The 63,358-nt window shown below is 34.3% G+C and overlaps 6 protein-coding genes, 2 long non-coding RNA genes and 1 pseudogene across 10 annotated transcripts; 2 read left to right on the forward strand and 7 right to left on the reverse strand.

The window, feature by feature from the left end:
• Positions 1 to 3,149: 3,149 nt before the first annotated feature.
• Positions 3,150 to 6,156, reverse strand: LOC130510643 (uncharacterized). Of its 2 annotated transcripts, XM_057007151.1 has the most exons (11): positions 6,060 to 6,156; positions 5,753 to 5,834; positions 5,028 to 5,301; positions 4,855 to 4,945; positions 4,618 to 4,742; positions 4,456 to 4,537; positions 4,265 to 4,382; positions 4,014 to 4,171; positions 3,800 to 3,914; positions 3,534 to 3,719; positions 3,150 to 3,456 (listed from the first exon to the last, which is right to left on the reverse strand). In XM_057007151.1, the coding sequence occupies exons 2-11, from the start codon at positions 5,783 to 5,785 to the stop codon at positions 3,277 to 3,279; spliced, it is 1,362 nt and encodes a 453-aa protein (XP_056863131.1). In that variant the 5' UTR covers positions 5,786 to 5,834; positions 6,060 to 6,156; the 3' UTR covers positions 3,150 to 3,276. The 2 variants fall into 2 exon arrangements, with proteins under 2 accessions (XP_056863131.1, XP_056863129.1); XM_057007149.1 differs by having other exon boundaries at positions 5,753 to 6,152.
• A 3,705-nt stretch (positions 6,157 to 9,861) lies between these two features.
• LOC130511290 (uncharacterized) lies at positions 9,862 to 11,227 on the reverse strand. Its single transcript, XM_057008206.1, has 3 exons — positions 11,081 to 11,227; positions 10,733 to 11,000; positions 9,862 to 10,436 (listed from the first exon to the last, which is right to left on the reverse strand). Exons 1-3 carry the CDS (start codon positions 11,225 to 11,227, stop codon positions 9,862 to 9,864), a joined length of 990 nt encoding a protein of 329 aa, XP_056864186.1.
• A 4,037-nt stretch (positions 11,228 to 15,264) lies between these two features.
• On the reverse strand, positions 15,265 to 18,063 carry LOC108850707 (receptor-like protein 30). Its single transcript, XM_018624190.2, has one exon. It carries the CDS (start codon positions 17,966 to 17,968, stop codon positions 15,437 to 15,439), a length of 2,532 nt encoding a protein of 843 aa, XP_018479692.2. The 5' UTR covers positions 17,969 to 18,063; the 3' UTR covers positions 15,265 to 15,436.
• Positions 18,064 to 24,155: 6,092 nt separating this feature from the next.
• LOC108849504 (mitochondrial import receptor subunit TOM7-1) lies at positions 24,156 to 24,719 on the reverse strand. The gene has a single exon (XM_018623060.2). The coding sequence runs from the start codon at positions 24,632 to 24,634 to the stop codon at positions 24,434 to 24,436; it is 201 nt and encodes a 66-aa protein (XP_018478562.1). The 5' UTR covers positions 24,635 to 24,719; the 3' UTR covers positions 24,156 to 24,433.
• Positions 24,720 to 27,632: 2,913 nt separating this feature from the next.
• LOC108850708 (uncharacterized) lies at positions 27,633 to 32,981 on the forward strand. The gene is made up of 2 exons (XM_018624191.2): positions 27,633 to 27,873; positions 30,856 to 32,981. The coding sequence occupies exons 1-2, from the start codon at positions 27,633 to 27,635 to the stop codon at positions 32,979 to 32,981; spliced, it is 2,367 nt and encodes a 788-aa protein (XP_018479693.2).
• A 5,649-nt stretch (positions 32,982 to 38,630) lies between these two features.
• On the reverse strand, positions 38,631 to 39,457 carry LOC108850709 (PLAT domain-containing protein 1-like). The gene is made up of 2 exons (XM_018624192.2): positions 39,363 to 39,457; positions 38,631 to 39,241 (listed from the first exon to the last, which is right to left on the reverse strand). The coding sequence occupies exons 1-2, from the start codon at positions 39,426 to 39,428 to the stop codon at positions 38,804 to 38,806; spliced, it is 504 nt and encodes a 167-aa protein (XP_018479694.2). The 5' UTR covers positions 39,429 to 39,457; the 3' UTR covers positions 38,631 to 38,803.
• Positions 39,458 to 43,536: 4,079 nt separating this feature from the next.
• LOC108851963 (uncharacterized) lies at positions 43,537 to 45,724 on the forward strand. Of its 2 annotated transcripts, none has more exons than XR_008944705.1 (3): positions 43,537 to 43,986; positions 44,190 to 44,348; positions 45,102 to 45,724. It is a non-coding gene; the product is annotated as an uncharacterized LOC108851963 (long non-coding RNA). The 2 variants fall into 2 exon arrangements; XR_008944704.1 differs by having other exon boundaries at positions 43,540 to 43,986; positions 45,125 to 45,724.
• A 5,977-nt stretch (positions 45,725 to 51,701) lies between these two features.
• Positions 51,702 to 58,063, reverse strand: LOC108849718 (disease resistance protein RML1A-like; annotated as a pseudogene).
• A 389-nt stretch (positions 58,064 to 58,452) lies between these two features.
• Positions 58,453 to 59,438, reverse strand: LOC130510711 (uncharacterized). Its single transcript, XR_008944436.1, has 2 exons — positions 58,604 to 59,438; positions 58,453 to 58,530 (listed from the first exon to the last, which is right to left on the reverse strand). It is a non-coding gene; the product is annotated as an uncharacterized LOC130510711 (long non-coding RNA).
• Between the last annotated feature and the right edge of the window lie 3,920 nt (positions 59,439 to 63,358).

The following is a 63,358-nucleotide window of genomic DNA, read 5'->3' on the forward strand; positions in this document are numbered from 1 at the left end:
GGGTTATTGGCACGTAGGCAGCTGTCCATCACTTTCTGGTATCTGCGAGACCGGAGAGGCTCCTTAACAAACGGTGCTAGGTTGAGCTCCCTCGCAATGAGGTAAGTATCGCAACCAAAGCCGAGGCTCTTGCAGGAGACAACTGTGTTGAAATAGTCAATTGGAGAGCTTGCCCCAACCTTGGCAACAATACACATTAGCATGTCATCAGGCAGATCCACCAAGCTCGACATCTTTGGCTCAACTGGATCCATGAGAGGAGAAGAGTAGAACGTGTTTTGTTTTTTTTTGCTTTCTGTTTTTTTTTTCTTTTGCTTTTTCTTGTTTCTGTAAGCTTGCAGCCTAGTTGATGATGTATTCTATATGTATATATACTGGGCAGCTCCTATGAAAGAGAACGACTTAACTTCCCACTCCACACCTCACGACGCTTAGAGTAATAACGTAGTAATAATGATGCTGCATTAATGTCAATTGTGATAATTGCAAGAACTACGCTTTTACGTGCAACATAACATGGGACTTTTTAGATCCATGAAAACCGAGGTAAACCAACAACCAAACCGAGCCAATTCAAAAGGTTCTCAGCTATATTTAAAACTGTTATTTGAACAAATGGGTTGATAGGAACAAATCAGTCCGATATTCCATTTTTAAATTGCATGGGTAGTCTTATTATTAGATGTAATAATGGTTTTGGTAATCTTAATCAGGTAATTGAAATTATATTCAGTTATAATTTTTTTTTTAAACGTATACTTGATAGCATTTACTGTTTTTTTTTTAAACGTATACTTGATAGCATTTACAGTTTTTTAACTTGTTAATATTTTCTGACGTATACTTGATATCATTTAATCTTTTTTTTTGGCCGTCATCTACATGAATATAATTCAAGTTTGTTTACATCTATGTGTCCAAGATCTATCTATATATGTATAAATAAATAATTATTACCAGGAAAAAGGTGTAAAAGTATATGGTAAAAATGTATATTTATTTGGAGACTAAGTATATATCCCTCACCAACCTATTTAGACAAAAAAAAGGGTTGAAGTTGGACAGACGTTACGGATCCGGAAAATGTATATGCATGTTTTGTTTTTTTTGTAATATATTTATTATTGTTTCAATTGCATTGCATGTCACTTTTACCAAGTCATAACGCCGTTATGTATTTGCGTGTGTCCGACGCAACGCAAATAATTTTATACCGGCAATATTATCGAACCAAACTTACAATTTTCTGAAACCGGTTTACTATTTTTATTTTTTCTACCAAAACAACCGAGTAACAATATACGTCATATATCGTCAATGATTGTAATTTATACGTGATTTACCATATTCAGAGTATGGATGGACCGTATATTCATTTTAACTAATTATCTTAGTATGAGTTAACCGACCAATTACATATGTTTTCTATAGAAACATAAACAGCAAGCTCTGAGAGTAAAATTCAACGTAATATTCAAAAACTCATGAAACCGGTCTCAACAGAAATAATAGAAGCAGAAACAAAACCAAAAAAAACAAAGAGGAAATCGAAAACAGAAACAGAAAGCAAAGGCACTCAGTAGACCGGTCTCAACATATAGATTCTGAGCGATTATTAGAATCAGACGGTTTATCATAATCTCACCCAACACGCCCTTTCTTCACCATCTCAGGCGACGCCACGAAAACAAAACGGAAATCACTTTCGATAAGCAATATAGTCCACAAACATTTGGACCCTTATAAAGTAGTAACATTTTTTGCACAAATGCGTTTTCTTATGGAGATCGCAGGTTGGGGGGGGCTTGAGCTTGGCCAGGTTGGTCAGATACGTGTCCTCTAGCATAATACCGTAAACGCTTAGTACCTTCTTAATCTCTCGCCAGCATCTGTTTGTGGTGATCAGTGTATGTTTCCATTTTAGGGTGTCTAGAACCTTTCTTCCCCTTTTCATCTTTCCGTTGCACAGCAGCAGTATCCCATAAAGGTAAGTACCCTTATCATATTTCCCAACAGCTGAAAGTCTTAGATGTTCTAATGCGGTGCTCGTGCTCTTATGGAAAAAATACTGGTTTATACCTTCAATAAACTGCGATTCGGGGTTATTGCTCTCCAGACATGACTGGATTAAGTCTCGGTAGCCATACACCATCCGTAGTGGTTCGGATGCAAAGTACTCCAGGGTCAGGGTTTTGAAATATGACGCCGGTGATATGTCAGGAGTTTCTTCGTCGTCGGAGGTGTTCATGCTGCTGTTAACCGCCGGGTCAGGGCCAATAGCATCCGTGACGTCATTTGAATCCTGCTGAGATGAGACGGCCGGGAGACCCTGGGGGCTATTCATGTTGATGTGCTTATTTTATTTTTGAATCAGTGTTTGGTAGTGTGGTATTCGTATGCAGCATCAATTGGGTCAAATTTATACAGCAAGGATCTTTAACATTTGAATATACGGTTCGATATGCATTTATGAGATATACTTGTGTACTTATGTAACGTCGTAATGTCCGTAATCATGGATTGTGTATCACCACATTTGATTTCATATTCTTGAATAGTAATTTTATGTATTGAATGAATAATACCAAATCCATCATGTTATACGCTAATTGAATGTTTTATATGGGAAGAGTATTTATTCGTGAAAGGTTGTAGGCGAAACAGAGATTGCGAGATGTAAAATAAAAAAATAACAAAAGAATAATCTATACAAAATAACAAAAAAAAGTTTTTATACATAAAGACATATATATCTTTATATAAAATGAAGCAAAACTATTTTATTTTTTTTTTTATTTTTTTTTTTTAAAACAAACACACCATTTTCATCATCATTTGTATATATATAAAAAAATAAGACAGTATAACAATCAAAATTAATGGAATCTGTTTATAAATTGGTTCTAGATGTATAAACAATTTCTTGCAAAATTGGTTCTAGATGTATAAACAATTTCTAGCCTATTCTAAACAGGAAATTAATAGATTATTTCTAAAGCTTTATTAGCAAGCTAAACACTATAAGGACTCGAACCAAAATGAATAAACAAAGCAAAATGAATATTCCGGATCTATTCTAAATAACCGTATGTAATAGGGATTCACTAAACCAAAGCAAAATGACTAAACCAGAATGATAGAAAATCGGAATTAAAGTTCAAACTGAAATGCATTAACGGGGATGACCCAATAAAATATCCGAATCCGCGGGAATTTCAAACAAACATCCATAATAATAATAATAATAATATGAGCCTTATTAGGAGCTCATACATCTCAGACAACACGTGACTTCTTCACACCCTCGGAGGGTCCTGCACCAGTGTTCCTACGCGCCTTGCCGGACGAACCCGTACCACCAGCAGACGCTGAATCGCCAGCATCCTCATCACCATCAGGAGCTTTACCCCCAGTCTCGTCAGACGGATCATCATCGTCCTCGTCATCATTACCTCCCTATACATTGAACTTGCGTTATAAGTACAGAGATTTGCACGCGGACAGATAGATACCATTTTTCACATTATACTTACATTATTGATCACGGCATCGACTGGCAGACGACCATGCTCCTCAGCAACTCGTGTTATGGTGAAGGTCCTGTGATGCTCGGTGAAATTAAACGCAGTGACTCTCACTTGGAAAGTGTACGTTTTACCCTCCATCTCTGCAATGAAGGGAGGAAGGCCAGTGTCTTCAGGGTTCACCCCGTCCTCAGCCTATTTGACAAAAGATGAGGTGAGTAAGCAGACGCCGCTCAACGGGTGATATCACACATGTAGTCAAATATTTATCATACCAGCATCTGCGCAGCTTCACTTGCCCTGAGACTATGCAATTTCGCCATCACACCATCGAACCAAACAAAGGTTGCTTCTCCAGTATCATCACATATTGCCATCTCCACGCGGTAACTATAATTAGTAAACATTAAGTCAGCCAAACAACGGTCTACGATCTTCATATAGCAAAACACGAAGTCGGACAAACAACATCCTAAAAGTGCAACCTACCGAAGGGCCCCAACAGCATGTGAATTGTTGCATCTAACACATGTAAACGCAGAAGCAGACCGTTCCAGTTTCTTACTGCATTTCGAGCAGGCAACATAGCACCACCCCCGCCCTGCGTCTACGTGAACAACCCTTCCAGTGCACAAAAAATCAATCTCCTGCATCCAACAACGCTCGTATGAAATCCAGAGATATCAAACCTAAGTCGACAACGAAGAAATAAATAGTAACAAAGTAACCATAAATATGACCTGGGTTGCAGCTGAAACGATGAAACTGGTAAGCTCGGCAATGGACATCGTCTCCACCTTCGCATACGATCTTAATAGCGGAGCGACTGACGGCAGTCCAGTATCTCGAGTGACCAACCTACACATGATTTACCGATTAGCCAGACAAATATAAAATATTACACAATCGTGCTCAGTGACGTCAGACATACTGGTAGAACAGGACTTCTCCTGCTCTTGTCGCCTTATCAAAATACACATGGGTGCCCGACGTTGCATTGAGAAACAGCCGCCCTACATTGAGCAATACAAATAATAAGGATCGAGTTGCTATGACAGTACGCGATGGTGCAACAGTGAAAGATATAACAGACCTCCAACCATCTTCGGGTTGATGCTAGTAGCAACCATGACCTTCGGATCAACCTGCATGGCCTCAAGTTGCTTGTGGAAAGCAACAGCTTGCGAATCAAATAAGCTCAAAGTGATGGTCTCGTCACTGCACACATCCAAAAAGGAGAAAAAAGGAGAAAAGGAATTATATCAGATTCACGCAACACGGTCAGAGCATATGACGAACAAACTACAGATCAACCAGACACGACATCTACCTATCCAGCTTCATAGTCACCATGACTCTGTTCTTCTCCTCTGGAGGATCACTAACTGTGCTTTTCACACAAAGTATCTCACCTACAACGTCTTTACAAAAAAGCAAGCTCATCAGAATTCAGTACACATACTATAACAATATAATAAACATGACTCATTGTTACAGTTATACCTGGTAACTGGGTGCTCGTATTAGCTAGCCCAACCAGCTCCGACTGGTTACGAAACCTGAACGCTTCCTCTGGCAAAGGTGAGACCGGCGCAGGTAGCTCCTTAAAGGAGGTCATATCGCTGAAACGGATCATCAACGACGAATCTGTGAGCCTGAAGTTTTGTGCTGCTCTGGAGACATCAAATCCGGAAAGTGTGAACATTGATCCGGCAATGAGTCTTCCCCGGTACTCTGGCAGACGTCCAGCACTGATGGTAGCTTGCATCATGGTCCCCTGTCACATGTTTACGAAATTATCATTAACATAACATTAACATAACACATACATCCAACATTCCTCGATGGGGGAAAGCTAATAACGGTTGCAAAATAATCTGTATACAGCTAACCGGAATAGCATCAAGGCGACTAACATATCGCATTGCCAAAAAAAAAAAAAATAAATAAAGAAAAAAAATCAAACCAATCGAAACACCTATAACCAAAGATTAAGAAAAATCTAGGGTGGGAAAACAAATCACGGTTGCAAAAAAAAAAAAAAAAAAAAAAACCTGTATACATCTAACCGGAATAATACCCAAGACGATTAACAGATCGCATTACCAAATATAAAAAAAACAATCAAAACAACTATAACCAAAGCTATGTGGAAAACCAAACAACGGTTGCAAGAGTAATATGTATACAGCAGACCGGAATCGAGGGTTCGAATGGAGAACACTCACATTGACATCAACCATGAGTAAGTCCATCCACATGAGCTCACCACCACGCTTGACGTTCCGAGCCTCCCAGAAACGGAGCAATCTGGCCTCCACAACAGACGTGCAACGGCCGGATTTCAGATCAGAGAAAAAAACGATTGAATTAGCCATAGATAGAGATAAACACAAACAGAAGATGAGAGAGACGTGAAAGCTGAGATTGTAAAGCGAAACCGACTGTGAGAAGTATATGCGTATATATATAGGAATACACAGACGAATATCACCGAATTGAAGTGAATTAAAGACATTAAAGAGGTAACCTCACCGTTACAGATCTTAATCGCCTCCACCGCATCAGCGCTCAGTTGAATCGAAGAGGAAGAGATGTGAAACGACTTGACTGATTAGGTTTGGGTTTGGACGTGATAATAATTTCCTCACTACAATAAAGCCCACAAACAAAGCCCACAACGATGAATATGACGTGTCAACACAGAATGAGATGAATTTCCTAGGTGGCATCCTAGGTGGCATCATGGGAGAGATTAGAACTCTTCTTTATATATAAAGATGTTATTGAATTGAGTTTGTCATTGGTCCCCGAAGCAAGTGTCTTTCCTGCTTCTTCGTATTCATAACTGGTGTCTTGCTTCCAATGAAGATTACTTTCTATGTGATATTGTGGTCCGTTTATTTTGTTGCTGCATCACCAGCTATGGTTTAGAAATGCCAAAAGATTTATTAACACAAAGAAGAGGAGTAATGGAGAGACTGTGACTATGTGTTAATTATCATCTTCATAGATGTCATTTAAAGTGAATTAGAAAAAAACGCAGCGCGTCTTAAAACATTTAATGACCTTAGGCGAAATATAAAATAAAGACCTTTTTATAAGTTTTTTTTCAACTTTTAATTATTAGATTTCTTTAAGTTAAAGCAAAAAAAAATTGTGGTATTAAAAAAATTTAAAATTTTGAATTTTTGTGTAAATTAGGCTTTGTTAATGAAAAATTGAGAATGGTGCAAGATAATTTTTTTTGTTTTTTATTATATTTAAATTATGCTTAGTTAATCATGACTTTTTACTTAAACAAAAATAGATTTTTTCACTAAAATAAACCTTTTTAATTAATAAAATTAAACTAATTTTCTTTTTTGGACCTATAAATTTTTTTTGGACCTATGGACCCATGGCATTTGCCCATATTGCCATGGGTCAGAGCCGGCACTGAAAAAACGTGGCTTTGCCGTACGACTCTACTGTAACATGTTTTCTAACCTAAACATATGTAAACCTGAATCAGTGATTTCATCACTTGCATCTAGAATATTGATTCAATCAAGTAAGCCACCATGGAAAACGGGACGAAGAGAGTGAGGGTGAGTTCATGGATCTGGTCGATTTATCACTTTTCAAAAGCCAAGAACACACAACAAAAGTGTCAATGGTAGTTTTTATTTTTCGCGTACGGGTTAATTTGTTTCTTGGGCACGAAGAAAGCACACTTACCTGCATGAAAATGTAGAAAGTTTCCAACAGAATGAAGAATTCTTTGCTTATGGTTGTTTCTTAATGGTCTGTGATTTAAAATTTTGAATATATGTTTGGACGTTACGAATACAGGATGGATGTTAAAAATGTCAGTTTTGTGGTTCTGTATCTTATAGAAGAATACTATGATGTATGTAACAGTGATGAAGTAAACATATAACAATGATGTCTTTAAAGAACACATAAGATCTTGATAAAGAAGAGAAATATATAGGATGGCAAAGTCATAACAATCACTGATCTCCATGAATGGATTTGATACCAAGACAAGAACGAAGATGAGTAACAGAGAAAAAATATAGACTATTGTATCCATCCATGATACTTTTGACTTGACTCGGTTAGCAACTGTAGACATCAGATTTCCCAAGATCAGACAGGAACATCAATAGTCAATGGCATTAACAGAGAATCCCATAAGAAAAAATATATTAACTAAAACTATTATTTACTATTTAAATCATCAAAACAACTTTAAAAATATCAAATCCATGTTACTATTATGATAAAAGATATCTTATCAAATTACCTAAAATTTTATTTTTATTTTTAAAATTTCATCAAAATCGCTCAAATAACTTCAAAACTCACCTAAATCCCATAAAACAAAAAAACACCTTAAAAGCTTCCAAAATATCTAATTTAATACATCCCCCTAAAAATGTTTGAAGTACTTATCGGTTCTCCACTAAATATACAAAACACTGATTTATGTTAATTTTAGATATCTGGTCACATTTTATTTAAATTTATACATTATAGATTATTTGTTGTCCAAAAAATACATTATAGATTTTTTAATTTTTTTAATTGTGAAGATTTTAGATATTTTTAAATTCTCAATTTTTTTTTACATAATTTAAACGGTATCCGAGTCAAATCCACAATTATTCGAACTAAGTACGAACAAAAAAATTATAAATATCTGAATGCAGTTTAAATTGCTAACTCTGTTATATTGTTGTGTCGACCACTACATTGTTACGTGTTAAAATATCTATATATTTATTCGAAAATAAATACCCGTGCGGACGCACGGATCAAAATCTAGTTACATCATTGAAGAAGAATACGAAATGAGAAACTAATGGTCTTACGCACCAGAAACGAACAAGAACAACATCAATAACGACACATTAGGAATAACAAACTAGTCTTGTTTTGAAATAAGATAATTTAGGTGTTCCCGTTCCAGCAGTAGCAGACGGACTTCTAATATCTTCAACAAAAACAAGAGAATAATTCTCATACTGTAGACAAATCTTCTTCTTCAATTGCCTTTATCAATTTTGTTCCGAGTTAGCTTTACTTAAACTACCGTTCAACAAATTTAAACTGCAACATACAAATCAAATAGATAGTCGAACACATCCATTAACACCACTTTTAAAACATGTCCATAAAGACAATGGAAAAGTGATATCAAGCACTCTCTCCCACTCAACACATCCCCACCAGAGAACACAATAGAATGAATAAAAACCTGACCACCACTGTCCACCACGTGCCATCACCCAGAAGAAATCAAAGCCGTCAAGAAACATAGAAACAAATCTAGTAAACAATCATGCCGCCGCCAAACCACAGAGAAACCACGAAATCTAATAAAAAAATCTTAGGGATCTCAGCGTAGATGTAGGGACAACCAAAGACAGAATAAAAAAAAGGAGAAGGAAGGTAAAGATAGATACTCTGATACTTTTATATCATGTGGTTATGCATCTCAAGTTGTTTGATGCACAGTCAGTTTGGTTTCAGATAGCATGAATTCATGTTATTTATCATCTGCAATAACACCATCCGTTTTAACCTTCCATTTTACTGATACAACTAGATTCTGACCCGCCCTTGAAAGGGCGGGTGTTTGTATGTTGTTTTATCAATATAAAAACAGCTAATTCTTGGTTTTAGTTATATAAACCGTGACATAATCAAGTTTGTATTGTGCGTGTTTGTTTTATTGTATACAGCACGAAATTTAAAGTGTTTGGATTCGAATCGTTTTGTTTTTTGGTGATACTTTTTTTAAAAATGCTTGTAAATTACTGTTTTGGATATAATAAAATGTTTATAATTTATAATTCATTAAAAGGTCAGACTTATTGTTCGGGTCAAAACAAAAATGTTGTTTTTGATGTCGAGATCAAAGGTATAACACTGCTGCGGAAGTATGTCGACAATATAGACTTGTTTCCACATGTTATTTCCTTTCGCTTCAGAAGATAAATTTGGGAGTATAATTCATATATGATTTATGAAATTTTTTGACATCATAAGCACTCCAGTAGAATATAGTGGTCAAGGAAATATTTGAAGAAATTTTATTTCATTTTTGAATTCGTACTTGTGTGTTGTTATATGGAACTTTGATTTTTCTTGAGGTACATCAAGACTTAAACATTCGTTAAGTTAAATGGAATAGAAGAAGTAATCATGCATATTTGGGAAAAGACTGTAAGCATGGCATAAGATATAAGTCTCAACAACTTTAATTTTTTAAATAATACGAATAGTACCAGACTAACCAAAATAATGAAGTATTTAAAATAGAAAAAACCATAATCAATATTTAATGTTAGAGATTCTGAAAAATCTCTTTGAAGACAACATTCTTTGTAGTCTTAAGCGGTTTCCCTTCATTGTCAAGAATCAAAATTTTCAAACCCTTCTTCGATGTGACCCTGGAAATTGCCACGTATAGCTGTCCATGAGAGAAAACATCTCTTGGTAGATACAAACCGACTTCGGATAGAGATTGGCCTTGACTCTTATTGATGGTAATAGCAAATGCAACAGCAATAGGCAGTTGTCGCCTTCTCATTTTGAAAGGCAACTTCTTATCTGATGGTGTGATAGAAAGTCTAGGAATTACCACGGTACGACCAACATTTCGTCCAGTAATTACTTTTGCCTTCACCATGAAATCACACATCTCTGTAATCTGTAGTCTAGTACCATTCATTAATCCTTCCGTGTGATCCATGTTTCTAAGCAACATCACAGGACACCCGACTTTCAATCGAAGACTATGATTTGGCAGACCAGATGTCTTGATTTTGTTTAAGAAGTCTGGAGTGAGAGCTTGGTCATTTATTGAGAATCGATCAGAAGCATCTATGGAGTCGGAGCTAAAAAATATTCTTTCCTCACCTGCATATAAAAAAATATATTCAGTTTTTGATAACCTTATTATGGAAACATAACAAATTTGTGATACCTTCAAGTTTATCCAGCATATTAGGTTACTTGATATCTCTTAGAGTAAACTCCACTTTGGCAACTTCCTTTCTTGCTCCATGTAAAATAGCCAGACCACCGAAGTCCAGGACTTCGCCCATCAAATCTACATTAGCAAAGATAGTAGAAAATATTAATGTTCTATCATTTCAGTTATAATGTCAATAGATATAGAGAAAACAAATATATAAAAAACGTGTATAGATTACCAATAAGAATACATGGGTCGTAACCACCATTTTTTATGATGGAAAAATCATGGAGGTCGAGAAACATGTCGTCACATTGGATATCAGAATCCGTAATTGAAGTTTGAGTCAAGAAATCCATTTGGTAAAAATGGTTGGTTGGTTTGTTAAGACCAGATGCACAGCGCAAGGAAAAGTTAGATATAACTTTCCATTTTCCAACCCACGAATCTCTCATGTCGTTATTGCCCATCAATGATTGTTTGCATCTGGCATGGATTTTCCAACCCTAAATGTAGTAAAAACACACAATAAAGTTAATATTCAACAAAAAAAACGCTTACGATAGGAAGAGAAATTACTAATTACGTTTTTATCAGCCAACACCATATCAAAAGAAGAACCAGTTTGTGCGCTAAATGATTTCCACATTTGCAGCACCTTCACTTCCACCGTCCATGTTGTTTTGAACGGATGAACATCTTTCAGCATGGTGATTGCAACATTGGAACCCATTTTGTGTATCTAACAGTAGTAAGTGGTTTGTAGATTTATTTTGTGGCTAATTGGTCATGGACGTCGTATAAGTATATATAAGAGGGAAGTGATTAACATGGAACCTAGGTCTTAGTTTTGTACACGGCAACCGTTAAGATGCACTAAAAATATTGCTGTTATCCAAACGGTTTGATATTGTATATATTACGGTTGTAACTATATTGATCTCTAGCTGACGATAGGTTCCATATCCTTAAGAATATTCAGATATTCTACTGCTCAATATATCCCAATATTTTCGGGTATTTTTGGCCAGATCTATATTTGGTTAAACATTAGTTGGCAAAATATTTCTATTATTGTATTTTATTCGTCAATATAGTTGGTTACAATAAAATCGAGTTTGGTAAAATTGAGTTTTTATCAAAATATGTAGTATCATTACCATGTTAATATGGTGAACCTTGAGCCACGAAATCCATGCCATCCGGATAACATGACTGAAGTATGACTATTATTGTATTTGCTATGTTTGTCTATTATTGTATTTGTATTTTTCTTTGTTTGTTTTCTCATCCTTCCCAAGTATGTGTAACCAGACAAGACGTTGTAGCCCAATGGTTAGGACGGGTCTCCGCCTGCACCCAGGTAGGGGGTTCGATCCACGCCGGAGGGAACTACCTTGCAACGCTCTTGTCACCCACACGGATATGGGCCATGCTTTCGGCCCATTTGAAAAACTGGGAGGGGCGTCTATCCGTGGGCATTCCTTCCCCTTGGGGATTAGTCTGGGCCTTCTGGGCCTGGGATACCCCCAGGTTAAAAAAAAAAAAAACAAGTATGTGTAACCGAGTAATATGTTTGTTGTTCAACTTGACATTTTAATAATAAGTATTTCCATTTAATATGTCTAAATGTTATAGATACAGAAATGGACGTCGAGAGCATTTGTTCATGAACACGTCGAGTAGTTTAGGAATTGTCCATGAACACGTCGAGTAGTTTAGCATTTGTTATATAAAGCTAAGAATTGTCCATGCATAAGTGTGAAATAAATTATATGGCCGCCATATCTTAAGGGACGTGGAGTAGTTTAGGAACACAAACTTATGTTATTGAATATTGTATAGTCGGCTAATCAACACTTTTATTTTTACTCAAATAACACAATGGCGAGATAAATCATGCATATAATACGACATCAATACTATTAATTACAATACTTATGAACTTCATTTGTTAAACATACTATTAAAAACAATAAAAGTATAAAGTCCATTACGCAATTGAAAAAAGCCCACCAAACTGAATTACTTAATAGTCCTTAATGACCATTTATATTTACTCATCTCATTAAGGACAATTTTGGAAACATTTTTAAACTCATTTAAGAATGATTCTGAATTAATAGTATTGATGCATTTGTATGCGATAAATTAGTGTGTGACGTGGAAGGTATTATTTACAACCGAAGATACCATCAATTACTTCTCTCTTTCACATGCTACTTACAAAGGACAAAGGTATAACCGGTTAAAATGAAGGTTAAATGTGAGAAAACCCTTTATATATTATTTAAGAAATATTACAATATTTTAAATATGACACATGTCATCAAATAAAATGCTTCTCAAAGTTTTTAGAGAAAATATGTTGGTCATACCTTAACATATAATACAATTCTCATTAAACCAATCATAAAATTAATTAGTAGTGTACAGTTAATATTTTCATTCTTTCCTTAAATAAAAGTTACAAATTACCTAATATGATTAAAATATATTTATGATAATTAATGATTTTCATAATAAACATTTGATAACAATTTATGTATTCTCCATCATTTTTGTTCGAATTTGATATTATTAAAATAAATTAAAATTTTTGATCAAATTTAAAATAAATTAAATAATTACATTAAAATATAATAAAATTTTATATATTTTGTATATATTATACTTTGAATTTCTAATAACGACTATAAATTACTAAGGATATTAAAAGTCCCACATTAAAATTTTATGATCAATGGCTTAAATTTTTTACTCTAACAAGATGAAATTGATCACAGATCCATATAAGTAAAAGGTCTCATTTATAAATTCAGAATAAGATATATAATATACCATAATACATAAATATTTTGATTTTAAGATTTGCATTGAACAAGAATTGAGAACTTAATATTTAATTTCAGAATTTGCACTGAATTTCCAAGAATGATTATGATGTAAGATTGAAATTTCTCCAACTTAAGATCACTAGATGATCAGTAGATTCCAAGCTTCGCTTGCGGAAGGTGGGATGTTGGTAGAGGTGGTGGTGAAGCTTTGATTGACTTTCTCAGTCCTTGGGCTTGACTGACTCTCTCAATCAGTGGTGAACCAGACTTGCTTGAATTTCACAAGAAATCCTAATCCAAAGATCCATAGAAACAGATGAATCTCTCAAATGAATCTAAAGACAAGAAAAAACTCAAAGACACTCTTTGAAGCAGAAACTGAATTTCTTATTGAACAAACTTGTAGATTGAAAGGTGGTTCCTTACAGAAATATTCTATGAGCTTATATAGGTTCGTCCTAAGCTAGAAATATGAAAGATAATTGCTGAATTAACAGACAATAGAGCTGTTGGAGCATTAATGAAAAAATATGCTAAATGAAGGGGATTCAATGGCTCCTTAAATCTTGAAAGCTTAGGCAATAAATAATGATGTCTTGGCACGTCTAGGTTCATTGGAAAGATGTTCAGAAGGCTTTGGTCGTGTAGATATAGCCGTTGGTCTTCAAATCCTTCAAATCTGATTGCTTCATGATATGGTAAGTTTATGTAAATGAAGATCCTCTTGATCACATGCTGGCTGGTGTATGGTGGAATGGTGTAATGCTCTCCTGGATGGTTGGATATGTACTCTGTATGTCATTGACCATGTAGAAACTCTCCTGGTCGCCATATCTTGGTTTGGTAATTATCAAACCAAGTAAGTAACTGTCCAACTTTCCATATTTAGCTTCGATTTGATTTGATTTTATTTTTCAAGGATCCGCATGATCCAGTGGGTGATAGTGCTTCTTAAGATGTTGTAGAGTTCTCTCGAAGTAGCACAAAGTCTCCTGGATGCCAACATTGAGTTTGGCATAGCCACCTTTGACTTGGAACTGACATATCTTCTAACCATTAATGATTTTGATATGAAATCAATCCGTTGTGTGTTCTTGTTGAGTTTAGAATCCATCAAAACCGGTTTCACGAATAAATTCCTCCTGGTTTCTTAGATATTGCGTTTTGACTGCACATATATCCGGATTGGCTTATTTAGCTCTACTCAGCTTCATGTTCCCCACTTCATGTCTCCTGATTCCTTCCTCCCTCGTTGATGATGACTTGATGTCCTCATCAGATTATAAATTTTGAAACCGTTAAAAGTCTCACGTTGAAAATTTTGTTATCAATGATTTAACCTTTTTATAAAAGAATTATAAATGATCATAAAACCATATGATTAGGAAGTCTCACTCCATAAATAGTCATATTAAAATATATTATATATCTATGTTAATATCATTTAAATTAAATTAAATAACATACAGAATAGATAATAACAATTGTTTAGATTTATTTACTATAAAATGATTGTAAATAAATAAGAAAATGTGATTGCTTTGATTTATGTGATTACACCAATTTAATTATATACATAATAGTTAATTCTTTGTTACTTTGTGCTTTTCTTTTTGTTTAATTTTGAAGCTATCCCAAACCCATGGAAAGGGTTACTTTTATGGTTCCTGTTATGGATATTTTTTTTGCAATTTCAATGACGATCATAATAATACCCATGCAATCTAATCACATATGTTTATGTTTACTTTTATATACAAACTTTTGTTCGAAAGTTTGAGTCTTGTATTTCAGAAATATTTTATTGTCTAACAAATGATGATAGTCTTATCTTCTGTGTATTATGGGAGCATAACACGGCCTGAGTGAGAGTCTCAGCTTTTGATTAGGTCATATAGCTTAACATGACCTCTGATTTCTTTGTGGTATACGATATTCAAACATTTCACTTTGAAAACGCAAATCTATAAATTTTCCCTACTATATAATACAACTTCAACGAGCTTGAAACGAACTCTTTATTACCAAACAGCATCACAACGTCACTTTTAAAGTTTCAAAATGTCTTCTTTCTTTCTGCAATAATCCGAAACATATAAAGGGATTTAGTGCACTCTTGTTGTACCACTTGGATTGTTTCGACGGAACCTTCTCATCAACCTTTCGTGTTTGTGAGAATTGAAGATATGTCCGATCACCAATCCGCAAATCACGCCAGGTCCGTAGGCTATTGCGGCTGCTATCCAGTTCAAAACATCTTCAGGCTCGGACGACGAGTCCTTGGGTTGTTGCGGTGGTGCTGCATCCGGGACATGGATTGGTCCACATATTTCCTCGAGACCATAGAGTTTGACGTTGTCTGCGAATGAAGAACAGTTTTGCCTTTGAAACTGCGTGCCGCGTGGCACTGGACCTTCGAGAAGGTTGTGGGAAAAGTCCATGTATGACAAGAAGGTGAGGTTGTCCAAATCAAGAGGAATATGACCAGAGAGGTTGTTGCGAGAGAGGTCGAGTGCTTCGAGATATGTTATATTCGCCAAGGTTGATGGAATGCTACTTGTGAATGAATTACCTGACAAGTTGAGGAGACGCAGTCCCTTCAACAAACCGATGGATTCAGGGATCTCTCCGCTGAAATTGTTTCCGGAAAAATCGATGGCTTTGAAGGCAAGTAAGATCTCGGAAAACTCTGTTTCTACACCTTTGTAGATCATAACCATTGAATTTTCATACATGCCTCTGTCCATTTGGTTGCCTTCGTACATAGGGAGATCAGACCAATCTTTTTCCCCTTTCCATACCGATGACATTTCAAGCCAGTTGGCAAAATAATCTCGTGGCAAGGTTCCACTGAAGTTGTTATGCGATATGTCAATGACACGTAGAGTTGAAAACCCAAAATCTGTGGAGGAGGAGGAAGGGGTATAGATTGGTCCATAAAATGCATTTGATCCCAGCAAAAGAACACGTAAACGTTCCAATGATCTCAACCAGGATGGAAACGTGTCTCTCAAATTGTTCCCTTTCAAATTCAGAAATTCCAAATAGTTGCAGCCGATCAAAGATCTTGGAAGCTTCCCCACTAACTGGTTGCCGCTAACGTCTAGTGACTTCAACTCTTGGGAGGAATACATATCCGGAAGAAACCCGCTTAGGTTGTTCTTTCGTAGACTTACCTCTTTAAGAAAAGGAGGGTTCAAAAAACATGGAGGAATGGAACCATTGAGATGGTTGTTGGACATATCCAAGAATTCTAATAATCTGACCTTACAGAGCCATTGGGGGAATGGTCCTCGGAGTGAATTCGAACCAAGATCAAAGGAAACTTTGTCAATCGAATCTTTGTCGTCGACAACTTTTCGTGGTTTCTCGAGGCTACTGAAATAATTATGAGAAAGCGTCAACCCATATACTCCCCACACGAAGCTAGGTACTTGACCTTCCAACTTATTGTAAGAGAGATCAAGAATAAAGAGGTAGACTAATTTGGACATAGATCCAGGGATTGGGCCAGTGAAACCGTTATGGCTTAGATCTAACTGTGACAGATTGGGGATACCAGATATGGAAACTGGGATTGGTCCTACGAAACTGTTATAGCCAAGAGCTAAAGATGAGAGCATCGCAAGTCCAGATATGGATTCTGAAACCCGAGAGAAATTATTATGAGAAAGGAGTAGAGTATCCACAGACGATGACGATGCATTATGAAACTCTAAAGATCCCTCGAATTGGTTCCCCTCCAAATAAACCGCTTCAAGTGATGGAATCTTTAACAGAGAAGCGGGAAAATTCCCAACAAAGGAGTTTCCACTCAGATCAATCTTGAGTAAGTTGTGGAGTCCACTCAAGTCAGGAACCGTGGATTTAAAGTGATTATAGCTAAGGTCTAAGTAGTACAAGCTGGTTAAATTTGGTAGAAAAAGAGGGAGATCATCTCCAGAGGTGAATTGGTTTTGAAAAAGATATAAAGCATTTAGCTTGGTGAGATTTAGAAATGAGATTGGAAAGGTACCGTTCAAATTGTTCATGGACAGGCTGACCGATAGTACTTGGTTTAGGTTGCCAAATGAAGGAGGAATTTCACCATCCAAGTGATTATCAGTGAGGTCAAGTTGTGTGAGTCGAGAAAGGTTTCCTAGTGAAGTTGGAAGCCTTCCTGTGAGATTGTTGGACCCAATGCTCAAGGAAGTTAGCTGGTTTAGATAGCCCAAGGAAGAGGAGATTTCACCATCAAAATGATTATTAGAGAGGTCAAGAACTCTGAGATGAGAAAGGTTTCCTAGTGAAGAAGGAATCTCTCCTCTGAGACCGCAATGGTCAAGGGATAGGTTACGAAGATGTTGGAGTGAAAAAAGACTGCTGTTTGTTTTCAAAGAGCCGTCCAGATAGAATGAGTCGAGGACGAGTGATATAACCTTTCCGGAATTACGATCGCATGTGACACCTTCCCAAGAACAGTAATCAGTGCTCCTGTTCCATGAATTTATTGGATCATCTGGGTCGGATGCATTGATGGGGAACTCGTTTTTGAACTCCAAAAGCGCATCCCTTTGGAGCCAAGGAGAAGCAAGAGTGTTGTGGTATATAAGAGAAACAAAGAAAACTAACAAGACATATTGGTTTGAACTCATCATATTCTCTCTCTCTCTCTTTTTTAATAAGAAAGTTCTGGGTGGTAAGTAATTATTCGTATCCAGCCTATGCTGCTCCTTTATAAATCTTTGGCTTCACGAGTCTCGCGTCAACTCTGTTGGATTTTCACATGATTTTTCCAAGTCTTCTATGGTCAATGAATCGTCTCATTTGGGTTTAAAATGACTAGCTCCCTTCATTTGTCTCCCTTACGGTACGCGTGACAAGTGACAGAGTATAGGATGATAGCCTTTTTTACTCCCTTATTGTTATAAGAAAAAATTACCTTCAGAGACACATTTTGACTTTGCAATAACATAATAAGGCACTTTGCACTTGCCACACACATTTTACCTGTTGAATGTCCATACTACCCTGTGCTATCAACATCTCTCTCGTTACCATTTTTTTAGTCAAACTCTCTCGTTACCTTTTGTTCCTAAACTGAATCTGTTTTTAGCATTATTAATTAAAACAAAATTTTAAATCGATTCCCAAATAGGATATCCACCGTCTATGAGCCATCATCGTTCCCGTCGTCCCTGGTTCGCGACCATTATCTTTGAGCCACCATCGTACCTGTTTCACGACCATCGTCTTTGAGACACCGAGTCCAACACTCTGCAAAAACTTCATGAATCCAAGCTCATGGATGCTCTAGAAGAAGCATCATAAGATGGGTTGCTCATCAATTCTCAAGAAATTGAAGGAAGAGACAAGCGACAAGATTTGCGGTCGTCGTCTCCATCACTCCACGAACTGTTGAGAAGCTTCGGACCCGCTGTCTCTTCGATTCAATCCATCTCAACCACATCCGATTTGCTTGATTCGAGATTGCTATGGCTAAAATGAACATTTTTCTTTTTTTCGATGGCTGGGAGTTACAAAGTTAATCTTAATTTATTGAGAGAAAGGTGAGACCTTTTTGCTTCTTTTGACGGGTCTCTTGCGATTAAAAATTTGTAGTCCATTGATGATTGTTCTTATCAGTTATATGGTTAGCTTTTCTTTTCAAAGTTGAAACCTTTAGTCATATGGTGTTTAATTGAATATGTATGTGTTGATGTGTTTTATCAAAGCTTAAAGCTTTATCGTTTCATGTGGACATAGATTGTATGGATGTGGTCGGTGTGGACATCGGTTTATGTGGATGTGGTCAGTGTGGACATAAGAGTTGGGGTCAAGTGCGAAGTGGTCAGAGGAGATGTGGATAACAGTGAATATTTGGCCGGTGTATTCCATGCTCTGGATTAGAAATCTAGGTCGAGAGATGGAAGTCTGCTAAAGAAGTCTCCACTCAGCCTTGGCCTTACTTAGCCGATGCTCTTAGCTGATGAACTTGTTAGGTATTAGCTCAATTGAATGGTATCCACAACTCTCTTGTGGTTCTTAGGTTTCCATCTTTCTTGTCTGAATCTGAGATTAGTTCACCATCTTTCTGGTAACAGTTTGCTTTGTTAGAGTACTCATCCTTTATTTATTTAAACTGATATTTCATTAGCTTTCGTTGATGTTTTGTAACTTGTTCTGTTTCTGGTCGCTATACATTTTAGTATCTGAATCCAAGCATCAAGCTTGTTACTGACATGTGTAATTATTTCGAATTTCAGTGTGATTGTTTTCTGCAATGTCTAAACTAAAAGACAGCCTGCTTCAGCTTTGAATCTCAGAGATGCTGCCTGAGTCTCACTCTTCTGCTTCTGGAAGAACTACCCTTCTTGGAGTTGATGTCTTGGGTCTTAAGAAGCGTGGACAGGGCCTACATTCTTGGAATCGTTTTTATCCCTCTGTAAGCACTCATGTCATGGATGTTGACAAGTTCACAATGACCCCTTTGGAAATACTCATGTCATGGAAGAAGAACTATGATCCTTTGGAAACACTTATGTCTTGGAGGAAGAAATATGATCTCTTTGGAAACACTCACGTCCATATCCACATTCTTCTTTTTTTCTGTCCACAAAATTGTCGTACATATATTTTAGTTTATGTTAAAATCAAAAAAGGTATATCAAAATGGGTGTTGAAATATAGATAAAAATATTATAATTTTTAATTGGAACAAATTTTATTTTAAATATAAAAAAATTTCCAAAGGACCGAAGAAATACATATTATAAGGGTGTAATGATATAATAGTCTTCTCTCTCAACCAACTCCGACGTTAAACACTACTCAAATTCACTTTTTTTCAAAAAAAAAAAATATTTGGTAAACCGTAGGATCTCCTTCAGCTTTTACAATCCGACGATCGCTATACGTCGCATAAACCTATAAAAAACCTTAATGTCGATATCATAGGAAACACGTTTCCTCTATCTGTTTTGGTCTCCACAAGACCGAAATAAAAGAAAAATAAAACTCATTCAGCTCTTCTATTTCTTAACCAAGAGAGAAGGATATAATTGTCATAACACAAGGGGGGGAGAAGGAGAAAGTGTCTGACTAGCGACAAGTGCCTAAATGTGTTAAAAAAAGGAAAATTGTGTCTGTCGAAGTAATCAACTCTTGTTATAACTATTTTACGATAAATACGCGTTCTGTATTTGTTTAGTTCTAAGTCTTCTATGGTCAATGTATGACAAGAAGGTGAGGTGGTCAATTGGGTTTAAAATGACTAGCTCCCTTCATTCGTTTCCCTTACGGCACGTGCAAGTGACATAGTCTATAGGATGATAGCCTTTTTTTTACTCTATAGGATGATAGCCTTTTTTACTCGCTTATTGTTAATAAATATTTTACGATAAATACGCGCTCTGTATTTGTTTAGGCTCCTTCCAAAGGGTTTACTGGTTTTCCTATTACCATCCGCAAACATAGCTTTTACGGTTCATAGCGGTTGTTGACATTTCGAAATAATCACAGAAAATGCTACAAATACAAATCGCTTCAAACCGCTCCAAATTTTTTAAAATCAAAATTTAGTTCCAGGTAGCGTTTGCGGTTGCGGGCGGTTGCGGAAGGATAATGTTTTTTTAAAAAAACATAATAAATAAAAATAATACTAAAAATAACCAATAAACATTTTAAATTAAAATAATAGAAATTGTAAAATATATTCATATTATATTTCAATTTATATTTAAAAATTAAAACTAAAATATTTTCTATAAATTTTTAAAATTTAATAATATGATTTTATAGATTTAAATTTTATATTTATCATATTATTATGATTTTTAATATTTTTATAATTACATAAAATGTAAATATTGTTAAATTATTGCTTAACAGATGTTGCGTTTGGTAGGTTAACAGTCATAAAAGTTCCGCAAACGCAACAATTTCTAACAGCTGTACCAATCGTACAAATCTCTAGAAAATGCTTAAAACTGCAACCACCTACACGCGCAAACTCCCGCAACCATAAACACAACCACTGCGGTTACACCAGTCAGACCCTAAATTCCTCTCTAGTTTTGATAGAAAAAGTTTGTTATTTTTTTTTTGTTTTTTGGAAGGTGCCTATTATCTTTTTCTTTTAGGTGACTATTATCGACTCACTACATAGCTTTAATTTTGATATAAGCGTTCATACAAAAAAAAAAATTATGTGTTAATACAAGAATATAAATAGTCTACTATATTTTAAAGCTGATTACAATTATGAAGATCGACAACCGATAATATTGTCAGACGTATGTGTATCTACATCTAACTTCGGAAAATAAAATTGAATCTCCTATAATCTACAGAAAAATTGCATAGTCTGAAATTCAAACCTCAAACATGAGTGTACAAATTTTTAATTTTAACCATTATGATATCAGGCTTCCACAACAAATCTTTAAATAACTATTTTTAGTTTTTGTTTCCTAAATAGCTTCCAAAATTTAAAGTTATCAAATTAGACTTGATTAAATATATAAATAACAATTTTATACTCATTCATAATTTTACTTAATTATTTATTAAATTAATAAGTAATAATTTACTAGAAAAATTGTAACATAATAAACTTGAAAATACTTTTTTAAAAAGTATTTCAGATTTGTTTTCTCAAAAAACGGTTTTCGAAAAACTTTATATTTTTATTTTATTTTATTTTGAAAGTATTTTTCTTAAAAGTATACAAGAAAACTTTCCTAAATATATATGATATCTTTGTGAATTTATAAATGTTTTTTTTTCTTGAATTCAAAAATATCTTCACCAACATGTAATTAGGCTTGTTGAAAGTAATATATATATATATATATATATATATATATATATATATACTTATTTAGGAATATGTAAGACCTCTTCCAGAATTTGATTTTTTGAGAAAAAATATACTTCCTCCGTTTCAGACTATTTGTCGTTATAGAGAATTTTTTTTGTTTCAAAATAAATGTCGTTTTATGATTTTAATGCAAAATTTATTAATAAGATTCTTCTGTTTATTTTCTATTGGTTGAAACATGGTTATATGTATATGTAATGATGTTTTTATTTTAAAATATATAAAATTAAATGTTTTATTAATATATGTGCATTAACTTAAAGCGACAGTAAACGTGAAACGGAAGGAGTATTATTTTCTGTAGTTTATATGGTGTTTTGCTAAATAGTTTGTCTGAAACTTTGTTGAAAATGTAATAGGTGATAAATAGAGTTTCCTCCACATGTTCTGGAATAACTCAGATTCATGTTACATTACATTTATCTATTTTTTAGAGTTTGATTTTCCGTTCAGAAACTCTATTAGATTATGGTGAATAGAGAGCCATATGCTTTTTATTCACCATACTTTTTATCATTTAAACCATTGGAGTTAAATAATTGGCTCAACACATAGCGCAATCTCGTATAAAATATCTGTAATAAACAAATGTGACTTCTGTTTTGACCAAAGTGCATTTCTCTCATCCTACCAGAGACAAACCTTACCAAAAAATCAATTTGAAAACAAACAACAACAAATTCTGAGAGCAAAAAGAACAAAACAGTTTCAATCGATCAAGAAGAATTCCAGTCTATTGGCTTCTTATGGTGTCTTTATGGATCAAGTACTACATAACTTATGTCGACATAGAGAAAGAGACTCCGAATTTGAGGCTTTCAGTGTTCAATGACTCAGGAGGTGAGGAAAACGGATATAGACCATCAGAGAACTTTCAAATCTGTTATACTGATAATATAAGTAAAGGCTACCTTGTACGATACAGTATTCATTAACCATATCTGAGAGGCTTGATGAGTTATTCCCAATCTTTTTACATTTTTAATTAGTTTATTGGCACCATCAGTCCAGCAGCTAGGAACAAAAGAGAGGCTTGATGAGTTATTCCCAATCTTTTTAAAGGCTACCAATTGGCTTAAGCTTCTCACCACTGATCCCGTGGCTATGGACATATGGACTGCAAGAAACTAATTGGTGTTTGAAGGCAAAGTTTTTCAGGTGGAAGACATAATCTCAAAGTCAGAGGCAAGAACTTGGGAAGCAGCAAACCTCAAGAAAGGCAAAGAGCAATCAAAGAAGTCTGCTACTACTACGTGACTCTCTTTTGTTCCTAGCTGCTGGACTGATGGTGCCTGGTAGGAGAAGACAAAGGTAGGAGGAATGGGCTGGATCATCAAAAATGTGGAGGGTGAAATGCTCTGCAGAGGCTCTACCGACCCACCCTTTTGTTTGCTCAGCATTGATGGCGGAAGCATTAGCCATTCGAGAAGCTCTCATCAAAACCAAAGAACTCAACCTTCAGAGTGGATGTGAATGATATTGCAGGTGTCCTTCATGACATAAGGAATCTTGCCACTCTCTTCTGTCAGTTATCTTTTAGTTTTATTCATCGTTGAGAATTGTCAAACTGACTCTTTGGCACAATCACGTCTTGAAAGTTTGAATGTTTACGTCTTGAACGTTTGAATGCTTTGTAAACTCTTTCAGTTTAAGTAATCTCGACTCTTTCATGTCGAGCGTTAGTGTTTGGAATACAGTACCAACAAGTTTCTCAGTTCCCTCTGTTAAATTGGATATTTTCTTGGTACTACATTGTGTATACAAAGACACCTGCAGGATAGCTATGTCACTCTACGCTCTAATATGAAGTGCAAGTTACAACTGCCGAAGTGAATCAATTCTGGTTAGAATGTAAATCGTAATAGCGACAGAACCTGACATCAACCTTGATGCAGCAGAAGTTGTAAAGATGATACAAGACATTGGAATAACACAGCTAATAATTTCAATTCTCAAAGAAGAAAAGTCAAACGTGAAACTTTGAATAAGAAGAAGATCCCAGCGAACACAGATTCAAAGCGTGAATTCGATATCACATTATCGTAAATCAAATTGATTCCACACAGAGAGTATAAGAAGCATAGATAAAGCATTCTAGAACACAGCTAATGAAAAACATAAAAAAGATCCGGCGAATCAAAGACGACGCACGCGTAAAGATATAGAGCCAAACCAGAGAAACATCGGAAACGATTGATCTGAGCTGGTTTTGACGATGATGGTGATGAAATAGAGCGATCATTCAGACGGGGCTAAGAAGCTGGAAGAGATGTGGCTTGGGATCGGAGTTCATGCCGATGACGATGATGAGAGGGATGAATCCGTAGTGAGTCGCGACTTTGGCCTTTTTCAGAGACCAATTGGTCCATTCCTTGACGAGGTCCAACTTGGAAGAGGAGGAAGCTCCCTTCGATCCTTTCCCTTTTCCTTTCAGCGAATCCATCGATTTCGATCTCCGAGTTTTCGCTTTCTCTCTGTCGATGTCCGATTCGGTTGCGTAGAATTTCTTTTGTCTAATTCCAAAACCCTAAGCCGTCTTTAATTTATTGATATACTCTCTGGATGGTCCAGAGGGTTCTGAAAGCCCACGTGAATTCTCTGGCTGTAACTGGTTATTCCTAAAAGGAATACATGGAATAAAATGAATAAATATATGTGAAATGAAAAAAAATTGGAATGATAAGTAATACGGAATAGAAACTGATTTTTTTTTTGGAATTGGAATTTCAATCATTCCACACATTCACGAACCTTTTTAATATGGAACAAATGGAACATATTTTACAAAGGATTTGTTTTTAAGTTTTATTCCATTTCTGGAATACATGGAATTGATTTTAAAAAGCTTTCCATCTAACTGGCAATTTTTTTTTGGAATTCTATGGAACGATGCATTCCAAACAATTCCATTCCAAAATTTATCATTCCAGTTACAGCCTCTGTTTATCTATATTTTTCAACTTTGTAGCATTTGATTTGTGGGTCAAATTTTCATAACTCAAAACTTATTCTCAAATAGTCTCTCTCTTAATCTCTCCTTTTATTTGTGGTTCAATTTATTAACAAACTACATTGGTCAAAAGTTTTAGTTAGTTTGTGCAGATTGTCCTTAGTTGCTATGACTCCACCACAATGATAATTGCTTGTGCAATCATATAAACTTTTAGAGTATCCAAAAATACTTGGTAAGAGCTTTTAGAGTAGCTAAAAATACATATCAATTAGGAGTAACACAGTAAAAACTCGATAAACTAATATTTTCTTAATTAATAAACACAATAATTTAATAAATTTGTTTTGTATCAAATTAGATTAATGTAAAATACGATATAATTGGATAAGATAATAATAATATTTTTAAAAAGTCTTAACTAAATATATGGTCCGAAGTTATAGTAGTTGTATAACGCTGATTACAACACTTATTATCTTATATAGAAATAATAGTAATCATTCGATTGATTGTGAATTTCTTGTTGCATTCTATCTTTAGTAATACCTTTTTCACAAATTTCTTGAAGTGTATTCTAGTAATGATTTGATGAAGAGTTTCGCTTTAAAATATTCCACAAAGAGATCAAAACTGCACAAAATATTCTCCCTTTGTTGCAGCCAACCAATATGAACTACTTTCCACCAAGATCACTCCAAAGTTGCAACTATATGTTATGATTCTAAATCATACAACTCAGCTTCCGGTTCATAATCATCACACTCCTAGAGAAAAGTGAAGGTTCCCAAAGCTTTTTTCACTTAACGATCAAAAGAACAAATTTGGAGGCAATGGTATGGTTGATAATTTGGCATGTTAGCGAAAAGAAATCAACAATATTAAAGAGTATTTTTTATTTTAGAAAATGGTCGTCATCATTTTGATATTAAACAGTGTAGAGAGTATTTTTATGGGATTTTTCAGTGTTTTCATGTTATTAAACATAACATATTTCTAAGTAATTGGACCTCAACAATGTTATACCGACATTTAAGAAATAATTGGGCGTCAACACTGTTAAACCGACACAATTAAGAAACACGAAGAGCTATCTCTCTTATATTTTGAGAAGTTAGGAAAAATTTCATATGTGTCGCACTCATATTAATTCTCACGATGGTTGATTACACTGATACTATATTGTTCAGAACTATTATTGATTTTTTAATGAGTTTCATTTTTATTTTTTTCCAAATAACATATATAATAAAAAGAAATTTTTATAAAGTTAAAAAAAATCAAAACGAAAATATATGTATATAATATGATTTCATTAAAAAGGAAAGTACAGAAAATAGTAATATTCCATTTAAAAATATTTTTAAATAACAAAAATATAATTTTGAGGTAGTAAAATACTTTCTTTATATCTATATTTTATTATATGTGAAATATATGTTTGATATAATGTGATTTCATAAAAATGAATTCACACAAATAATCTTGATATTATAAAGATAAATATTATTTATTTTGAACATTATTTAAAAAGATACAAAATAAAATTTCAAGGTAATGGAAATATCTTTTTATATATCCATCTATATGATTAAATAAAATAACATAAACTGATATATGTTTAATTCACTAAAGTATTTCATAATTAGTATTGTTGAAATGTTTTTTTCTTATATTTAGTTGACTATAATATATTTCAATTACGTCAAAAAATATCTATAATTTATATATTACTTATACAATCACAATTTTTTTATTGCTGATTTTAAGATGTACTAAAAACTAAATAAAAAAATTTACAATAAACATCTTTTGTTCAAATAATTACAAAATATTTTTTAAATAACATGACACTATATACTTTAACGAGGTAGATATATTATATTTTATCATTATTAAAATGATTTGTTTTCTTAATCGATGAAAATACATGCACATTTAAACGATGAATACAATGTTTGAAAATATATATAAAATCATATATCAAATAAAGTTATATAATATTATTAATATAAATTATGCATAAAAGCTCTAAATTAATTTAAATTAAAAGTAAATATCAATCAATTATTATAGTATATCCCACTATATATTAATTCAGAAGTCAATTTAGTGATTTTTGCTTACGTGTTGATCATAGGTGAACTCTTACAAAATTGATATAATTTGATTGGTTGATGATTTTTAATTTTTATTTATTTTAATTAGATCTAAAAAGTTAAGTCTATAACCAAATAATATCATTTGCCAAATGATTTACATAATATTACAAATAATGACTTATGGTAACTAATTGTTGGAATTATAGAAAGAGAAATAAATTGATGATTTTTATATTTATAAAATACATAAAATAATAAATGAAAAGCATTTTATATAAATCAACATAATGATTTTATATTCTTATTTAAAAGCATTATGTATTATATAAATTATCATAATAACTATTATCATAATAACTATTAGCATTATGCATTTAAAAGCATTATGGATGGAAGCACAGAATACGAATACTCAGATTCAAGGGAGACAGATTGATGAAATCCTCCCTGTATCAAGACCAGAGAGATGGTGTTTCACTGATGGTTCATGGAAAGACAAAGAGAAAGCCTCAGGACAAGGTTGGTATAGTACTCTAGAAGGTTTTGATAGTTTAATGGGAGCAAGGAATGTCAGAGCGAGTCTCTCTCCCCTTCATGCTGAAGTCGAGGCGCTGATATGGGCAATGGAATGTATGAGAAATTTACGTCAGTTCAGGGTTACGTTTGCAACGGATTGTTCCCAATTGGTGAAGATGGTTTCGGAACCAGAGGAATGGCCAGCTTTTGCAAGTTATTTGGAAGACATAAAGACCCTTAAAGACGTTCTCATCAACTCAGAGATAATTCATGTACCACGAACGCAGAATATGCAGGCGGACAAACTAGCACGAAGTGTAAGGATTCAACCGTCTTTTGTTGTTCACATGGATGCAGAGTTGCCGGCTTGGTTTTCCGAGTCTAGATGAGAGTTTTGTTTACGCTAAAAAAAAAACTATTAACATTTTCTAAGGTTCTTATTATATGTTTTACAAATCATCAATAAAAACACTTATCAAATTATTTATCTTTGCTTATTGTATATTTTAAATAAGAGTTTCAAAGTCATCTATGAGAGCTTATAAATTAGTTTATAAAATTATTTTAAAATCTCATCATATTATCCTACTAAATATTAATTGAGAAATCATTTAGAGCACTTCCAATGTAAAATTTTAATTTTTACTCCAAAATAGAGTTAGGGTGATTATAGAGTAAAAATGCTTCAATCATATTCCATTTTCTATTTCATAATAGAGTAATGAACAAACAAAAAATAAATTACTCCACTTATAGAGTAAACTTCATTATGAAGTAAGAAATAGAATATGGTTGAAGCATATGTTACTCCATAATCACTTTTACTCAATTTTAGAAAAAAATGGAGTAGGGATGAATATTTCTTTAGGAGACTTTTATTTTATGTGTCGATCATTTATGAAATCTTAAAAAATTATTATAAATTGATTGGCCAATAATTTTTAGTTTTTATTTATTTTAATTAGACTTAAATTGAAAAAATAAGTTTATATATCACTTACCAAATAATCTACATAATATTACAAATAATTGAGTGGCTGATCCGCGTTTGTTTTTCATCGTTATGGCCTATTTCTATCTCACTTTTGTTACATCAAGACTAGATAAACTCCATTATCTAATGGCAATTTGAAGTTAAGAAAATATTACAAATAATTATTTATGATAACTAACTGTTGAAACTATAGAAAGAGTAATAAATGTTTGATTATTTTTTTATATTTATAAACTACATAAAATAATATAGTTTAAGGTATTATAATAACTATTAATGTCTTATTAAAATCGATATAATGATTTTACATTCTTATATAAAGCCTTATATTTGTATATGGCCTTATATTTGTATATAAGGTATTATAATAACTATTAATGTCTAATAAAATTCATACATGCTTTATAAATCATTTATAAAAATACAGATACATTTATAAAATGTATTATAATTTGATTTGTTAATGAATTTTTAATTTTATTTATTTTATGAGTAAGAAAATCATTTCTAGAACCACTTTTATCAATATCCAAATGACCTAAATATATTGCAAAAAGTAATTTATGGTAATTAAATATGTGATTTATATATATATATAATGCTTCATAAAATCATTTTTAACAATCAAGTATTTATAAACTGTATAAAATATTTCAAAGTTTCAGTACTATATACCTTCAAAACTTACAGTAGTTTTATTAAGAACTGAATCATGAATGTTATATATAACTAATTTTACTACAATTATCAATACAAAATATCAAAAAAATTAATACCATACTATCTTTGTCTGTATATGTTTATGGGTCCTTATTTGTTGTTTTTAACTTTCAATAAAACTTTTTTCTTTGTCTGTATATGTTTATGGGTCCTTATTTCTTAACCATTGTTCTTTAACTGAAACTGGAAGCATTTTCAATGTAGGTCTGCTAAAAAACTGTGTATGTTGTTCATCATGAATTGATATAGATAGATTGGGGAAATGAGCTAGCTAATGCACATGGTGTGACTTGTTCTAGTCCGGTACAATTCATCAAATATTTGGTACGACATATTGTTTTTTATGTTTTGGAATGAGGTTTGCGACTTTGTAAGAAATAGATGTGTATACTAATGTTGCTTCTAAGTTCTAAAATACACTTGGTATACAATGGAATAAGAAAAAAGCGAAAACAAATTACCATATATTGCTGTCAATTAGTGGGTTTCTCTTTTTTTCTGATTAAAGTTTTAACTACCGAAATTAGTAAAATCTAGCTGTCGAAAATAAAGAAGGAGACCCAAAAATGGAACACATTATTGTGTGACAGACCTGATGGAGTTCTCTAACAAAGGGAAACGGTGGTGTGTAATAGAAAAGCTACAACCTTTGGTATCTCTTGGCCGACAAAAATCACCCCAAAGACGGCAACGGAATAACATCAACACTCTTCTGCAAGTAATCAAGTAAAAAAAAAGTTACTACAATTAAATTGTTTCTGGTCCTCTCATCTTCCTGTTTTCTCCTCTAGTCAGCTCAATTTTGTCTGAAAATTTTGAAATTCAGAGTTTACATCATTTGAGCTTTAGTTTTTTTTCTTAAATTCATTTGAGCTTTAGGGTTTATCTAAATCACCTTCTTTTTAGAAAGATTTCTCTTTTATCTCACCTTGCTAACTCTTATAGTGTTGTTTCCACTGCTAACTTATGAAGTTGAGCTGTTTTAGGGTTTCTTATTGTTATAGTGTTCTTTGACTTAGCTGAAGAAGGCTCATGGAGACAAGAAAGCAGTGCCGGCTTAGGATATGGGACGGTCAGTGCGACCGCCCCAGGGCCCACGCCAAATAACTTTTTTTTCGTTTTATTAACATACATAATATTAACCGAACAACTATAATTGTTTTAATTACTTACGTATATATGCATGTGGTCTCGAAGATTAAATGATATGTGTTATTACAGGGCCCAAAAATTCATTTTAATAATTTTAATAAGTGTCTAAATATTAAAAATTAATAATCATACGGTCCAAAAAATATTTTTGCCCAAGGGCCCAGATTGGTATTGAGCCGGCCCTGCAAGAAAGATTCCTGTGTTCTGTTATTGGAACGGTTGTATCAAAGATGGCCCTGACGGTCCATTCTACCAAGAAGGATCAATCCCCAGAGTGATGAGAGTTGAGAGCAAGACTGATTTACCCACATTCTTGAACGATCTGCATAGAGTCACTGGGTTTGATAAGGCTAAGTTCCAGATTGATTTGATTGGTAGATACCCTTCCATCGTTCAACAATCCCTTGTCAAGTATATGCGTTTGCCCATTGTAGATGATTCTAGTCTTGAGACAATGCTTGAGGTTCCAAGCTACCATCCTTCCATCACCAACATTGAGTTGTATATAGAGGTCAAACCGCTGGTTTCTGATGGGTCTAGAAAGCGCAACCGGCAAGAAGATTCTATTGTTGATGCTGATGTAAATGCCAATCTTAGAGATAGCAGTGACAGGTGGACTGAAGATGGAGAGAGCACAGAGGACAGAAACTGTGGAGATGGTGGGGCTGCAGAGAAAATTCCACATAAGAAGAAGCTGTTGATTTTGTCTAGCTCATGGCTCGATGAAAGCGAGTTACAAATAGGGATGCTTTTCAGAGACAAAGAAGAGCTGGATAACGCAGTGAAGCTCTACTCTGTGAGAAGGCAAAGAGAGTATCATGCATACGAATCTTCAGCTACTTTTGAGTGCAAGAATGGCGGCTGCGGATGGATTCTCAAGGCAGCTGAAACGAAGAAAGGAACTGGCTTCAAGATAACTAAATACAGAGGTCCACATACCTGTAAGCCATCAGATGTGTGCTCAGATTTTCTGGCGGGTGAGCTCCAAGGACTAATAAAGGCTCAGCCTTCACTCTCTACCTCGGAGTTGATCAAGTGGGTGAAAGAAGAGTTTGGCTACACAGTCTCTGGTGATAATATGTGGGAAGCTAAAAAGAAAGCCATCACTTCAATCTTGGGAGATTTGGACAAGAGTTTTAGCGTGTTGCCCAAGTTCATGGATGCTCTTTCCTCATCTAACAAGATGGTAACGGACTTGCAATACTCTCTTTCTCCTGATCATCCTAAAGAAGCATCGTTTCGTTCTGTGTTTTGGGCGTTTCAGCAGTCGATCAAAGGGTTTCCTCACTTAAGACCAATGATCATGGTTGATACGGTGGAGCTGAGCAGTAAACACTCTGGAAAACTGTTGGTAGCTGCTGGATTCGACGCCGGAAACAGACTTTACCCACTTGCGTTTGCGATTGTTGTTACTCAAGAAAGCTTTTCAACAGAAGAGTCTTGGCGTTGGTTCTTTGAATGCATCAGAAAGAAAGTAACGCAGAGGGAAAGTCTTTGTCTGATAACAAGTCCGGATCCTGAGATAATTTCAGCTCTCAACGAAGAACCTGAATGTCGTCAGTGGGCACAACACAGGTTCTGTCTCAGGCATCTCTGCTTAAAGTTTTACCAAGTTTTCCATAGTAATCTCATGACAGAGCTTGTTTACAAGGCTGGATCCTCAAGGTACGTATCAAGTTTTGATTACTACTTGAAAAAGATCGAAAAGATGAATCCAGAGGCTAAAGAATGGTTAGATCAGTTACCTAGGCAGCAATGGGTGCTGGCTTATGACGATGGTGGGATCAGGTTCGGGATCATGGAGACAAACTCGATCTTTACTACTTACGGTTTCGTTAACAAAGCTCTTGATCTTCCGTTTACGACCTGCGTCTTGTTGATATTCGATCACTTGGCAGAGGTTTTCAAAACTCGTCGTTGTCTTATCAGCGAATCAGTGAAAAGAGGAGACAAGTACGTTAAGCGCGTCGTGACAAAGCTTGACGAGTACGCGGTAGCCTCTAGAGCACACAGTGTGTTACAAGTAGACCAAACCGGACAACGGTTTCAGGTGACGGAAGGGGTGAAAGTTGGAAAGAAACGGTATTTTGTTCATCTCGGGGATGGGGTTTGCGCGTGTGGGGTGTGGCAACTCTGCAAGTATCCGTGTTCTCACGTCTTGGCTGTTTGCAGGAAGCTTAATAATATTGATCATTTGCAGTATGTTAATGACTACTACAGTACACAACATTCTCTTGAAGTTTATGCAGCTGGCTTTAATCCGGTTCCAGGAGTCTCTGATTGGCCGGAAGCTACTGAGTTTCCAAGACTGGTTCCTCCGGGAAGTCGCCCGGATGTCCGGACAGTGAGTCAGTGACTACGGAGCCGCTGTTGAGAGTTTGATTCCTTGAGTAAGTCCTGCAAGTGGAGAAGATGAATCTGTGAGAAGAAGATAATCAAAGTTGTAAGTAGAAGAAGATTCAAGTCAACACCAAGTCAAAGCTGAAGTCAAGATTGTACCAAACCGTAACAAGAAACTAGTCAAGTTAAGTCATTAGTTAGTTAGTTTTTAACTAAGTTAAAAGTCCAAGAGTTGTCCTATGGAGTTGTTAAGAAGTTGTTAGAAGAGTTGTTAAGTTGGAGTAAGCTAGTATCTAGATGACTGTAGCGATGGCGCATGAACAAGAAATCATGATTAGAGTAAGTAGAAAAGTCACTGTGAGTATGCAAGAATGAATGAAAAAAAATTGTTTGGTAAAACAAAGTCTTGCACAGCAAAAACAGAGAAACAAAAACAGAGAAAAAGAGAGTAAGAAGGAGAAGAGATACAAACCTGAGCTAGAATGACAATAGCCACTGAGAAGAGGAAGTGACATCACGCACGTGTTGGCTGATAAGCTCAAAAGAGTATTACATGATGTGCGTAGTCCAGAGGGCTAGAGCCGATCTTGACACTAAGCCCAAAACTAAAGATCACAAGCCCAACTATACTTGATCACCTACACTCGGCCGTATTTACAATACAAAACCTGATAATTGTTAGTTTCCTTTTTATTTTTTGAACCAAAGAAAAATAATGTTTAGTTTCCTTTTATTTATTAAAGTCGGTTGAAAACTTTGTTAACACAATTGGGATAAGGAAAATTCGAGTGTTATAAATAAGAGAGGTGGCCAAGGCTCTTAGTTCTAAAGCAGAAATTAGGTTAAAACCCTTATTCTGATTCAAATTTCAAACCATTCCTTGTGTTGTGAAGATATGGCAGAACGCAAATGCGTAAACAAGTATTATCCGGCAGACTTTGATCAGAAGAAGATACCTCCGAAGAATCATCAGGAAAAAAATCGATTTATGCTTCCGGTGCCTGCTCGTTGCAACAATTGTGGTAATTACATGTCGGAGGGCACCAAATTCAATAGCCGTGCAGAACAAGTCACCGACGAAACCTACCTAGGGATTAATATTTATAGGTTCTACTTCGAGTGCACAAACTGTTCCGCCGAGCTGACCATTAAAACTGATCCAATGAACGGTGGTTATAGTGGTGGTGTGACACGATAAGTCACAAAGCTTATTATTCAGCATTGTCTTTTCCTAATTTTGATTTCTTATAAGCTTTACTTCTTTCCTTTCCCTAATCCGTTTTAACTTTTCTACGTTTTTGGTTTTTCTTCTATGTGATGTGGCCTCACTGCATATTGAGAATCATATACAATCAATAAACTATCTTCTTCAGCTATTACTTATCTTGCTAAGTTCATACAAAGGGGTTTGCATTCGAACTTTGTCTTTCGAGTTGATCATTCTTTATGCCTTTGTTTACCCGTTCTTCAAATCCGCATACGATGAGCTCAAGTCTATGAAGTCTAGACAAGCGTCCATTCAGTAAAAACACAAGTAAATTTTTTTTCCCCTGATAGCACATAGGTCATATGACCCACGTCACCCTTAAACTACGTCTGCTAGTGGAAACACTCTTTGTAAATCGTCAGTCTCTCAGTAGCGACAATATGATTGTGTAGATAATCGAAGGTTGCATAAGGCTTATTTGGCAGAAGAAAAGAGTAAAGCAAAGCTTTGGAATGAATCAAAGTTTAATGCACTTGAAAAGGAAGAGTTTAAAGAGCATTGTTCTTCAGCATGAAAACAGAGTTATCCGGCTTTAAACCAAAACATGATACTTAATATTTTTCGTACTGTCCGACTCTCTAAACAAAGATTACTACTAAGCAGGAGAGGAATCAGTCGAGAATTTCAGACGTATTCCCTACGACCGCTTTTTCGATGAATATGTTGAATCCAAAACTTTTCATCTGAAATTTGTTTGACCCACATAAACCAAATTTGGTTGAACTTAGAACATCACGAAACTAAAATTAACAAATACTTAATTATACATACATAAAACACTTGAATAAATACATAAGGACATCTCCTTGTACAAAAACCTACCTTGCCCATACATTAACATGACCCACATAAACCAAACCGGTTTTCTTACACACACCTTCCCAAAAACCTTCATTAAACCGGCTAGCATATTTCACAGACAAAAACGACCAACTTCCCATATTTCACAAACAAAATGCACCAACTTCTTTAGCCGATTCTAATACATACGAAATTACCCCTAAATTCAAAACCAAACTTACCGGTTCAGTTTGGTGTGGTCCAACGGCAGACTGATCTTTCAGGCCTTTTTCTTACCGGTGGATCGTTTTCTGCTTGTTACCGACTTACTTCCCTGAGCTGATTTGTTTTGCGGTGGCGCTGTTGGCACTGGCCGGACAACTGACGGCGGACTACTTCCAGGAGGAAACAGTCGTGGAACTTCAGAAGCTTCCGGCCAATCAGAGACTCCCGGAAGTGGATTAAAATCAGCTGCGTAAGTTCCAAGATAATTCTCCACGCTGTAACAGTCGTTTACGTACTGCAAATGGTCACTCTCAATCCTCCTGCAAACCGCCAACACGTGCGAACACGGAAACTTGTAAACTTGCAATAGCCCACACGTGCAAACCCGGTCGTTGAGCTTAACGATATATCTATTATATCCTCCTCCATCTTGCTTCACAACCGCAACCTGAAACCTCACTCCGATTGGTTCTAATGGCAATACATCGTGTGTTCTAGAAGCTACATTGTACTCTTCAAGCTTTTTCATGACATGTTTAGAAAACTTATCTTCTCTGTTTTTCAATGAATCTTCACGTCGAGATTTGAAATGATTTGCCACGTAATCAAAGATTAGCAAGATACAGGTTGTAATTGGAAGATCACGGACTTTGTTTACGAAGCCGTAAGTCGCAAAGATCGTGTTTGCGTTCACGACACCAAATCTTATCCCACCATCATCAATTTTCTTTTATTTTGCAAATAATATTTCACTAATCTAGAGTGGCGGAGCCAACCAATCATATCACTGGGTCAATGTGTTAAATCAGAAACATTTTAACTTTGTTCAAAATATGGTTTTATATTAAAATTCACATTGCTCACATGAGCATTCCTTCGGCTGGGCAAATAAACCGAATTCAAAAATCGGAACCGAATCCGATCCGGTAAAAATGAATCCGAACCGATACGATTCTTGTTTCTTGGTATTTCGGGTTATGGGTATTATCCGAACCGAACCCGAATCTAAATGGATATCCGATAGAACCCGAAACATTCAAAACCCTATGAAGAATTTATACTAAACATGATCTCAATTCATTAGATGTATTCAAAATACATTAAGATATATTGAACATCTAAAATATTTATATACTAGATTTTGACCCGCGGTTTAAAACCGCGGGATATTTTATGATGAATTTTTTATCAACAACATTATTAATAATGATATTAATTTGTAAGATTTTTGTCTATTTTAAATATTTTTGTATTTAAATCAACATTTTTAAACCCGACATAAATCTGCGATCGAACCGGTGATCCGAAATGTAATACAGTTAGAGTTTTAAGAAATGTCATTATTTTAAAATCCAATAAACCAGCAAAAATGCTAAACCCCAAAGGAACCGTTGAACCGATGAATCATCCAGTTTGATTTAAATTTTTAATTTTAAAGTTAATTTCAAATTTAGCATTAGATATTTAAATACTTATTAACTTAAATCTTATTATATTTTTATGTCATATCTCTATGTTAGATTATGTAATAAATTAAAAATATTAAAATTAATAAATATTTAAATATCAAATGATAAATTGGAAATTACGGGTTTCGTTTTAAATCAAATACCTATTTTTTGAACACCGACTTAGATTATATAGTTTTCATGAAATTAGGGATTTTGTTTTATCATTTCTTAATTTTCAGAAAATCTAGTATTATAGCCATGAATATTGCTTCTGTGGATACTCAGAAACTACTTACCATAAAAATCGTTTTGGAAATCTTAGCATTAATAATCACGATATATATTCTTACCATATAAATAGGCTAGATGTTAGGCTTTTTGTTATTATTAGTAAATGCATTAGACTTAATTATATGATATAGTTTGATTTAGTTGACTTAATTATATTGTATAGTTATTTTTAAATTTTTTACCTAGAAATAAGTTAGGTCCAACTTTGTGTTTCTATTTTAATAAGATAGATTACATAAAGTTTGGTGGTTCAATTTCATGAAGGTTGATGGTTAAAGGTGTCCGTTGAATTTTGAAATATTTAGATTAGATTTTGTTTTCATTAAACAATGTTTCTTATTTCATGAGATTGTGGTTTCCGTTTTATGATTTCATTTATTTGATTTTCTTTTTATCAATAAATATGTTTTCCTTTCGTTTGATTTTGAATGATCATGGTTGATGTTCTTTTCTTATTTTTAAATCGATTTTACTTATGCTTTGGTTACAAAAAAGTACAAATTAGGTATTTGAAACCAAAACAAACCAATTTTACTTATGTTTTGATTACAAAATATGTACAAATCAGATATTTTTAAACCGAAAGAACCGATTGAGACCCGAATCCAAAAGTACATTGGGTTGTACCGGTTCTTTGAAAATTTACTAACCCCAATTCGAACTCGATAGAACCCGAACCGGTCCCGAACCAAATTTTCAAATAATTTGAATGGAACTGATTTTGATAAACCCGAAAAACCAAAACTCGATTGGATAAAACCGAAACCCGATTGGGACCCGAATGCCTATGCCTACATTCCCATAGAACATTAGCTCCCCCACTGGTTAAAACATAACAGATATGTAGATAGGTATTTGTTTTTCATACTGAAATTGTTTTTTTTTTTGGTAGATTCAAACACTAAATATATTAAAAATTCCAAAAAAAATTTTTTAATTTTTATTCAAAAATTTAAGATAAATAGCTCAATGATATTTTAATATCTATCATGTTAAAAGCTAATTTTTAAATAATTAAAGGTATTTGCATCCACCTTACTTTAAAGTATCTGCTGAATAAAGAAATAATGTTAAATAAATAGAAAAAGAGAAAGAAATTAAGGACGGACTCTGAGAGAAGACTTCAACAAATCTCTGAGAGAGATTTTGCGGACATGTAGCACCTTTCTAAAGGTCGATGGCAAACTGTTGATACATTTTTTGTTTTTGAATACTAAAAGGTTTTGGATCGAAACATTTAATTCCTATAACCCCAAAACCACATGATACTAATTATATTTATAGTGATTAGTGTTTTTCAACTAATAAAATATTAATTAAGAGCATCACTATCGGTGAGATACCCAAAAACAGCATTTCAAAAAGTTAATAATAGTTTTATTATGTAGTTAAAATTTGTCTTATTTTTCTTGTGTGAGATGCTCTAATAGTTGATGATTGTTTAATACCTCATAATAAATATATCTTGCCTTTTTATTTTCTAAGGATTCCAACATTCACCATTAAACTGGTACGATATTTGACATCATCATAAATAAACATTGGAAGTTGAATTTGCCAAAACTCAGATACATCAACAAGCGGGTATCTATATTAATCCTTGGAAAACAGTATTATAGTAATTTGATTAATTCTCACATGCAACAAAAAATGTTTAAATTTTATTCTATTAGATATTTTACGTTATTGCCATGCAAGCTTTATTCAACTTACATATGGAAAAAGCACACAAGATAACAATTTTATTTGAAATACATATCACCATTAAACGTTCACATAAAGATATAGAACAAGTATTCAAGACACCCTCATGATTTCATTGATTCAAGCGGTTGAGTAGGCATAGGCACCCTTCTTGATCACACGAGGGCAGTCGTTACGTTCGGCATGTAGCTGATACGGTTTCTCACTGAGGGCAAGCCACTGCTCCACAGTGAAGTGATGAGTCTTGCTCGGAGTTCCAATCTTGCTCCAGGTTACTTTCACGTACTCAGCATACCAGCCGGGCTTGTTGCCGGAGTTGTCAGAGAATAGTCTCATAAAACATACTGGGTTGGGAAGACACAGCTCAGTCCCAGTGAAAATGTCCAGATTACTGTTCTCGAAATAGTCTCGACCTGGCGTAGTCCCACCCCAACTCACTAGGTCTTTAATTTCGATGTGATTTCCATCTTTGTCGGCGAATACAGCCCCTATGATCGAATCTGTGCCGGAGTCTCTTCTTGTTCCGGTTTTGACATATATTGTGTATTCGCAATTTTCCTGCAAAATCAAGAAAAATTATAATCCAATCGAAAAACGAAGTTTATAGCCTAACAGTTTAAACAAATTTCGTTAGATAAAAAGAAGTCATAATTTAGATGACGAGATTTGGGTGACATACCGTGGATGCAACGATGGAGATGGTGGCGATGAGGACGGAGATGAAGAGAACGTTTTGAAGAGCCATTGTTAGTGATTTGAATGTGAGAAATAGAGTTCTGATATGTCCAACTATTTATAGAGTTGAAGACTTGAGAGTTCTTTCAAGGAGAAGAGGCAATTTAGTAGCTATTTTTTTAGTAGAGTATGAAGTTAGACGTGGCAACCTACAACGTAATGTCTTTATATAGAGAGTAATTTCACAATGCAACAACATGCAAAATAAGTCTTTATCATGGTAAAGAGATAATTAAAGATGTTAGACTTACGAAGACATCTGTCCCATTAGGTATGTAAATATAGATGATCATACGTAACACATTAGATATTTTACATTATTGCTATGCAGGCTTTATTCAACTTACATATGGCCGTTAAACGTTCACAATTATTTTTTGAAAAAGAAAAACGTTCACAATTTGTTTATAAGATTGAATTATATATATTTTAAACACTTTCCAATATTAAATATTCTTTAATATTTGCTTTTTAAACACTTAACTTAATAGGCGAACTCAACAGTAAAATTATTGTGTGTTCAACAGTCAAGTTTAGCCGAATTTATATAACATTTGTCTTGTTGTATTTTCTTTCGAACAGAAGCAATTATGTAAATATACATAAAATTATATATTTATAAATATATTTTATTTTACACCATTATGTGATAGTGGATGATATAAATTGATTATTTACATGTGTTTTAAACATCTTTTGTTCTTAATAATGAATACTTAGGTATTGGATTTCTTTTAAGATACTAAAATATTTCAAATTAATTTAAAACATTTTTACTACACATAACGATAAAATATTTCACATTATTTTAAATTATTTTTAGGTATACCATATTTGGTTAGTACAATTGTAGTTTAAGTTTTTGTAACAGAATATTTAATTTTCTACTATGATAGATAGTTTTTATAAAAGAATATTCGGTTTATATTTATTAGATTTAAATAGAAAAAAAAGAAAAAAGAGATTTAAAATAGAAAGATTGACTATTTCCATTAATGTGATAGTATGTATATTAAAAGAATAGTTTCCGTTTTTCATTTTCTATATTCGGCCTTCTAATACTTTTTAGTTGATATGATGAAAACAAAAATTTTCATCTATTTCATTATACATCTATCATTCAAATTTTTTCTTTGTTACACAAAAAATGTCACTTTTACAATTTCAATGCAAAGTATAATTACTTTTAGCTGAAAATTAATTGTAAATTACATTGATTTTATAAATAATTTTATTTATCTCAAATATTATTGGCCAGAGAGGTATAATCAATAACAATTTATATATATTTTTGTCATTTTCTTTATCTGTGTAAAAAATATCAAAATGACACTTATATAGAAACGGATGGAATAGTTAATATGATAGCAATAAATTAGGGATCAGTTAATTAAGTTGGAATGTCACTAATATTAGGAATATTTTGTGGCGTTAATTAAGATAGAGTTATCAAAAGATAATTAATAATTTAATATGCATAATATATGTCAAACAATTCCTAGTTTATGTAAACTGTAATAAAGTTTTGAAAACTGTGTTATTATTAAAAAGATTTTGGGGAATCAATTCTTTAAAAAATTGTAGTCTATTTGTATTACTAATCTTGAACCGGTGGTCTATCTATAGATCAGTTTATTATATTAGAGAAAAAGATCATAATAGCACAAAATCAAAATTTTGTCACAAAAATAACATTACAAGGAAAAAAAATGACCAAAAAAAGTTTTATTGAAAGATAAATATGCATTTATAGCCTTTAAGTTAATTAATCTAACACTTAGGGTTTATAGTTAAAGGATGAAATTTAAGTAATGTATTCAAATTTTTAAAAATAAAAAAATAAATATTAAAATTTTCAAAACAAAAATGTGCTATTTTGATCATTTTACTTTTGAGTGCTATTTTTAATGCTATTTGAGAGAATTTCCCTTATTATTATTATATGGTATATATTTGTGTAGGATGCAAAATCCTAAACTATAAGTTATCACTTCTATATCTAATATGACAAAAAAAAATTCATGATGTGCAATTGAGTTCGTGTATGTGTAAGATCTCAAACTATAGGTTTGTTAACTGATTAAATAAAATTTTAATCTGGTCAAACATATTTGAAATAAGTTAGATCATAAATCAGCTATTATTTACCTAAATCGAAAAATGTAGGTCTAAAAGCAGAGTACACGTAATTATTTTTTGATTACTTATTAATTAGTTAATTATTTAATGATAATAATAAATGATTGTGTTAGATTAAGTTAGATATCTCAGTGGCATTAGGTGTAATTAACTAATTACACCGAACCGATCGAACCGAACCAACCGAACCAACCGAACCGAAACCGATTTGAACTGAACCAAAGTCTATTATCAAACAGTTAGATTTAAGATTTTCCCAGCCCGAACCAACCGAACCGAAACCGATCCGAACCAAAACCGATCTGAACCGAAACTAATTAAACCGAACCAAATTAAACCGAATTCATAATCCTTTTATTATTATTGAATTAAACATACTACCAATATACTAAAATCCTAAGACTAAAATCATTGTTAACTTTATTAACTTTCTTAACAATTTTTTTTTTACTTTCTATTTATTTTGGTTAATTTTTGTTTGATTTTGTTCTTATAAACATTTTGTAGTTTGTTAAGGTTTTTGTTTCAGTTTTATATTAGATTTAGTTTACATATTTTATTTTTAAGAGGCATTATTAACAATGTTTTTTTAGTTTTCTATTTACTACAGTTAACTTTGATTCGATCGTGCTTTTATAAATGTTTGTGGTTTTAAAGTATTTTATTTCAGTTTTATATTGGATTTAGTTAACATAATTTAGTTTTTTATAGCCGCCAACATGATGATTTTATGAACATGCGTTTGTATTTTAAAATCAAACTGAAGTCAAACCGAACTGAATTCAAACCGAACCGGAACCGATTCAAACATACTAATTATGGTTTAATTTGGTTGGATAAATTATTGAACCGAATTAACCAAACCGAACCGAACCGATAAAATAACTGAAATGCCCACCCCTAATTTAAGTACTTTAGTTTTAATGGATTATAGATTAATTCATTAATTATTTTTAGATTCTTGTCTATCCAAACTCACCAATCTTTACTAACCAAAACTCATTTATTTTGTTAGAATATTTTCTAACCGAATTATTTTCTAAAGGAACTTATAATAAATTAAAACAATTATTTGTGATATAAAATTTAAATGTTATATATTCATCTATATTATTTTTTCATTACACATAAAATATATAAACTATAATTGTTTCTGTTAAAACATATAAATTTTGTTTTTCAAACATATGTTAAATAATTTGATGATTAATATAATGCACACATATATATATATATATTTGAGTTATAAGAACACAAATACACTTGAATTTAATATTTCCTCAAAAAAGAATATATAAATGAAATTTATTTGACATATAAAAACTTAGAGACATATACATATATCTTACTAAAACAGAAATACATTTTATTTTGGAAATATATATTTACTAATATACATAAATATAATAATTGGGATTTTAATTTATAATTAAATACATCAATAAATATAGTAAAAATTATTAACTGCCAAATATTTTACATAACATATAATTTTGATTGTCTTGATTTCCTACTCAACTGAAAAAACCTATAATTTTGATTGCTTTTATATTCAACCGCAATATGACCGATCAACAAATTATAGACAATTAAATACCATCGATCTATCATAAATGTTATATATTATAAATTGAAAATATGCAGATAAACACATATTTGTGCAACCATTTTATTTTGTATTGTAAATTTTTTTATATATTTATTCTATTAAAACAATTACTCTTTCGGGTGCATGAATCAAACTCTAATGTATATATTAATCTTTGATAATTAGAACATTTTTTGTAACCACGTGTTACCACCAAAATGGTTGTTATCTATTAAAGACTTGTGTCACTTATATTATTCATCACACATGGTGTCTTTATATAAGAGTAATTACACAATACAACAAAATTACACACGATGTCTTTATATAGAGAGTAAATCTATAACAATAAAGTAGGCATATCTGCCTTTTCCTGCGTCCACGTCGCTCTGGAGGGGGTGGGCATTTTGCGACACGTGTCAATGCGCTGAGACGTCTGTGTATGTCACGTAATTTTTTCATGCGCGTCGCTTTGATCTTTTCCTGATTCTTCTATTTGAGTTTCCCTTATCTTTTTTAAAAAGGCCCACATAAGCTCATATTCTGATTTCTTCTTCGTTCTTCTCTTGCGGCGGATGCTTTACCGTCAAATTTTCACAGAAACTAAACAGTCCCTTTGCTACCTGTAACTCCTCTCAACTCCTTAAATCCAACATTTATTTTGAGTTTTTCACTTGATTAATCCACTCATCCTTCATTAAGATCTGTGTGCACCTGTTCGTTTCCCTTGAAACCGCTTTCATCCTCTCCGACATTCATCTGTACTCGATTTTGGGAAGCCCGTAATGGGAAGAATGGAGGAGAGCTGATGGGGATTGACTTGCTCTTTCTTGAAGAAAAGGTGATGTGTGTGGTTTTATATCGTTGTTGTTTCTCATCAGCATTCAGTCCATTTAATTAGTCTCTCTTTATGTCCTTCAATCCAGATATCACACTATTAGATATTTAATTTGCCTTGCTATCAATAATCGCCACCATATTTGTCTTCTTCCTGAAATTCCAGCGACCACTTTCAACTCTTACCAATACGATTCCCATATACAGGCAGAGAGAGAGAAGAGTCTGCTAAGATAGAGATGTGAGGCATCAGGACTTCAAGGCGGCGAAGTTTGCGCTCTTCCGTTGAATATATTCACTTACAAGAAAATCTGCAACGGTGCTTCTGCTCAAGCGTCGAGGCACCAACGTCTCCATGTACATCAGGTACCCTATGGCCATCACAACACTTCTGTATTCACACGGAAATGCTGCTGATATTGTTCAGATATACTAGCTCTTAGTCGAGCTTACTATTCAGCTCCGTAAATGGGGTTAATTCTTTCTTTTCTTTTGTGTGTATTCACTTGCTGATACTAAAGCTATGGATTTAAATTCTCAGATCAGTTTTTCATTACTGTGTTTAGCTCAGAAAGTTAGATCTGAATTATTATTTTTGGATTATCTAAATACTCTGCTTCTGAATTTTTGTAGCTATTTATTAGCTCTTAGACCCTCTCTCTATTTATATAGATATTATTATAGATACATTAAAAATGATGCAATGATGCAATGATGAGTGTATACGTCTATATGTTCTTAATTTTCTCTTTCAGTTCTCAATGATTCATATACGTGCTTGATTTCATATATTTGTTTTTTGGATCGGTAATCATTGTAAGAACCTTTGGTGGGGACATGGAATTTGGAATTTTGGTGAATTCTATTTGTTTTCAGTCTCTCTCTACACCATCCCTGTAAATGATGCGATGATGTTTGTGTACGCCCCTCTGTTCTTAATGCTCCCTTTAAGATTCCCACTGGATAGTTCATGAAGATATGCTTTTCTGATTTCATGTATTTGTTCTTTGGACTGGTAACAGTTGATTTGCTCTAGATACTGTGCAAACCTATTGTTGGAACATGAAAGTTTAATTTTTTTGTTGCATTATATTAGCTCTTTGACTCTTTTCTTTTTAGATACAATACTTTTGTTCTTTCAGTGTGGAGAAGCATATACTCTTATCGCTCAAATCTATCAAAGTTTTTCCTAACGTTATGTAAGTATTATTTCTGTCGCATACTCTCCTATCAATTTGTTTTTCTTCTTAAACATAATTGCATTTGTTGATCACAACCAACAAGAGACTGGTATCGCCTGTGTTTCTCCATCATTACTCGGTCATAAATCTGCTTGCAAGGAAAAGCCTTCGACCCCTCCTCATCCTACCAACGGCAGATCATCTTTGTGTTATCTTATTTATGCTTTACTGCTCGCCGATGAGGCGATGACTATACCACTCACTGGAAACAGCAACATCAAGCCTCTGAACGTGTCCCAAGCTCTCACTACTGGCCTCCTGCAATTTCTTTTGAAGCTCATGTGCACAAGACCAATGAGAAATGCTTCTTTGAACCCCTTTCGATATGGCAGAACTCCTAGAGTACTCACTCACTCATTTAAAGCTAAGCGACACGCAAAGCTAAGCGATAAAAAATTGCCTGTAACACGCTTTATAAAAACTTACGATAGATAATAAAAATGTATTGGTTACCTAAACCAAAGACTACTAAAATATTTGAATATTTAATTTATTTTCTCACGGTATATTAGCATCCTGGTTATAGGGTGTTACAGGCAATCTTCGAAGATAATAAAATCCCAGAATTTTCTTCGTATTTTTAAAATACTACGTAAAACAATAACAAACAGAATTTTTTTAAAAATATTTTTTTTGACTAAGCATTCAAATTTCAAAAATATTTCATTCCCATATACGATGTACCTATTTATTCGGATGGTATCCGTGATAAGGAAACTAACATAACGATTATTCTATGGTTTAAACTTCAGTTGCTACTAATAAGTAATAAGTAATAAATAATAAAATATTATTAAAACAATATTATATAGACAAACAAATGATTTTTTAGTTAATTCACCTTTATTGTTATATATCTATGTTTCATTGCCAACCCATCATAACATATGTATATATAAACGTCTATATTTATGTGTGTATATATATAACCGATTAAAACAATTTAACAGTTTAAAAGAATTATTAAAATTAATGCATATAAACTATAAAATCATATTATACATAATGGGTCTGTATTGATTAGTTGTAAAAATATATACAATCAATCAAATAAACTATTTTTACTTGCACTATATAATACATTTTTTACAAAACATTAAACTGTCACAAACAATCCAAAAATGAGTTACTTCTCACTTATTACTCATCACCTCTCGCATCAGAGAAGATCTACAAACGGAAACACAAAACAAACACTGCAAGTCTACTACATCCACAGATCCACCACACAACAATTCGTCAATGATTTCCAGCTACCATCTATTATCGACAACCAAAATAATTTTAGTGACTCAATAACTGAGAGCATGGACTTCATGTTATCATACCATGCCATTCATCACCCTGATACAACATACCTTACTGAAAAAATATCTCAATACGTGATGAATGAAGTGAAAGACGACAACTTTGGTAATGATCTTCAAGTTACTCTAAAGACTACAACAAGAACGCAACATCAAAAATATGATCGAAGAAAACGTTTGAAGCTTATTAAATAACATAACGTATAAACCCGGCGCGTAGCGCCGGCATACCACTAGTACACAATACAACAACATGCTAGATAAGTCTTTATCGTGTGTAAAGACATCTGTCCCATTAGGTGTGTAAATATCCGTAAATATAGATGAGCATACGTAACATGTTAGATATTTTACATTATCGCCATGCATGCTTTATTCAACTTACATGTGGCCATTAAACGTTCACAATTTGTTTATAAGATTGAATTATATGTTTTTTTACCCAAAAAAAAAGATTGAATTATATATATTTTAAACATTTTGCTTTTTAAACACATAGTTTAATAGGCGAACTCAAAAGTAAAATTATTGTGTGTTCAACAGTCAAGTTTAGCTGAATTTATATAATATATTTCTTGTTATATTTTCTTTCAAACAGAAGCAATTATGTAAATATGCATAAAATTATATATTTATAAATATATTTTATTTTACTTAATTATGTGAGAGTGGGTGATATTAATTGATTATTTACATGTGTTTTAAACATCTTTAGTTCTTAATAATGAATACTTAGGCATTGGATTTCTTTTTAAGATATTAAAATATTTCAAATTAATTTAAAACATTTTTACTACACATAACAATAAAATATTTCACATTATTTTAAATTATTTTAAGGTATACCATATTTGGTTAGTTACAATTGTAGTGTAAGTTTTTGTAACAGAACATTTAATTTTCTTCTATGAGATAGTTTTGTAAAAAGAATATTCGTTTTTAATATTTATTAAGAATTTAAATAGAAAGATTGACATATTTCCATTTATGTTATAGTATGTATATGAAAAGAATATTTCCGTTGTTCATTTTCTATATTCGGCTTTCTAATACTTTTAAGTTGATATGATGAATAAAAAAAATATCTATCTGTTTCATAATATCTGTCATTATAACTTTTTTTTTTGTTACACAAAATTGTCACTTTACAATTCCAATGCAAACTATATTTACTTTTAGCTGAAAGTTAATTGCAAATTGCATTAATTTTATAAATAATTTTATTTATCTCAAATATTATTGGTCAGAGAGGTGTAATCAATAACAATTTACATATAATTCCATCACTTTCTTAATCTGTATAAAAAATATCAAAGTAACACTTATATAGAAACTGATGGGATAGTTAATATGATAGCATGTTACAAAAAAAAAGAAGTTAATATGATAGCAATAAATTAGGGATCCGTTAAGTAAGTTGGAATGTCACTGATATTAGGAATATTTTGTGGCGTTATTAAGATAGAGTTATCTAAAATGATAATTAAAAATTTAATATGCATAATATATATGTCAAACAATTCCTAATTTATGTAAACCGTAATAAAGTTTTGAAATTGTGTTATTATAGAAAGATTTTGGGGACTCAATTCTTAAAAAATTGTAGTTTATTTGTATTACATAATCCTGAACCGGTGGTCTATCTATAGATCGATTTATTATTATTATATGATATATATTTGTGTAGGATGCAAAATCCTAAACTATAAGTTCTCACTTCTATATCTAATATGACACACAAAATTCATGATGTGCAACTGAGTTCGTGTATGTGTAAGATCTCAAACTATAGGTTTGTTAACTGATTAAGTAAAATTTTAATCTGGTCAAACATATTTGAAATAATCTAGATCATAAACCAGCTATTATTCACCTAAATTGAAAAACGTAGGTCTAGAAGCAGAGTACACGTAATTATTTTTTGATTACTTATTAATTAGTTAATTATTAAATGATAATAATAAATGATTGTGTTAGATTAATAGTTAGATATGTCAGTTGTATTACGTGTAATTAATTAGGTAATTTAAGAGTTAGTTTATATTTGTACTTAGTTTTAATATATTAGAAAATGTGATTTGCATACCCATGCGGGTATTAATTTTCATGTTTTTTATAAATTGAATCCATTAAACACATACTAATTCAATAGATTGAATCCATTAAACAACATACCAATTCATTTTTTTAATGTTTCAAAAAAAGTGTTTCAAAATTAAGAACATTAGATTTTTATATCTTCACTTTACCCAAACCTTTTATCAGAAAGATGACACTCTTCGGTTATGTTTTTAAATTCAGAATATACCCAACGTTAGTTCTACTCTTACTTGGACGATTTGTCAATTGAATCTAATGTGCAACCTTGTATTAAAAACAACTATGTCGGACAACTTGGTAGCGATTCCACTCATCCGAATAGGTCCTTCTACCACAAACTATCAAAGAACACTTCCTATTCAGAATGATCATATTTTCCTTCAAGATTATAGTTGGGTCTAGGTCTGGGACAGATCCGGCGAATATTTGGGGTATTCGAATCCGAATCTATATCCGTCGGATTTGGAATTTTGGTATTCGGATTCGGATCCGTGTTTACCGGATATCCGGATATCGGATATCCGTCTAGAAATTATGATATCCGCGAATATCCGGATCTGCAATTATAATTTAAAAAATAAAAGTACGTAGTTTTAAAAATAAAAAAAATATAAAAATATCGCATAAATTAAATATACAAAATTTGGGAATATATTTATGCATATACTATTATTAAAATTAAAATATAAAAATATAAAACTAATTTTATTTATAAATATTAATATATCAAATATAATTATTAATAAATTTAAAAATTTAATATATTGTAAAAACACTGATCCGAATCTGGATATCTGGACCCAAAAATTAAGATATACGGATTCGGATTCGGTTTTGACGGATCCGAAATTTTACTATCCAAATTCGAATTCAAACACTTTGAATATCCTATTTCCGGAACGAATCTCAGATCGAATCTGAATCTCAGATAATAAATTCCATGTCTAATGGGGTCCATTATAAATTGCAACAACACTGTCATGTATTTCACTATTGAACATACACACAAAATAAGTTCTAAAAACCTTATCTGATTCTTTGAAGTTTTCCATTTATTTTTTATATCCCATCAATAACTTTGACAATGAAATAAGTCGGAAACGAAACAGTATTCTAACAAACAATGCTTCCAAAATGCAGTTCATACGGAAATAGACATAGTTAATACAAAATAATACATTTATCCCCTTTTTGACTTTTCTTTTTCTTTTTCTTCTTTTTTTTTTGCCTTACTAATAAACCTATTAGTACGAATAGTTACATATACATAATCAAATATAACCAAAAACATCAAACAAAAAAATCAGAAAATTGATTTCTTTAGTCAATTATTCCACGTAATTAATTATATAACAATGCATAAAATAACCATAATAATCCAAAACACAACAACAATTGTTAATAATAGCAATTACTAAACTTTGTCCAAAATAACTATAATAACTTTGTCGATAGAAAGTTCCTCTAATTTAAAACCTCTTTCTCCACTATTTTATAAAACCTCACAAAAATGAAACAATGGTATTTGAAAACTCGATCTCATTCTCTTTTGATTTATTTATGTATATTATAGTGTTATACTACTTCAGACTATAAAATCTTACAACTTTGAATTAAACAGCAACAATACTAAAAATTCAGTCATTTTTAGTTATATAATTAGAATTTGGTGTAGACAACATCATCATATTCACATCCAACTTAACATAAAAAATATTTACACAAACTATATCTTTGATAAAACCGATATATCAAATCCCGCGTGTATCGCGGACCTCCCTTAGTATAAGTTAATACACTTGTTCAAACAGTTCACAGAGAGGGATAAGTGGCGTGTGCTTGTGCCTGCATCATGGATCTTGGGTCTAGACCATAGGCCCAGTAAAATTTAGTTTGGACCAAATTATTTTTTGGTCTATTTTCAAACAAAAAAATATGATGTTTGTGTTTAAACGCTGCGTAGTTCATCTCAAACAACATGCATTTCATATGTTCGTCGAAGATATTTATTTTAAACGAGAGAGAATTTTGGGAAAGATGTAACTTACCTCATTTATTTGATTTCCGCGAAATTTTTACCCACACAGCAGTTGTTGCAGGAAGTGGCTCTCCTCCTTCTCTTTAAATAAATCCGACTCTTTTTATTCATTTCTGATTTTCTAATCGAAATCCAACATCAAAAATCTCAAAGCGTAAGTCTATAGATTAAGAGTGTTTCGTAGTTTTATAGTTCGTAGGGATTGTTCATGAGTGCCGCTTGAAAATCTATCATGGTTTGATCTTGGAACTGATATTCGATATGATCCCTCGCACATACATAACAAATATAAAGACTTAAGGAACAAGGTAATATCTCAACTCCATAATCATGTTTTTGAAAACGCTTTCTCAAATCGTATTTTTATTTCGCCTATTTTTAAACATCGTATTTTATTAATTCGTTTCTTATCAATCGGATTTCAGCTTCTACAATATGATCATTCAAGTGAGACGTTTATGTTTACCAGTAAGACTGGAACAGTTTTTGTTCTGTTCTAAGGCTATGAATGGTAACATCGGGTTGAGCGATACGGGACAAGCGGATTGGATACTAGTACGGTTTAACTGCGGTTTGTATAAGAGAAACACATGTTGCGGAACAACTGCAATTCGTCTAAATAAACGGTTCAAAACAAAAAGATGATTTGTGACATATATAATAAATAGTGTAACTGCAGGATGCATAAAATATATTTATATTTTATAAACTAAAAATAAATGGTACTATATACTTTTAAAAAATTATACTTCTATATATTTTCCTACACCACAAAAAATATTGCTTTAGTAAATAAAGGGTTAATAACGATTTTTAACTTTTTCTTTGATGTAATTTTAAAAATTGACTTAAAACATAATAGTTAAAGCATGTATCTACAACTCAACATGTCACATAAAATATAATTAATGTGTTTCAGTTATATGCTTTACTTATTTTAATATTTTTTAAAAAGTAATTTGGAAAATTTTGTAAACAGATAAAATGCATTTATACTAATTTTAGAAATATTTGATCATAATAATTATCTAAGGAAGATATAATAAGGCTAGATATAATTAGTTAGCAAAAAGAAAAAAGATCGACCGCACCTTTTTTTTGGGCTCAACTTCAACATTCATTTCACAATGCATTGGTACAAAGATTTAACCCACTAGAGATTATACCACATAATACAATGAAGCAGTCTAGTTCCACCCTGAATCACTAAGTTGGATCCAACGCAACCTAACGTGCATCATGTATTTTTTGACCACAGTGGAATGAATTCACTCCACGACCCGGAGTGAACCATCCCTTTAACCTCCTAAAATTTGACCTCAAATACAAGACACTCGACACACAATTGACCTGAAACAAAAACGAGATTAACAATCCTTTTCCAAGCTGTTAGCATCCATAGAATAAGCTTGAAGTTCTTGTACCAACAGACCAACACCAAGAGGCGCATTCCCGTATTGTCCCGAGTCCGTTGGGTTTCGAAGTCTCAACTCTCAGCAGAGAAATTGGACATGGAGACCGGAATGAAACTCGGGCTTCAGCAGCTTAACACGAGCCGGTTCAACAAATCTTCGCTTCGGTGGTGTGGAGCTCGTACCGCCAGATCGAGACAGAGCTTCGACGCCGGCCCTGGGATGTAGATCTCCGCCACATACATCTTCAAGGCTCCACGTTTCCGGTTGACTACGCCGTCGCCGTAAAGACCCTGTACATGTTGACTCCAAGAACCGGAAGAACAACCCACCTTCTGCTGATCATTGAATCTCTCCTCTAGGAGTCTCACCGCCGCTCAGGGAAGGCGTTCTGCGCTGGAGGAGGTGTTTGACCGCTACACGCGCCGCCGCTGAAGAAGAAGACGCCGTAGATCTTAAAAAGGAAAATTAGATCTGGCGAATCTTCACCCTAAAAGCCGACTCGCCCCCTTTCCGTTGTCCCTGGAGCCTCGCCGTTGCTCTGGAGGAAGCCAGAAACAGACACCGTCAAACCCTAAAAGGGAGATTATTTGTCTTGGTCCCGACAGTTCAAAACGCACATCAAAGAGACAGAGGGAGTAACGGTTGGGTGGATCAAAGAAAAAACGAGTTAGGGGAGGAGAAAAGCCTCTGGCTCCGGCGGCGACCGAGCCGGAGCTAGGGTTTCACGATCTGAGTTTAGAGAGAGGTGGGAGCGTGTATTTAGAGAGAGAAAGATTTTTTTCTGGCTTTTTAGGTCAAAATGATTCAGATCGACCGCACTTAGCCACCCCCAAAATGAGAGGTGAATAAAATGTAAAGCGGTTCGTCATTTTGTACTGACACGATTCTCAATGGCGGTACAAATAATTTGCGAAACGCACTTTACTTTTTTTTAATTAAATCTTTATTCAACCCTAACGGCAATTCTGATCAGAAATACAAACCCGATTTGAACAAAATAACCCAAGTCATCGTATTATAAAACTAGCTTTGCCCAACCACTAAACCCAGCACATTCCGCTAGTTTGATTTTGAACTTCTCGGGAATCGACCGCATTTCTCAACCATTGACGAGGACCAAAGGAAAGTGAGGTTCTCCTAATTGCCTCGAATACCGGGAGTTCCTATGTCATCTCCGGAGTAGCTACCGATCGATGAACTCCTCAGGTTTATAGTCGTTACTGTCTGTGAAGTGCTAAAGGAGCAATGAGATGAAGGATACTCTTAACAAGAGAACGTCATCTCCAAAGCCGCGTGCAAGAAACCGGGTTGATATCTAAGCCGCCTCTGTCAAGTGAGTCTCTTATACCTGCAAATAAAGCAAGCCGCACTGCCGCACTGATAAAAAAAACCGATACGACACCGGGATGTGAGTTCAACGAATTGTTGACTCGAGGCAACCTATGACTCCCCAAGATCGCCTCCACAATTCCGACCTTCGAGAACCGAAGGATCACTTATAATGCCGTAAGGAAACATGCTCCGGAGCGAGAATAAGGAAAACACGAGACTGAGATTCTGTATGGAAAGCCATCACTTTCACAACAGAGAACTGGACAAGAGACCATGAAGGAGAGATCAGAAGTGAGGCGGAGCAACTAATACTCATCGAGAGGCCATAGACGGCTGTCTGTCACGACCACCAGCTACAACCACACGCGCCAGAACGGAGCCGGATACCATCTCCGCCTGTGTATCACGACTCAAGACACGCCATCTGAGGAGAACCCCGATACTTACTTGATAACGGAAAGGTGGGATGATAGTTCACCGACACCGGCGAATACCAATACCAACCGCCGTTACCGATTGAATCCACTACCAGCCGACGACACCGCCGCTAGCCAGAAAGAGGATCAACCCTTCAACACACCCGTAATGACAAAGAGATCCAGAAGAGATCTAGAGATGGAAAACGATCTCCACCATAAACCCTAAAAACCGACCACTCCACGAACCACACCTACTCGCCGAGACACCAGCAGAAGCCAAATCACTGCCCAAGAAGAAACCTCCTTGCGCACGGAGCAAAACGCCGGAGACACCCGCTAATCCAATGGCTCGAGCATGTCGGATGGGAGAAAATAGTAAACAGAGCAACAAAGGTAAGATGAGACAAGGGGAAAAGGGCTCCTCCGGCGCTGACACGCACTCACACGCGCCACCGACGCCGGAGCCAGACACACACAATTTTGAGATTGAGTGGTTGCGAGGAGAGAAAGGAGAGGATAAGAGAGAAAGAGAAAGTCCTACTTGCACTTTACTTTTCTTGTTGAATGGTGACTAAAACCCACTTAACCCAACAACCACACTCTTCCCGCAGTATACACTCAGCCTAAATAGAGTCCCACAATACATCTTGCCTCCAGATGTACAACTCCTTTGACACACAACAAGGTAACATTGTCTGATGGGTAAATACAAAGATGATAACAACTAGATCACATACCCAAGTCTTACAGGAAATTATTCAACAGACCACTCGAAAACCAAAATTATAAGGAAAACAATGATGTGAACAAAATAAGAAAAGGAAAACAATGATGTGAAATAATCACATATCAAGTGTTTATGTTCCTTTAGTAAGCAATAAAAAAGAACACTTGGAATCAAACCCAAAAGGAAAATAAAAAGTGAAGAAAGAAACTTAGCAAAATCCTTAACGGTATCTACTCTGGGTGCATCATAGTCAAGGTCAAGGTTACCATAGAGACTTTCATCGTCGTCTTCCAGCAGTTGTTCTGACTTGGATTCCCAGCTTTTGCAGCCGCTTCTGTCGGTTTTTTCCTTCAAGATTTGGACACCGCATTCAATAATTTCGATGTTCTGAGATGTGGTGCTAAATTTGAACAATATCTTACTGTGCTGTTCAAGCTGTCGGTCTTCCTTTAGCATTGTGGTGGGAAATATAAACAGATGTTCTGATTGGATTGTAATCTCAAGATCATATAGCTCTTCATAGGGCTCTTCATGGGGCAACCATTTATGAGTATGTGACACAGTAATTCTATACCATGATCTTCTACACTCACCTGTTTAGGGGAAACCACGGCACAAAGCTTAAATAGGTAGGCATCTGAATAGATGGTCAAGAAATTTCCTATAGCCCGGTGATGGAACTCCGCAGGTATATCTCTTCCAGGTAAGCATACCCTCGATGATTGCTGGGTAATTACTCTCCTTGCTTCTCGGCCCAATCTGGAACAGTCGGGGAAAGAGAGATCCACAATCTGAGAGCCAAATGGGAAAGGTTCTAGTGTCTCCAGTGATTCACATTTGTATACTGTTAGTGATATGAGCGACCTAGGGAGCTCTGGAAGTGATGCAAGTTTTGGACAACAAAATATACTTAGCTCTTTTAACCCATTAAGACGGTTAATGCAGTTTGGAATTCTCTCAATACCCATGTTACTTCGCCGTAGCATCAAATTTCTCTGACACGGATGTGACAGATACTGATAGGTAATGACACTGCCAAATATAGCGAGACTCTGAAGATGAGACCAGAGCCCTATTGCAACAGTAAATTCTTTTAACATTGTTTCTGGGATTGCCAGTTCTGTGATGGTCGTGGAAATATCTGGAAGTCTCCTCATATGGTAGCATCCCACTATCATGACCGAGTCAAGAGCTGGCAAGTTGAAGAAAGTTGGAACAACTTTTAGCTTTCTACAGAAAGTCATCTCCAAACTCTGCAGTTTATAAAGATTTCCAACAGAGGAATGAATCTTGACCAAACTCTTGCAACAAGTCAGATTCAATCTCTCGAGATTCGTAGCATTTGCAAGATCCGGGAGTTCCTTTAGATTCAAGCAAGAAGTCAACACCATCTTCTTGAGATTTGTGAGGGGCTGAATATAAAATTGCACAAATGAATAAGAATGTTCATTAAATGATAAGAAAAGTAAATAGTCTTAGTTATTGGTTCATGATAAAATATTATTATTGGATATTAATAATGAGTTGATTTCACATTGGATTTTTTAAACATATTCGTAAATGCTTTAATATAAAAAAAATTCAAAGGGTGTAGGCTTAAATCAAATATCCTTAAATCAACAGGTTATATAACTTCATCAAGTTTGAATTTATAATGAATGATAATTTCATTGATTTCTGTATACCATGTAGATTATAAGTCACTGAAAATTTCATAAAGCCACTAAATAACTATTCAAAGTGCAAATATAAAAAAATAACCAACCTGGGTTCCTTCCCACAAGTGCTCCAGCTCGGTGTCTATCAAATGTAGTTCTACAAGATGTTCGGGACAATATGTACGAGGAAGAAACTTCCTCGGATATAACTCCCAATGTAATAATTTCAGACGAGGTGGAAACTCCACGTCCTCGGGTAAATGCAGTCTAACATTTGTATCACATCTTGTGTTGTAGACCTTGAGAAATCGAAGAGTACGCATACTTCTTAAAACTCTTGCGCTAATATCCATGTCGTCTACGATTGTAGACATATCAAAAGATATCCCCATCAAGCTTCTACTACCCTAAACAAAATTCAAAAATAGAAGAAGTTATGTTAGAACAATATGTGGTCAGATCTGTGCATTCACGATATGAAAAAAAAATCCGTGGGTCTCTGCTAAAGGACCCTGTTTAATACATTCAAAATGAGAAGAGAAAAGCTTACGGAATCATTTTCAAGGACATCGCGAATGTCATCAGTATCAATTAGGACTTGGCGTTTCGAAGGCTCCTGTCTTCGAATTGCTTGCCTGCCCATTTGTTGTGGTAACTTGTGCATCACTACTTTTCCTTCGCTAGATATTTTTTATGAGAGATTTATAGGCGAGGGTTTTAAACCAGAGACTGACATCCAAGTTACTGTCAGCGAGCATTGTTTTCACATGAACATCGTCTCGTAGTTGAAGAATACTGCTATGATGAGAAATAGAGTTTGATCGTTCTCATGTAAATTGTCGTATCCAACTCTAAGTACTGCATCTATCTTTGGTATATTGCTATTTTCTAGCCTGTACAGTATACTTTCCCAGTCATCTTTTTTCTTTCTGCCTAAAATTGATCCCATGACACGGAGACCAAAAGGAAGATTGCCACAAAGCTCTGTTGCTCTTTGTCCCTAACAAGAGATTTATAAATTCATATGGAGATTCAAGAAAGACAGAAGTGAAGGAAAGCAAAACAAACCAATTCAGGAAGTGTTCACCGGCTATGTTGCCCACACAGGTCAAAGCTTGTCTCCACTGCTGCTTCTCCTCCTCTGTTTTAGCACGACATGTTTTCTTGAAGACTTTCCCGAAATCTCCGGTCTGTTTCCGAACATCAGATGGATCTACTCCGTAGAAGATCGTCATCACTATCTGTCCGATCTCTTTCTTGCATTTCAGAATCCCCAAAAGCTCATCCAAACACCACCTGGAAGAAACATAGTTCTTCGTGAGTACAACGATTGATATCCTTGATTCTCTAATCGCATGCGTGAGTGCAGGAGCGATTAGTTGACTTCTCTCTATCCCTTGATCATCTAACATCGAAATCCCGTTGTTTGTAAACTGTTTGCGCAGATGAGTGAGAAAGGTCTTACGGACGTCAGGTCCGTGGAAGCTCGTGAAGACGCGGTATCTCCATGTTCGAGGCGAGGAAGAAGCCATGAGAGTAGAGTAGCTAAAGAAAATATTTGCATGAGTCAGATGTGAAGAAGAAGAAGAACTCTTTTCAGTAAAGTTAACTTTCAGTGAGAATGGTTAGTTCGGTTCCGGTTAGATTATACTGTTTTAAACCGGTTTCCATTTTTCATGTGTTGTTGTATCTTCTTATCCCGGTTATTGTTTCCTGAAACAGAGAGGGAAAAAAAGAAACCAAAATCGAAATTGAAACAACGAAGAAGTGTGTTGCTAAGAGAATTTCGTGATCAAGCTAATCCTTGGTGGTAATAAGATTTTTGATGATAAGTTCGAATCCTCAAGTAGATTACTTATTTTAATATGACTTTTTGTTGTTGTTAATGGTATGACTTTTACTTTGGAAGAAATCTCACCTAAACTTCTTGTCGTTTTTCATCCCGCTTTAATGCACGTGAAAGATGGTGCCATATCTCATCGCAAAAATAAATAAAAAAATGTTAGTGGGAGGATGGCAAAACTGAATTAGAGGATAATTATAGAGTTTTTTACATAGCAGGATACTTTTTATGTTTTTATTACATTGTAAGACACATTCTACTACCCATGTAGTTTTTAATGGTTGTTTACCATGGTATCCCTAACTAAAGTGAATGAGATGAGCATATTTAGTTTCCTTTTTTTTTCAGTTTTCTTTATAAATTCAGATTTTAAATTATTATAAGATACCGGAACCGAAAAAACAATAAACTGTATTGAATATTTCTCTCAGTTTTTCTATCTTATCTTCTCGTTATCTTCTTCGACGGCTGAAAAAATAAAAACAAATTATTAACAGAACTGGCTGCTCTGTTGATAAAAAAAAAGAACTGGCTGCTCTACCGTGGAGGTTTCTCCATCACTTCCATCGACCTCTCGTCCCCCCAACTGCCGGTGGTTGCTGCAAAATCTGAGCTGCTATTGACCTCACGGAAGAGAACACCTTGGCTGTTCGCTGGGCCATCAATCACTACACCCGTCCTGGATACACTGCCTTCATCCTCCACCTCACCCCAGCTCCGTTCTCTTCGGTGTCGATTGAGCTCGTCCCCGACTCCAAACTCAGCAACCGCAGCCTAATCACAATGCGTTCACCAACTCGTTAGAATGGATCTAGTAAACCTTTTGAAGGAAGCTGGGTTTTCCTCACATGGTATACATATAGTGAACAATCACGATATAGGAAGTCGAGGATTGAAAATGTTGATCAGGTTTAAGCTAAAGGTTTTTGCTTATTTTGACATATGACTGTTGACATGATTCGACGTGTACACTGACTCGTGGACACAACTAGACGGTGTACACGTGGACACAACTAGACGGTGTACTCGTGGACGCCACTAGACGTGGACACAACTAGACAGTGTACTCGTGGACGCCACTAGACGGTGTACACAATTGTTAAGTGTTTGATAAATTATGGGTACACAACGAAAGATTGATGGTGTACACATAGATAGATACTAATAATGGCCATGAATGTAGAGATATATACTGATAACGTCTGTTCGTGCATGTTTTTAAGGTAGAGTTCTGTGTCCATGTGTACATTAAAAGTATATATTTCACCATATGCACAGAGGCTCATAAAATTTATGTACACATGTATCATGTACGATGAACGTATATCAGAAAGTTACAAAGGTGTACTAATTGCAAAGAACTTAATAAAAATAAAAACCTCCTACTCATCCACTTGTCTTTTTCATATGGAAGGTTTCATATCCAATTCGACTTATGTTAGTGAGAAGAAAAATGGGTGCTTTTCATATATATTGCTGCAGTATATGCATATACTGCTGTAAAGCAACCACATGTACACAGAGTTCTCGGTATCCACGTGTACATATAACATGTTTTCGTGTACAAAATAGGGAAAGATGGACACTGGAAACCAATTTAAAATCAAAGGTGTTTCAATGGATATTAACATTTACTAGTCTACTGCACACGTTGAATATGTTTAAATGTTTTACATATATAATGAAAAATGTCGTGTACATGTAGACTTATATTCATTGACGTGTACACAACGTTTGAATGTACATATGTACATTGGTCATGTTGAACAGTGTAAATTCATGATCAACGTGACATGATCCCAACAATTAAGTATTAAACAATCAAAAGCTCCAACAACAAAACGTTGTAAGCTCTCGCAGACTTTGGAGTTTGTCTCCTCCATTGACTCTAATACTTTCAAGCTCCAACCTTTCTTAATCGCACGCTCTAGCAGACTTCTCAAGTTTCTCTCCTGCGTCAACTCACACACTTTGCAAGCTCCAACCTTTCTTCATCGGAATCTCTCACATACTTTACAAGTTTCTCTCCTTTTTAAGTCACATACTCATCAAGCACAAACCTTTCTTTATCATAAACTCTCCCAGACTTCTCTAGACAATATCCTCTGCTACCTATTTCACAAACTCAAACCTTTCGTCATCCATCGCTCTAAGTTAATAAAAGTGCCTTCAAATACATATGAGTCTATGGCCATCATTACCAAAATTTCTGAAAACCAAACCTTTTACCTTATTTTTGTTATATCCAATTTTCTTTGTTTTCCTCTAGTCTCAGCAGTCAGCACTATGTCGTCTATGTCTCTGCTGTTAATTTTGTTTAAATCGCTGCTGTTGTCTATGGTCTATGTCGCATATGTCTCCACCGTCGTATGTCTTCACCATCATCTAAATCTCTACCGTCATCGATAAAGCTGTCGTCTATGTCACCGCACCTTTATCTACATCTTCACTGTCTTTGCCCTCATCTACGTCTTCACCGTCATCTATGTTTTTGTTGTCATCGATCAGTAGCTTGATGTATCTTAAATTATAGATTGAAAAACATAGATAAATGATTTAAGATAAGCTCTCTCGACAAACTATTTTGGAGGACAAGTTTTTGATTTACAAAAAATGGAGTTCTGGAGAAAGAAGATGAAGAGGAAAGATAAAAGTGTGTCTTTCGATCCACCAACGTGTTTTGATTTTTGAATAATTGCACTCTACACACAAGATTTATATGATAATTAGGTATATACACATTTTAGTTTTCCAATGCATGTGTCAGTCTATTGAATTACCCTCTTGTCCTTCTTCTTTTTTGTAACAGAGCAACCGGTTACCTGATTGAATCTTTACGCACATATATTTCTTTTTCTGACAAACCAAGCTTACACGGAAATTTTGTAGGCAAATAGATAATCCTTTTTTGGTCAACTCAAGTGGATAGATTTAAATTTTAGAAACTTCGCTATTAACTCTAGAAATTGTGAATCTCAAAATTCTTTTGAATCCCCCATTTTTTTTTTTTGAATCCTCCATCTTATATTCAGCTTTCATCCACATCATTTTCCTTTCCGTTTCGAATGATTCTCCACCCTCCGTTCCTCAGCCTGCTAATCATGTCGATAGGAACAACCCAAATACCGGTGGTACTCCTCTCAACCCAGCCTTAGCCGTCGTCCTCCACCATGGATTCTCAAGCCAGGCCGTGTCTTCAACTGTCGAGCTCCAGCTCCTCTCTGACGCGTCCACCAGGAGATCTCTGGTCCAAGTCGTCTCCTCGCAGGGTTCTCGTCTCCTCCGAGACACTACAACGACCTCCGCCGCGACGGCCCTCTTCACCGTCGAACTCCAATTCTCGAGCTATCCTCCTTCGCGAATCAGTTATGGCAAGACCAGTCCCGAGCTCCAATTTCTGTCCCACTGTAACGGACTCGACGTTGTTCGCGTTGAAGCCAAGCTCGAATCTCTTCCAATGGTGATTTCACAGATTATTGCAAAATAGGTCCCTGGGCTTTTGGTAATTTTTATATTGGTCCACGACTTTGTAAATTGCAGACACGTCCTCAATTCATCCCTTTAACTTCTGATTGTGACAATTTAGCCCAGGCAAAAGTTCTGAATTTGCAGCACTAGTCCCTGCATTCTTGAAATCTTTTGTTTCGCGGTTAATAATATGTTACTATATTTATCAAGGGCCCAAACTTTTTTAACTACAAAGTTTTGCGTGTATTGTTGTATAAAACGTCTTAGTCGGCTCAGTAAAAATGTTAAACGGTCACTAGAATGTTTAGTTTTTTATTGAATTATTTAACATGCTAACATAAACAATGGAATTGACTCTAACATCCGATCCGGCCGGAGGAAAGACATATATATATATATTAAAAAATCAGCATTTTCTGCTATCCTATTTACTGTTTAACACACATATGTTTTGGATTAGGCAAATATATCTTTTGACTTTTAAATAAATGATTTAGCGTTATAAACATTATTTGGTTATATAGTTGTTCACATTTCTATTATAAATGTGACAAGATAAAATAGTTATCCGGTTAATAACTTTTTTGGACTTCTTCTTGTGTAATATGCCAATGCACACCGTTAGCAGCCGGTTTTAACCCTACACACAAAGAGTTTCTCGGTTAATTATTTGTTTAGCGTATATTTACATCATAAAACATGCTAAAATCCTAAATTAATTTCTACAACTATCTTTAGCAACATAAATTTTATTTTAACCAAACCTTATACACGCATTCATCCCCAGTTAATAATCTGTTTAGTGTATTTACATCATAAAACATATCTTACACACAAAGAGTTACCCGGTTAATAATATGTTTAGCATATATATTTACATCATAAAACATGCTAAAATCCTAAAGTAATTGCCATAACTATTTTTAGCAACATAAATTTTATTTTAACCCAATGTTTCTGTTCCCTAGTTAAATACAAACCAGCAAACTATTTTTTAAGTTTAATCTAACAAATAAGCTAAATTTCCTTGAATACCATTTTCGTCTATAAAAGGTCATATTATAAAGTTTGCGAGCTATATTCAAATATGTTAAAATGGTCTGGTGGTTTAAGTTGATACTTTCGAATTCGTTTCCCGGGTTCGAGTTGCGCTTTAGACTGATTTTATTTTATTTTTCTTTAATGAATGTGATATCTCTTGATTTTGATGAGTTTTAAATTCATATTTTAGCTTATTATGATCAAATTAGGTTGCATTTAAGTCTTTATGTTGTATTTGCATACTCATTCGCATATCATAGGGGCTAGAGTGTACAATTGGAAGTTTTGGGTAAATTTGCAAGGTTATTTCTACAAATCAGAAACATATGGGGCCTCAACGAAATAATACAGAACCGCAGGGACCAATGCTACAAATTATGACATTCTCTGGGGCGATTTTGTGAAGTATCAGAAGCTCAGGGACCTGTTCTGCAATAAACAAAGAGATCTCCATTGATGGAGAACACGAGCTCTCTCGCCGGATCTGAAGCACGACTGCGAGGCCTGCTCCGGTGAGGTTCGATTCCGGTGACGTAGATGTCGACTTGGAACCGCGGTGGATGAATCGACGATGCGAGTGGCAGAGAAGCGTCGTGGTGGAGCACACCGGCGGAGGTGAGCTGAAGACGACGACTGGAGCTTGTCTGTACGCGACAATGAAGCTTGGTCCGTGAAGCTCCGAGATGGTGAGGTTGAAGGCGACGCGAGAAGAGCACGGCTTGAGAAGCCACGGTTCAGATCGACGCCACGAAGTGTTGAAGCGGGCAACATTCACTACGACTTTTCT

Source organism: Raphanus sativus, chromosome 4, assembly GCF_000801105.2.
Source record: "Raphanus sativus cultivar WK10039 chromosome 4, ASM80110v3, whole genome shotgun sequence".
Taxonomy (NCBI): Eukaryota; Viridiplantae; Streptophyta; class Magnoliopsida; order Brassicales; family Brassicaceae; genus Raphanus; species Raphanus sativus.

Bases quoted from the DNA above. Each gene is read 5' to 3' on its own strand.
- LOC108850707 (XM_018624190.2), bottom strand. From the start codon at position 17,968: ATGATGAGTTCAAACCAATATGTCTTGTTAGTTTTCTTTGTTTCTCTT.
- LOC130510643 (XM_057007149.1), bottom strand. From the start codon at position 5,902: ATGGCTAATTCAATCGTTTTTTTCTCTGATCTGAAATCCGGCCGTTGC. The intron at 4,743-4,854 runs GTAGATGTCGTG...GGATGTGTGCAG, and splicing joins GTGACTATGAAGCTGGATAG to TGACGAGACCATCACTTTGA. The intron at 3,720-3,799 runs GTATGATAAATA...TTTGTCAAATAG, and splicing joins GTGAAGCTGCGCAGATGCTG to GCTGAGGACGGGGTGAACCC.
- LOC130511290 (XM_057008206.1), bottom strand. From the start codon at position 11,227: ATGGGTTCCAATGTTGCAATCACCATGCTGAAAGATGTTCATCCGTTC. The intron at 11,001-11,080 runs GTAATTAGTAAT...TACTACATTTAG, and splicing joins TGGTGTTGGCTGATAAAAAC to GGTTGGAAAATCCATGCCAG. The intron at 10,437-10,732 runs GTAATCTATACA...TTTTATATGCAG, and splicing joins CGACCCATGTATTCTTATTG to GTGAGGAAAGAATATTTTTT.
- LOC108849504 (XM_018623060.2), bottom strand. From the start codon at position 24,634: ATGGATTCGCTGAAAGGAAAAGGGAAAGGATCGAAGGGAGCTTCCTCC.
- LOC108850708 (XM_018624191.2), top strand. From the start codon at position 27,633: ATGGAAGCACAGAATACGAATACTCAGATTCAAGGGAGACAGATTGAT. The intron at 27,874-30,855 runs GTATGAGAAATT...GTTGTATCAAAG, and splicing joins GCTGATATGGGCAATGGAAT to ATGGCCCTGACGGTCCATTC.
- LOC108850709 (XM_018624192.2), bottom strand. From the start codon at position 39,428: ATGGCTCTTCAAAACGTTCTCTTCATCTCCGTCCTCATCGCCACCATC. The intron at 39,242-39,362 runs GTATGTCACCCA...TTGATTTTGCAG, and splicing joins TCTCCATCGTTGCATCCACG to GAAAATTGCGAATACACAAT.